The sequence below is a fragment of the Diadema antillarum genome, unplaced genomic scaffold, assembly GCF_040938485.1.
Source record: "Diadema antillarum isolate AM-2024a unplaced genomic scaffold, OU_Dant_1.0 scf00000211, whole genome shotgun sequence".
Classification (NCBI taxonomy): Eukaryota; Metazoa; Echinodermata; class Echinoidea; order Diadematoida; family Diadematidae; genus Diadema; species Diadema antillarum.
In genome coordinates, this window is record NW_027271100.1 from 400,678 (window position 1) to 472,152 (window position 71,475).

Here is a 71,475-nt window from a genome sequence, read left to right on the forward strand (position 1 = left end):
GGAATTACATGCTCTTTCATAGTTCATAAGAGGTTTCTCATTATCTCACAAAAAAAAACCACAATGTATTGTTAGAAACCTGAAATTAGGTCTCAACCAAAACTATAGATCCCTTTAACACGAATGCGAGTGCTGGTGGTGATTGGTATATATTGCGCAATGTCCCTTGGACGAGGGTATTTCCAATGTCGATGATTTTTACCGCCTGCGATTAACGAAGGCTGCTTGTGCACAAGAGTGTGTTTATGCGTCTGCGTGGAAAATTGCAAAGGCTGTAGGCGATCGACCCTGCCAACCCTTGGGCGCGAGTGAAAATCGAAACTACTCTAATCCGGATACATACACCCATATCTTTCAGTTTGCTTTGGTCTGATTGTTTTCCACAAACTTGAGAAGGTAGATGCCAAAGAGCGTAGAACGCACTGCGTGCGCCTCTATACTCTTTGGTAAATACTGCAAGTGAGATCGTTGCATTTCATTCGCGAGTTGTTTTGCCTATAGAGAAGATCAACACCAAGTATGGTCGTGTGTGGAGTTTTGGTCCCGGTGAGATAAAAACACACTCTGAAACAAGGCGACGGGTTGAACGCCGGTTGAAGTTCAGATCTGTACATGGTGTGGTGCGAGTTGTGTTCATTCATCACTGTCAATGCCCTATAGCAGGTACGCATTATGATTATTATGATCTGGCGATCACCCACAGTGCACATTGTCTACCATAATGTATATCTGAAGCATCGAGAACTTTGCCTGTGTATAGTATAGAGGCTGGAGTCGCGAACAGACAAGCCTAAATTGGCATTGCACTTGTGTGCATGGTCTCAATCAATCAATGCATGATTGTTATGATTATATAGGTGCAGTTACGCCAGTAATGATGTGTCTATCTTTATTTGCGATCGTTGTGAATGCAGGTATAGGTCTACTTGCACAGCCTATATACTCTATGATGATTAGCTCTATGCTAAATTTACTATATCAACCAAGCAATCTGTGTATATACGGGAGATATCTGGCTCTATATCGCTCCGCTCTTTAGTGCTGCGGTATATTAACCGACATGTAATCTACGTATATAATGTAGAGCGAGGCCGTTGCTGCCATCAACATTAATTACTTCCGCGTTTTGACAAGCTTGCAAAACCCACCAACTGGGCAAAAAGAACGTCAGATCAGGTTGCGACCGTGTACTACTAGTTCGTGTAATTCGTCTGCCACTGTAAGCACGCAGCAACACATGGCAAATCCGTGTTATCTTATAAATCCATTGCAGTGATTCCACTTATTCACATGGGCTGTACAATCGAAAATTCCCTCATATGGGTCTGAGCAACTATAACTTGCGTGCCCGCTATACAGTATTTCCAGCATAAAGGTATGGTAAATGGTTTTATGGGCGGTGACATCTGAAAGTTAAATCAAACACTTTATAGTAGGTCTTGTGAGTGTGTTTTCCTCTTTATTTTTACATTAGGAATCGGTAGACCAGTAACCATGGCAATGCATTCTATGATGATGACAGTTTTCTACGCTTGCATCTTATTGTATTGCGTTTTAATCACTACTATAAATTAGCCACTGATACTGGTGATTTGCTTCCATACTTTTTTCATATGGCATGCGATCGATGCAGATGGTGTTCCTAAGAATGTTCAATTCTCCTCAAAGATTCTGTCTTATTATGATTACGTCCACAAAAGAAATGAATCAACAATAAACTAGAGTCGATAAACTGAAAAGAATGATATGTTTCATGTCCTCTTAGGTATTTTGTAAAGGTATACAACTGGCGTAGATCTTTGTAAAATGTTATCGGAGTGCATGCTTATTAGAGTTGTAAGTGTAACGGGAATTTAATACAAAGTTTTTTCAAAGTCACAAAGTCACAGTGTATCACAAAGTCACGTACAAATTAAAGCAAACCGAGAATATCTACTCGAGTATACGAAACGATGGCACTAAGGTCTGCTTCATACTCAAGATTCGCGGCAATTTCAGTTGTGATTTGGCAGGTTTGTTGGTATACATTGCGTGATCTCATTTCTTTCACTTTTTATGAGTTTCGTGTGTTTGTTGTAAACAGTGCAATCAGTGTAGATTTACAGATAGTGCTATATTGTCAAGTATGACAGCCCTCACAGGGGCGGATCCAGGAATTCCGTAAAGGGGAGGCGCTTTTGCTCAATTAAAGGGAGGCGCACGCACCCCTCCCCCTTTTTCTTTTTATTTCTTTTGTTTCAACCAAAATAAAGAGGGCGCGAGCGCCCGATGGATCCGCCACTGCCTCAATATATCGATGATGACTTCAGTCATGTATCTTGATTTCGTGAACCATTATAAGTTTGAAAACATTTAACTGGGGCTGGAGCGTCGGATTTTCATTAAGGTCTGGGATTTTCGAATAGGTCTGGGATTCGAATTATCTCTTTAATAGGTTCTATTCGTTGCTTTAATCCTCGGACTGGATGATGTGCATACAATTTTGGCTCAGATGTATACATGGGTTATTGGCATATGAGGTAATGATAATTGCAGGCCCCTCTCCGAGTAAATAAGTCATAACTAACTGTCATTTGCCAAATTTCAGTGTGGTTTCATATTTCGATAAGACTAGGGATGAAGATGAGTGGGCAAATGCCACTTACACGAGATCCTCTTGTACAATGCAAATGTATTTGAATGTGTGACATGCCTTTTTTGCTGGAGATTTCATTTCTTTTATATACTTGGCAGAGTGTTGAACAGGCTGTCGGGATGAAGCAAGTTGTCCAGCACGGTCCTCGCTCCACCGCGGCCTCTGCGACGGAAACGTGCCCCCTGCATTTCGGCCGGGTGCAGACTGCCTATGATCTTCCTTGTGGCCACACTGCATGCGAAGAATGCCTCCATGCCATCGCCACAGCTAGTACCCAGCGCCGCAAATCGAACATCCAATGTCCAGTATGCCAGGTGGTCAGCGCGTTTGATCCACAGCGGCGCGATCAAGAGGAGGCAGAAATCTTGGCCACAAGTCGCCCGTCCAGCAGGAGCAGTAGCTTCAGCAGCGGCATTGTCAGTCCCGTAGTGCCCGGCACACCTAAGACACGCAGGTACCAAATCAAGCTTCAGGACTCCCCCGACAATTCAACTTCCGCTTTGACTTGGGTACCGGAACAGGCCGTCGTCAACAAACGCGTGATTCTTAAGTTGACTCTTGGCGGGAAAGATGGAAAGGTTATCATTCCAGAGAGAAACACATACGTTAGAGGGACGATCCTTCTACCTGATCAGACCTTAACAGAAATCGATTTCTTGCCCAGCGGAAATTCGAACTTCTTCACGACCGAAAATCCTTCCCATTCGTTCGAAAAGGTAATCGTTCCAAATCAAATCGGGAAGTACGAGGTTGAAGTCAATCTAGGAGGCGCGAAACACGTGATGGCAGATATGGCTGTCCAACCGAGTGGAGGGAAGACCTTTGACACTCGTAGCTTCCGAAAACTGAAAAACCCTCACGATATCATCGTTAGCGGTGGACAATACGTCATTACAGATAAGGGTAACCACCGGGTCGTGGTTCTTGATCATGAAGCCAACTTCCACATGGAATTCGGCAGGACTCCACCTAAAGGTCTGAAGAAGATCGGACCATTCGGTATCGCTGCAGACCCCATCGCTTTCTATGTAACAGACAATAACAATAAGTGTGTGCTGAGGTTCGTTCGTCAAACTGCCAAGCTCTCTGTATGGGCGAAAGTTGGGCCTTGTCCGACCGGTATCGCACTTGACCAGGAGTTCGTCTACGTAGCGGATGCGAAAGAATGCAGCATTCGAGCGTACAGTCGGCACGCCGAGCATAGGTATACCATCAGCTACAAAGGTGCATTAGACGGAGGACTCAACTTCCCCTGGTTAATGGCCGTCAACTCAAAGGGTCACCTCGTGGTCGCAGACAGGGACAACTGTAGAATTCAGATTTTTGATCCACGTAGCAGGAAATCTCTCAACACCATTGCGTTGACGACTGGGAACAAAAAGTGGCACTGCCGCGGCATTGCCGTCGATAAGTTCGACAACATCTACGCGACGGCAAGACGGTTGGATTCATGGCGAGGTTGTAGCAGGGAGACAATCATGGCGTTCAGTTCCGACGGCACATACCTCGGCAACTTCGGAGATCTTCGGGAATTTGACTATATTCGTGGAATCGCCATCGACGAAGAAATGTCAACCGCAGTCGTTGTTGACGGGGCAAATCACCAAATCAAGGGTTATAGATTGTAAAATCGCATGGAATCGGCGCCAGGAGATGGTCTATTGAGGAAATGGATGATAACACGAAAAATAAGATATGTGTGTTTTTTTTTTATGGGCACGAAATTCTTGTTGCGATTTAACGTGGCACGGAAAGATGAGTACAGGGTGTAAGTGTGTAAAGGTGTGTTCCATGTTTCACGAAAGATGAAAACTCTCAGACGTGAGAAGGACCAAACTGATCTTTGTCTTCAATCTATTTCGTCATTCAGAACTTCAGCACTTAAAAAAAAAGAAACTCTGCTTCATCCTCTCCGCTCTGCTGAAGTGGTTAAAGCATAATCATCACATTCTCAAAAATTTGAATGGGAATGGTCGAATAGCTGATGTGTGACAAAGACCAAACAAAAAAGGCTAAAAAGTTCAAGACAAAGACAGCGTCAAAAAACAACAGATTTTAAACAACTCCAAAAATACCTAACCAGAACCTCATACTGATAATGGTACTGCTGTTAAGTAGTGAAAGAGATGACACCTCCTTGATTTTATTCTTTACAGTGAGCCATGAAATATTTGAAGCAAACAGCTGCAACATTTTGTCGCAATTGATTAATGGCAGCATTTTACAATGCTTTGTTTATGACTTAATGTGCACAATATGCTTAAATTATTCTTGCCTGCATTACTTCGTTGTATGATTATGCTCCCACGAATATGCTGATTAATATAGCATGTATGCTGCTTTGAAAATTAAGTTTTTCGCCTATATTTAACTTGCAGTCGGTTACTTTGTGTTTTATTGCCCTAGTGACTGTGTCATGCTTGTATATATTATTTAACATATATGATATTATTATTATACATTATGTATGACTATAAACTTCTTTATGAGATTTATTCATGTGTACGCGCGCATAGGGCTGACATGTTCCGGTTTTATATGGATTTTTACTCTCTGGCACTTAAGATGGGCAATAGAGTAGGCCTACCAAGATGTGACGTCACAACCATTCACCGTCATGGAAACTGGTTGTAAACAACGTCACCTGGCGCGAATACAATGTCATGTGAATGTCATTGCTGCTAACCATGCTCGCAACTGGTTCCAGCCCAAGCTACATGTATAACAAAGAACTGTTGACATCATCACTTACGTACTCTATGAGGGCATCGAACGTCACAATACACATTCCCACTCTTCGAGCCTTCTAAACGCGTTCTATACAGCCCAACTCAGTGACTATAAACAGATGGTGTATCCTTCTTGGCCATGTTATTAGTAACGTCTTCTCATACAAGTTAGAAGGCAACTCATAACCATATCATGTACAATGTCATTAAAGTAGCCTGTCTTATTTACGAACGCCACATGCAATCTTAGAAAATGGCTGAATGCAAGGACAACGTTTGATAGCTTTAACATTTTGCAGTATTTCCTCCTCTAAATACAGGAAGCAAGTTTATACTGCAGAATCGGTACTCTTTTTCTAGAATGTACAGAGTACATTATCATAATAACTCTTCAACGTGTACTGTTTTATTCGTCATTTCATTTTGTGTATTATCTTTATTTATACGCGCATGTGAAAAGTTTCATTAGTACTAACTTTTTAATGAGATAGTCATCATTTGTTATTTGTATCAGAATCGGTATTTTTTTCTTGCAAATATATACAATGGTGTGACGAAATCACAGCACAAGAATGGTGACCTCCGCATTCATAAAACTAAGAACGGGTTGCTCGTACGTGTTCAGTACTATGAATGTTTTGAGTTTATCCAGAGCATGCAGCATAAACAAAGCATGCCGCATAAACAACGTTTTCAGGGTCCATTCCTACGTTAGCACCACCATGATATAAAAAAATCCAGTTCGTGATATCACTAATTCCAATTTCCATGTTTTGTGACAGAGACACCACGGAACGTCTTTGAGCATGGGGCGCTGCGGTTCGGATAGGGGGGGGGGGGGGAGGGAGAGGGGTTCAATGGTATAATCGTGGTTGAGTCAATAGTACCCCCACCCCCTCCCAATGTAGGGATGTCTTGGGTTTTACAGTGAATTCCCCAATTTTTGGAAGAGGCAAAGAATGTGTGTGTGGGTGGATGGGAGAGGTGCTGTGCAGTCCCACCATTATACCAGGACACACCTCCCTGGTTATACTCGGATCCAGGAATACTGTAAAGAGGGGCGCCTTTACAAAATTAGAGGGAGGGGCGCACGCACCCCTCCCCTATTTTTCTTTTTATTTCTTTATTCTAACAAAATTTAAAGGGGGCGCCCGGTGCGCTCTCTCCTCGATTCGCTACTGATCTGTTATATATAGTGTAGTGTTCTCTGAGACTATGATTCTCTATTTATTTTCAGAGAAACGTGCGGAGGAAGTGAAATATGATTGTCACGTTATGTGCGGTCATGTGATATGCTGTCATACTATAGCAGCTGTTTCTTCGGTGTTGTTCATATTGTCTGTGCCGAGTCGTTTGTCTGTAGGTTCTCTTGCTACATGTATACATGTAGGTCTGACACTATAAACATCTACAACATACATGTATTTTTCTTGCCATTTATTTTGCAGTAGAGTCATACAGAAAACTAGCGCTGCAAATTCCTGCACGTCTGAACGTACTACATATTTTATTCACATGTACTAATTGTTGTTTTATATTGTATGTTATAGTTCAATCACTAATAAATATACACATTGCTTCATCATTAATCAATCCCAAACGGAACAACACATCGCGTCGTTGTTATCATTTTGTTGTTGTTGTTGTTGTTGTTGTTGTAAATGTTTTGACAACGTGCGGCATCTTTTAGGTCCAGAAAAAAATCAACGAAAACAATGAAACTCTTTTCAGGCTGTTGGGCTTTGCAATCATACATTGTACTTCACATTAGGCTGCACAGCCTCATTGTTCATGGAGAAATTTCTGGGTTTTAAGACCATCTTTCAGAACAGCTTCATTGAAAGTGACTATTTTCAGCGACCTGACTGACTTTGGTCAGGGTAAAAGCCGTCCATTACTTGACGCATTTACTAAATGGATAGATTCAGTATGAACACTTTGATACAATGTACCTTCCACCTTGAAGACATTTGACTCATGGCGGTTTGATTGGTGAGATGTAGAATGGACACTGCACAAACACATACACACACGCACGCAGGCGCGCGCGCGCACACACACACACACACACACACACACACACACACATACACATTCTCTATCTCTCTTTCACACTCACTCACTTTTATGACTTGGCCATAGAGATATGTAACTAACCCGTTGAGGACGGACTGATTTTGCTATAACACGCAATTGCCATTGACATATGCCTGAGTGTTCTCGGGACTCATCCTCAGTGGGTTAAGGAGGTATCTCACCGGGCAGAAACTAGTTCGCCACCGTTTTGCTACTTGCAGAGACGTCTCCTCAAAATTACAGAGTCTCCGAGGAGTCGCAAGAAATTTAAAATGTTAGATTTTGTTGGAGACTTTTTCCAGTCTCTGCGACTGCTGAAACGTCTCCGCAATGTCTCCGTGATGTCTCCCGAGACGTCTCAGAGACGTCGCCGAGACCTGCTGGAGACCAGAAATACTGGTGACAGGTCGCGGAGACGTCTCCGCGAATATATTTGACGCTGTTTGACCTACTTTAGAAACCATGTGACCTATCTGCGTGCTGACATCTTGCCTAGATCAAGTCGGATGATCCTGCAACGGCTCCATCACATTTTAAACTTTTTGACACCTGCTATATACTTCTGCCAGCATGCCACCCAAGGCCAGTGGGGGCCGCAAGAAGAAGGCTGATCAAGTTGTCGTAGAAACTGTGGATGCCGAGGACGCATGCGATGCCAACATGGCCAAAGAGGCCAAACAATATCGCTGGAAAGAGGAGCATCAGCAAATGTTGGCGGACTTCTGGGAGGATCATGCTGAATTTTATGGCAAATCCCACGAGAAATTCAAAGATAACACCTACACGAGAGCAGCTGTTGAATCCTTCCTTCTCGATAAGAAAAATATGTTTGAAGGGCAGCCCCTACCTACATGTGAGTTTATAGTTCCACTCCATATACATTCATTTGCTTTAATTTACAATAAATAATTTGTGTGAAATATAGTATTCTTTAAAGAAAAGTAGTTATATGCATTCTATTCTATGTGTTACTGTATATATTTCATTGAAATGTAAATTCAACAAATTTCATTTATGTAATAGGGCCAATAAATGTGAGCGCGCATCTCAAAACCAACCAAAAAGCGCCAGACATGAATTTTTTTATAGTTAATATCAAATTCTAAAAGGATATTTTTAGCTTTAAATGATTATGTTCAGCGAAAACGGGAAGAGAACCCAAGCTTTCTATTCGTTCAGAGAACCTACTGCTTGAAGCATTGTGTTGGGGGAGATGTCTCTGAGACGTCTCAGAGACGTCTCCTTGGTGAGACCGCAAGCCATTTTTATGTTGGAGACGTCTCCGCGACTGTTGCGACTGATAAGTTGGAGACGTCGCGGACACGTCTCCGTTGGTGAAATACGGCCTTTAACAGGATTCTTGGCACATGTATATATTTCTATAGACTGGGCAGATTTGATGATACATACTGGTCTGTCACATTTGAAAAAAAAAAGAGGAAAAAAAACCTATACCTTAGTTTAGTTGTGCAAGGGAGAAAACAAATTCAACAGACAGAAATGCATAAAATTACCTATAAGACATATCAAGACAAGTTTTCTTTATTAAAAAAAAAAAATGATACATGTAGTATCATATAATATTTACCTTTCATAATCCAAGTAATACAAGTCATCTTTAACAATTGCAACTCAGTGACATCATGGAGAATGAGCCGATGATAACTACAATGTTTATCAGGAGTCTATTTCTGTCATTTGCAAAAATGTACAAATGGAAAAATACAAGTTTGAGAAAATACGGATGTTTCACAGAAACCGCATTTACGAGGAACACAGATCAAGTGGTCACAGGCACCTAGGTAGGTAACATTCACTTTCTACTCCTGTCAGGCTGATGAAAATTGGTTACACATCAACCAGACCAATATAATACACATCTTCTGTATTTACAAATCAAACATTAGACCCCACAGGTCCCTGCCCCCAGAACAAACAAAACATCAGTGGCGTCGATTGGAAGGTCTTCAATCCTACCGTTGACGGGATAGGCACAACCCTGTACTCCAGAAAGGGGTAGGCAGGTGATATCTGTTTCTCTTAGACCTATCTACTTCATTTCCCGAAGCCACATGGTTTTAAACAATTTATTGAAATATAGATATCATAAGTGAGTTAATAAATACAATTCTTAAAGTATTGTTCATCTAAAATAATTCAAGTGATTATTATTTTTCTGGAGTTAACTGCTCCAAAGACAGAGCTCTACTAAATTAAAACAAAAAGTTCATCGAAACATGGTGAGTAACTGCAGTTTCCATGGCAACAAATGTAGGCAATAGCCAATCAGCTATTCAGGTTCTGGTTGCCACTATGGTGGGAATATTTTTTTTTTTCTACCTTTCAATAACTATGAGTTTCTACATGAAAAGGGCCTGGACCTCAAAAAGCAAATTGTGATAATGTATCACAGACCACAGATACTAGTTGGAATACAGGCTGTACTCTTCAAACAAAATTGCACATTGCAAGACAGATATTCTTTCAGTTACAGCAAGAGGCATGATTACTTTGGCCAATGACATAGTCAGGCTTTACACTGTGACGGTGAAGTCACAATACCCAAACAAGAGTTCCTTTCTGGATTATATTTTTTTTTCCTCACACAGACTTGTAGGCCTATTGCAGAATCTTCCTAAGTACAGGGCACCAGATATCTAAGACATTTATACTAGGTCTTCTAATATCAGTATATCCCGATACTACTAGTAGGTGCACAATTATACACCTATACCAGAAAAAAAAAGAGAAAATCTTTTAAGAGCCGGACGGCCCTTAAACAGTGCAAATAGAAAGTAAGGTAAAAATAAAAAACAAACCTGAAATAAACAAATGTGAGAAAGTGCTAGGCACTCCACAAGTTGTGATTGAAACTGACTTGTGATTGTCATTCTGATGTCATATCACTCATATCAATGATTCAAAAGAAACACATACAGTCAACCACGTCGAAGTCATCCTCACATACAGTAAGTGAAAAAAATTGACAGAGTCAAACTCCACGCAAGATGGATATAAACATGTGTAAGTCAAACTTCACGTAGGTTGAAGGACTTACTTCAGTCCCTTTGGATTTAACTTCAGTAAGATTGATCATAGACACTCATCATCAGTGTGATATCCATTTATACCAATAACACTCCCTGTCTCAAATCTTTGAAAGGATGACAGACTGCAAGGAAAACTAGAGTCACTCAGTCTACCTCGGAGTAGACCTGGTGAGTGAATACAGAAAATATCTTATAAATGCCACAATTCACATCACATTCCATGGTCCACAATTTCAGAGTTAAGAAAGTCCGACTTGAGGGAACCATCTTTTTTTTTTTGGAGTCCAGACAAAGTCCTGTTCTCCCATTTAGTCCAGACTCAGCTGGGATCAAGGGTCCTGGTCCTCTCATTTGGGTATCCTGCGCAGCTCATGAGCAAACCAGAGCGCCAGCGACAGAAGAGTGAGTGATCCAGACTGGTGGGCCGCGGCCAGGGAAGTGGGGACGTAATACAGCAGAGTGCAGATGCCCAGGGTTATCTGGGGTGAAAAGAAAATACACTTTGACATGCACGGACCATACGGGCATTTGCACTTTGTAATCGTGGCTGGTAATAAAAGGAGTTAATGGGGATACACTTACTCACTTTTGCAGACTATGAATGCAGGATAGAATTGATGCTACTTTATACAGATCTGCTAAAAATTCTCTCAGGGAGAGGAGAGTGATTCATGAGCAGCTCCAACAGGCCAGCTAGCAAACTATTCAAAACCAACAAAGATTCACTCCTTCTTTAACCTATTTCTTTATTTACCATGACATTCTTTATGTGTGTTCACTCACTCACTCACTCTCATCTTAGTCCCCATGCCCTTCCCATCCCCAGCCCCAATCCAACCATGTCCCACTCCAATCCTATGCCCCGCTCCAGTAAACCTTGCAGAAATTGATGTTGCATAAGTGGACAAATCATGTAAAACACGATTTGTCTTCTTATGCAACACCAACTTGAAATGTCAACGCAATGAAAAAGTCCTGGATTTTTCTTCAGTTATTTCAAATACACATCAGCAGTCTCCACTGAAATGCAGCAGTCAAGTGACACATAATTAATGCTGTGGATCTAGCGTAAAGCCAGAAGTGGCTGCCTCACCTGGACTCCAACCATTCCCACCATGCAGTTGGCAGCCAGCCTGGCCCGGGATGGGAGAGGAACTCGTCTGGCTAGCAGCCACAGGGAAGTGATAGTCAGCCCTGTCACTGTGCCCTGTGTTTATGAACAACCGAAAAGAAGTCACACAAGCTGCTATGAACACAGCATGATAAACATTGGCATTAACATATTGCTTAGTGACTGCCTAATCTGGTAATTTAATAGCCATGATGAAATTAGCACAATTATCTACAATATAATTTAGCTACAATGTTTACCACCTAGAATCATTTCTCTGCAAGAAAGATTATACTGAGGAACAGTAAAAGCATGCTGCATTATAGTGACAGACACCGTGCTTTACAAGGGCATACTATCATTATCATCATTGTACAAAGTAACTGCCTTTTTTGACAGTATCTCTACTTGCCTCACTATCTGCTTTACAATAGCCGCTTGATGCAACACAAATCTTGCTGGTAGAAAAGGCAGCAAACAAACAGCTGGGGGATTTCCCAATTTCAAGCTCTGTCAGCCATTTTGCCACTGCTCGTCTTCACACAGTTATCAGTTTAAATGAAAGCACCAATTTCAAGTGAAGGTTGAGACAAGAAAGGAGTTTACTGCAACTTATTGACAAATTGACTTAATAAGCACCGATCATTCAGTGTTTTAGAGGTAGCAGGATTATACGCATACCAGGGAATTGAACAGTCAAAGATTTAAAGAGACTCACTAGAATCCTGTGGTCAAACTGGACAGTGGTTGGATTCTCAAAGATATTCTTGTACTTGGGGTCAAAGGCCATGACATCCTCTGGAATCCATTTGTCAGCCATCTTGGGAAAGGAATTGTAGACCAGGCCAGCATCGAGACCTGCAACAAAAGCTCCTGTTGTACAAAGATATGAAAATTAGATAATGATAAATAAGACACTAATGTTGACAATGCAGACTATTTCATTCACATGTCACTATGTCACTCAATTTTAGAGCAAAATACACCCTTTTCCAGTAATACCTCGCTTGTTACATAAGCATGGAATATTCTTGTTATTCTGATTGGAAAATCTTGTATCTTGTTTTTTTTTTTAAGCAGCTTTAATTACAAATATCTCAAATCGACAAGAATGGACTTAAATAATTTTGCCATCAAACTATTCATATGTGTAAGTGTATTCCAAAAATCAATGTCTTTCATTAGGTCATTCAACTATCAAATGAAGCTCACATCAGTGCTTTACAAGGCAGGCTCTGGTCTCATGCAATCCCTGACTATCTCTAATATTCCTCCCACACACCTGGTACACTCAAACTTAATTTCTCATCAAGCTAGTGTCCTCTCCTCAGTTGAGAATGATTGGACAAAAGCAGACTCACAAGTAATTCTTTGGCAGCAGGGCCTGTTCTGCTAAAATGGGAACTATATCAAGCCAAACATACACTGAAAGTTAGGACAGATTCAGATCTAGTTGGGAAGGATATCTGTTAGTATATAGACATTCAAGATGTATTCTAGAATGTGGTAAGGTGGGTGCAAGATACTGTTTCCAAATGGCTTAGTGAAACAGTACCTAACTTCTGAGGGCTGACTGATTTCAAAACTGACCCAAAGATCAGTTGAATTGAACTTAGGTTCAATCTAAAAGTTAAGTGAAACAGCCCCAAGAACTGACATCTTATGTTGTTGTTTGTTTGTCTTTTTCCACTAATGTAAAAAAAAAAAAACAAGTTGCTACAAACTGCTTTTAATGTCAGATGTAGTAGTCAAGTTGTGATTTTACCTGAAAGAGCAGTAGTGAAGATGATTGCCATTGATCCATGGGCACATTTCCTCAACAGTGACAGGTTTTTGCTGCTGGGAATCTACCACGAAGAAATACAGAGAGAAAAAGATATATGCATCTACACAGAGAGATTGACACAGTACTGAGGGCACAATACTGTATGTGACAAGAGTTAACTTTTGGTATTAGGGGCAAATATACTTTAAAGATGATGATGGTAATGACACTGGAAGTTTAAAGTTGCAATTATTCACAATTTACAAAAAGACAGTTGTGTCTTAATGATTAACATCATTCCCTACCATTAAAGTTTGCATCATATGTTGTCTGAGCTTAAAGAAACCAGTCACACACAACATAGGGATAGGATTTTGTAAGAATGCATATGGTAACATAGGAAGGTATTTTACATTCATAGAAAGTTTATTGTCACTTCATTCATTGGGAAAGCAGTTACTCTCCTACAAGTGTGCAAATGTGGACTCAGCTCGTATCTGTTTTTTTTCCATTGCAAATATCATCTTCCACTAGCACAACACCAGACTTATATCTATCAAAAGCTAAGATGCTTTGTGCAAGTAAAGATACCCTAGAGTTCACTCACAACAGACTTTTCCAACTAGAACAAGCTTGATATGACTTCATGTGTTGCACCTCCTGCTTGAAAGTGACCAAGAAGTTGATGTCTCAGGACTCTTTGCTAAGAAGTTCCATATAAGTTTCACGGCCACATACATACTCAAGAAAGAATACAAGGCGCATCATTAAGCCTTCTACTACCCAATGCTCTACAGCCACAGAAACCTTCAAAGATTTCAAGTTACATATAGATTGAGACTTAACCCATTGAGGACGAGTCTTGAGTATACTCGAGTACCTGTCTATGAGAAATGCATGTTGTATCAAAATCAGTCCGTCCTCAACGGGTTAATAGTGAATGTTAGCACTGAAGGAGCCACATAGTATACAGCCGCACAACTAAAGCTCTGTCTCTGGTTCTGACTAACGCTTGCTCACTACCACTGAGAGGAATGTTCTGTATTGGCTTATAGCTGGACTTTCTTACCGTAAGTGGTTTCAGGACCTGTGTCAAGCCTCCCCACAGCATGAGGGAGTAGAGGAGGAAGGCCGAACCGAGATGGGCAGCGAGTCGGTACTGACTGACCCTAGGAATGTCATGCTTGGCCGGCTCCTCCAGACCACTCTTGACCATGAACCAGCCGAGTAGACCCTGATTGACAGAAGCACGAGAGAGAAAGTGATAAAGATACGTATTTCCATTCTAGACATCCCTCAGTGAGTGTCAAAGGTATTGTTTACCATTGGAAGCAGTGATTTAAACAAAGTTCGAGTTATCACATTTGATGCATATGTGTAGGTCAGTTGTATCACAAAACATCCTACCATATACAAATTTTGCAATAAAGCCTAAAATATAAGGAGATATCACTATTTTTCCCAATAAACCATAACTGTCGACAGTTTATTCTAGAAACAATCTAATTATAAGTACTGTTTACATTTTTTATATTTAACAGTACTTACCATTGATTATACTGATTAACATTTTTACAATGATTGTTTCTATTCCTAACTCACAATTCAAAACTATTTTGAAGCAATAAAGCAGGGTTTTTGTTTCATCTCTAAATGGTAAATAATGCCTTTAAGATATCAGTAACTTGACCTATCCATTAAACACTCATACAGTTTTGATAACAGAAACTCAAGAAACCGTAAAAAATTTGTATTGACTCACTAACTTTACAGCAGAGATAAAATTCAAAGTAAAATAGAAATCACACAAAACCAGTACAATGAGTTTCAAAGGGCAAAAAGAATGCAGGCATATTTGCCCAGGAAACAGAAGTGGAAAAGAATCATTTCATATTGACTAATATATTTTTGTTTTACAAATGATTAAAAAATTAACACACAAAACACTAAATAATGTTTTGTTGAGCACTGGAAGGGCTTTTACACTTGTAAGGTTTACATAGTTAAGTGATTTTCTGATTTGTGAATGGTGACATACATGGTGTGTCATTAAAAAAAAAGAAGAAGTTACTCTCTCCCATTACCTGGAAGACAAGGAGACCACCATAGATTGCTAGTCTTGGTTTCAGCGGTTTGCTGATCCAACCCTTGCTCCAGAAGAAAGCAGCTGGAATGAAGAATGCCAGTCCTATGGCTCGTCCCCACATCCGATGGCTGTACTCCATCCAAAAGATGAACTTGAACTGCTCCAGGCTGATATTTGCATGGACACTGAAACACAATCACAGCATTCATGAGGAAAATAGTTATCCCTTGTGTTAAGTGGGAGCTGGCTAACAAAGGTAAATACAGCAATCTGTACCACTACCTATTGCCTGTGACCTGCTTTTGGCAGAAAAGGAAAATCAGTGGCATGCCAATTTGCAGACAGTTCAAAGTGACAATGAAATAGTTAATATCATATGACACCATACTTCTTATCACTTGGAGACATCTTGCTTCATCTTTTAAAAAATCCAAAAAAATCAAAAAAAAAAAAAATCAAGATTCACATTTTATCATAAGTCTGAAACCCGGGGGTAAATTTGGGGGAGTACAAAGAGAAGTGTGAGAACAATATAATGTTTATTCCTGGTGTTCATTCTCTTTGCTCAAGCTTACTTCACCAATTCAGGGCACGAATAAATTGTTAGTTATTCACATTTGCTCTACTACAGTACAACAAAAGTATGAACAGTAACATCTATATTTCTTCACAACTAGATGTAATATCTCTTTGAGGTCAGGGACCTAATACTCACTATGGCTACACAGTCACTTGTGTGAACCAGGAAGGCGGTATGGCTATCACAATCATGTGGTACGATTGACACGACTGTATCGATCACTCGTCAAAGAAATACTCACTACTTGTACTCTGGAAACTGCTTGTATCTATCAAACTCTGCCTGCCATTCTTCCTGTGTGGTTGGGGGCCGCATCCCTTTAATCAGATGCCAGTTGGTCATCGATAGTCCAGATTCCGTCAACCTTCAAGGAATGAGCACAGTAGTAGAATATGACTAATTTGCACATGTCTTAATCCATACTGAGATCATTGTTTGTGCATCCAGTAATATGCAGTGACAATGCAGGTGGAAGCTCTTTTTTTTTTTTGCCCACAAAGTGACGGCATAAATATTCTTGCAGTAACTAACTTATATTCAGACTAATCAAAATGCACAACAGTGCCTCCGAGTATCGAAGCTTTACACATTTATTGGAACCATTTTACACCATGAGGTGACTTCAAATTGGCTCATGATGTAGCACTTTATGAATGCAAGAAAAGACATGCATACTGTCCATGACAAAGTCCAAATCAATCAATAAATCATGTTTTGATTCATACGAAATGTCATGAAACAAATCTGGTGAAGCTGTGCTGCTGCTGGAAAAACAGTTCAGAAAAGATTTTGCAACACAGAATACAGCAAGTGTGCATTGCTGCAAATAACATCCTAATATAAGTTTAATCACATTTCAAATAACGTCATTAAAACTCATTTTGTTATTTCTTTTCCTCATGATAAGATGATTTTTTTTTTTTGATGAATATTTCTAAGTCTATCAGATTTGCGTCTCCTGACAATTCAAGCATAGCTCACTCTGAAATTCTGCATCACTCTAAAATCATGGAAAACAGAAATATGTTGATTTCTTGATTTCATAAAATTGAGACCCTATAGAATTTACACCAAAGGTGCAGGCCAAGCTGCGATTAGCTCCTGACTGGAAATGTGGAGCTTGGCCACTAACTTTGTTTGTCTGTTCTTTTTTTTTTTTTTTGCTTTTGCATTTGCATTTGCATTTGCACTCAAAAAAATTGGGATGTTGCCAAATTTGACTTTCCCTGTTTGATTCAGGCAGTGCAGTGTTTATTCAGTATGACAAAGCCTGTTAATTCATTCAATTCTCGTTTTTTTAAGGGAACACTCCTTACGATGGAATCAAACAATCAAAATCTAGCAAGGCAGGAAACTGGGGAAAGTCTAAAAATATCCCATCTGAAACCAACCAAGGATATGGTAGTAAGATTAATGGATGAACCTCACATTCCCTTCAGACTCATTAGAGCATGTTGCATTCGTCATACAAGAAAAGAGCTTGAATTTTCTAAACAATGCTTATCATGCAGAAATAATTGTGACACAAGAAGTGTTATTCAGACTCACCTTGTGACGCCTCCAAGCACTACTGTTCCTGCAATCATTCCACAACATGTCAGCAGCCAGCCACCAACTATCTTTTCAGCTCGTGGAGAGATGGTGTTGACAGCTGTGGTAGCAATAGTGGTCTGCACTCTGCCTTGCTGAACTACAAGCTGAATCTAGATGGAAGAAAAGAGTGTGCAAAACAACTTCACTAAAAACATGTCTTTTTATATGAAATATCAGGTGTCTCTCACTATTTTTTTAAAGTTTAATAGATAATAGAGGAAAATAAGAATCAAACTTACTTTGACCACTGGAAATGAATGATTGAAATAAGAGTCTTCCCCATTCTTTGCAACTAGAAGTAAAGTTTGAACAATGGGTACACTTCGTAGGTATAGGGACAGATATTCTCAGGGGTCTCAACAGTCTTTACCCTTCATGCTACTCCATAAACACATTCTCTTTACTAACCTTCGGTTTCAGAAGCTGACCAAGACTCCGTTGAGTCACAGACAGACTACCAAAGCGGCTGCCTGCTACCTGGTTGTGATGGAAGCAACGAGTGCATGAATTCGTCTGGATGTTACTCCATGCCTATAAAGAGAGGGGGAAAAAATTAGACTGCTCCATTTATTGACATCAAGTGTGAATTATGTACTAGATATTCCCCTTAGGCCTATAGCTTCATTTACACTATGGAGACATATCTTCACCTCCCTCCTCATAATTACAATGGCCAAAAAGTAGTAATTTTTTAATTAGTGCCTCGAGTATAAATCTGTCATTTGTAATGTCCACTATGAACATGATGAATGAACTTGTGAATATTTGCATAGTGGATAAGGAGTAATGATTTGAGATATGATACGACATCAAGATTGTGGAGAGAAATTCAGGAAAGGAGTATATTAGCATTTATCAGCACTGATTTAATAGTGTATTATCACTATTATCTTTTTAACTTGCTAAATGTCTGTCTCCCACTGTTTTCTACTTTTCCCTTCCCTACTAAAACAAGTAATTCAATGCTCTCTTAATGATAATGATAATAATAATAATAATAATAATAATAATAATAATAATAATAATATTAATAATACATTACATTTGTAATGCGCTTAATACAATGTTTAAGGAAAAATGAAAAATGAGAGATAGCGATAGTCAGACTTTGTAAGACAAGTATGACATACCGTACCTCATGAGTGTGTACAACTACAAGTACAATGTAAATCATGCCATAAAAACTTACAATAACTGGGTTATATTCAGCAATAATTGGGTTACATTCATTACATGGGGTTACATGTCATCGGGTTAAATTACCCCTCATTCTTCCTTGATTTCATGAAATTACAATGCAGGCCTACAGTTGTATGTTGTATTTTATGAATGACAAATCCTACTGCATCCTGCACTTAAGGTTGAACTTGAACTTCAAGTGTGAACTAGAGTAGAGGGCACATTAAATCAAAACTCTCTTCTCTTGGACGGCAACCACCATGATTAGCCTATGTCCACTGCACCGACATCCACGAGCTGACGAAACGGTGAAGCTTGAAGAGGAACAGGCACATGAGGGGTATAGGGACGGAGGGTAACTGCGAAACACAGCCAGAACGCCCAAAGCGAAGCGTTCCTACAGTATAACTGTGTGTACAAGGAGCGCCCCGGGGTTGCTCGACGGAGGGAAGAAGCAAGGCTGCAGAAAACTAAACTCACCGTTCTAGCTCCGTGACCTCCTCTTTCCAGCAGAAGATTCACGGATGCTCTAAGAGAAATGGCCCTTGAAAGAAACATTCTGCGTCACCCTCAGAGATCTGCTGTGACCATAAGGCAACGATAACTGAACAAGCAATTGACACTCCGAATCACAAGGAGATCTACCCAGATAGGCCTGTGTACTGTACAAAAACACAAGTCAGTTTTGTTGATTATGCAATGCGAAACATGCTCTTACAAAATTCAAGCTATGGATCACCAGTTGTGGAAAAGACTGTTAATTTGTTTGCAAAATATTTTTTTTTTACGAGTCTATCAATTGCTAAATTACAAGTCACATATGCTCTTGAATTTATAGATGTAGATAATTTAATCCAAATAATATGTATTTGTGATTCATAGTTTGATTTGTTTTTATTTATCAAATGATAAAAATAAATTAAGCATTTTGCAAAACACGGTAAGCGTTTTATAGGATCTGTTGATCGTATCCATCCGTAGCTGGCGCTAGTCAAGATGGCGAGACCCAGGGTAAGTCAACACGTGCGACTTGAGCAGGTGGAATTTTTATTTGTAGCTCTGCCAATCAGGATCGTATAATGTGATCACACTCTAAATACGAATACATGTCATAGGAACGTATATCAAATAGTTTGACATAAATCAAAGCAAGAAGACATTATTTTGGCCGTGGAAAATAACTGCTAAGGGCCTTTCAGTTCAGCGGTGCGATGGGTGGCGAGCTAGCCGGCCGGTCCCGGCCGCAGGAAGGGAGGCGAGATCGTACTAGTCTACTAGCTGGCGCGAGGTCAGGTGTTTATTTTTTATTTATTTATTTATTCTCCACTCATGGGATGGATTGGCGCGAGGTCAGGTGTGGTGCGAGAGAAGCGCTACTGATCTTTAACTGGTTAGCTGTTGAGTGTTAAAACAACTTTAAATTTGAGGTGGAATTCATTGCAAGACTGCTACAGAATATGTTGAGAATAGTTTGATTCTGCCTTGACATTCCATTTCTGGTCCTCCCTAGGCCCCGCCCAGGCAGTTACTGCAGTCGCCAAAAAGCAGACATAGAATTTATCATGAAACAGTAGGATTCTAATATTGTTAATTTACAATTCTTCACTATGTCTATTTATTTCTAGAGCTATAGGCCATGGCCATAGGCCCTTCATATCTACACTAGCCCGACTAACGAACTATACACAACCCAGTTGCTGTATAAATAGCGACGGGGCTGTACCATCACGACCCACAACACAAAGAGAGCTCAGCGATCGCATTGCAATCATTTTGAGTTTTGATACTTAAGATCATTTGTGACCCGCTACAACAAAAGGATCCTAAAGTCGCTGACGGGCGAGCCAATCATGGCCCAGAAAAATGCTGATTTCAGGCCTTTCCTTAGATCATTTAGCTTCGAAATTTCGGCAGATGATAGAAGATACATGTATTAGACTACAAAATTATGTTGAAAACAGAAATCCAAACGTTTTGACAGATTTTGGTGATCTGACTTCAAACTCGATTTTCTCGGCTCACCCGTCAGCGACTTAAGGATCCTTTTGTTGTAGCGGGTCACATTTTTTGTCACCTCAAACTCATCTAATGTAAATCTTCATTAATGAGACTTCATATTTATGCTATCAATATTGACAATGACATACACATTTTACATCTTACCGAAAATGATGATAATATAGCATGTGTGAACGGTACATCGTCTTTCACGCCAGGCCATTTTGAATACTGTAGTATCGGGAGTTCATGCAATCTGAATGCACTTTTAAAAGGTCATGCTGTCGACCGTGCTGCTAGTAGCTACCAAAGAGCGCAATCATGCAATAGATCGCTGCACTTCAGTTCCAGCCACGCACGGGCACGCATAATTTGCTGAGTGGTCAACGCACCATTTTGAATTCTGCAACGATGGACCCCGATGGTCAGGGATTGCGCTAGAAAGTGCCATTTTTTTGTTCAATGGATTATTGTTAGGGCTCTCTATGGACTTAGTACCTTCTGTAATACAAACATGCACTTTACGAGAGTAACGTACAAATGTCTATAAGTAATATATAAATTGATGTAAGTTTTGTAGTTGTGTTGTGGTTCCCCACTTTGATGACGAGGCTTTGACTGTCTGACGCTGTGCGGTCGGGCTATAGCCCGACCAGACACAGTGTATATGTATAGCGACAGGGCTGTGTATAGTTAAGTTAGTACAACACGTAACATAACAGTGAAACACCGCACTAGCTAGGCCCCTCTAATCCAGGCAGTAGGCCTACTACTATTGTAGGGCCTACTATAGTGAGTCGTATTAATTTTGAGATCTATTTTCCTTTGGGATGCAGGCATCGGTTGGAATGTAAACCTTTGTTGGAATGTTCGTGTCATTTCACCTGTATGCAGTTTGGAAGTTCTAGGCCTTGCACATTTATTGCAACTTACCCATGGCCGTGGCATTCACACAGCTCAAGTTTCAGTTTTACTCAGAAACTCTATTTAAAATAAGCTTTGTCTTTTTCTCTTTGTTTTTTCCTTGATGCATGGATATATGGTGTGTTGTTGTAGTTCTCATCATGATACAGTTGAACCTCTCTTATCCGGACAAATCGGGACCGGGGCTCATCCGGATAAGGGATTTGGCCGGATACGGGAGACTCAATGCTTTATACATGTACATTAATACATACACATGTACTGATGTAGCCCATTGTAGTACCACATGTAGTAATGTGTATACTGCAACCTTTTCATTGTTACATTTGGGGATGTTTGGGGATGTTGAAATATCTGAAGGTAAGCAATTTGGAAGGAAATTTGATGTGATGTATGTTAATCATGTTGGAAGTAATATGTAATTCATGTGTGTTTGTGTAGGAGTTCTCAAGGAGTTGGGGAATCCCCCTTTCCTCCCGTAATTATAAAAAAAAAAAATCACGGCGAGATTGCGTCCGTACAATAGAGAGATCCGGATAAAGGGAGGCCAGATAACAGAGGTTCAACTGTAATACTAGATATCTGGAGGACTTGTACTAGTGAATGTGAAGCTGAATGTAGACTGTCACTTAAATTTGGAATTCCACTCAAGTAGCTTTAAATGGTGCCAATCTTCCTGCCATGTCTATCTCATCTTTTGCCCATTCATCACAATCAAGGCAAAATTTGCTGCTGGGAAGGGGAAGCGACTCAGCAACATCAAGAGAGCCAACATCGGCACCAACAAGAGACTGAAGGAGAGAAAAAGTCAGATCAAGTCATCCATTGCAACAAAGGTGAAGGCTGGAGGATTTAGCAGGAATGAGAAGCAAAATAGCAAACCCAAAAAGGCAATGTTTGCCTTTGCTGCAGCTCAAAAAGCCGGCTACTTCCAAAACAAGAGGTAAGAATCTGAGCTTCAATTTTTGAGTACTGGTGTTGAAAAGTTAGTTATCACCTCACCATTTGTCGTTGTTATTGTTGTTGTTTTGTATCCCTGATTCCTGTGTCTTTGGCAGCATCTCACACCAATTATTTACAATGCTTTATACCTCACAAATGTTACTTTAAGTGGGCTTAAATCTTTCATTGTTATCACTCATTCTTTCATATGTCTATATTTGCACATGACATGCATTTCTATGATACTGTGCTCCTCTTTGAATCCTGACAATACAGAATTAATTATCAACAAAGGACCCCAGAGGAGGATGAGGAAGAGGACGAGGAGGTCAAAGGGCATGAGGAGGAAGAGGAGAGTGTGATTGATGAGGATATGGAAGAGGAGGATCTGGAGTATATTAAGTCCATGGCAGGCAGCTCGGGATTTCTTGCCAATTTGGAAGAGAGGTATTGAAATTGTTGTTAACACTTTGATCACTATTGGCATCATTTGAATTCACTATCAATTTGTAGTTTATACAATGATATCCTCCCTTTTTGAATACCATTACTCAACAATAACATGGTATGACATGTGAATTGTTGAAATAATTGATGGTCACAATCAGTTGAGAAGTAATTTTGAGGATGAATATTCATAAAGTTACTCCTGAAGATACAAATAGGTTGCACTGATTAATGATAAATAAATGCTTCGTAGGAAGGTATTCAGTGAAGATACATACTTTAATATGTGTGTAACCATGTTCTACATACAGTGGAGTTTGTTCTAACTTTAGACTTGTCCCAGATATAAGAAGGTTTATAAAATGTCATAACCACTACTGGTTGACAAAAGTCTGGATACCCTTGATTAATTAATACTTTTTACATGAGAAATGTAGAGTAGTGGCCAGAATGTTTCAGTTGAATATGTTATAGATTATTCAGTGCATGTGTACTAGAAGTCCAGGTTTTCAATCTTGCTTGTGCAAGCTATTTTATCCATAAAACCCTCTCTACCCAGGCATATACCAACAAACAGATATATACCGTACCCAACTAGGCAGAATGTGAATGTTACTGATGACTAGCAGTATGATATAATAGTGCCATGAGCTTCAGTTCTATGGAGTGAAAATGAAATTTTATGAAAGAAAGATTGTATGCAGTAACATCGTTTGTATCCAAACTGTAGCACGAATGACCCAACCAAATCTCGGAAGGCCAAGAAGCATGAGAAGGAGAACAAGCTGGCATCGTTTGAAGAGCGACCCCGCCTCACTCCATCTCACACTGGCCAGCAATCAGCATCAAACATGAAGGCTCTGCTCCCCATCAAACATGCCGGGGGCTTAGAGTACCGGTGGATCCAACAGGAGGAGGAGAAAGAGGAGGAGGCAGAGGATCCTGAGCAGAAGACGGAATTGGATGAGGACAAGATTGGTGAGAGTGGTTGAACTGGAAATCCCTGTCAACCTCTACACTCATTGTATGCTTCTCTCTCTTTTCTCTCTCCTTTCTATCTCTTTCTCTCTCTTTCTTTCCTTCTCTATTCTCTATCTATCTATCTATCTATCTATCTATCCATCTATCTATCTGTCTATTTACAGTGCACTCCCGTTATAACGAACACGGTTACAACGAAATTCCGGTTACAACGAAATAAAATTTAGGGCCGCAACATTATCAACTCTATGTATTTTTATTGTTTATTCATTCGGTTATAACGAAATTTCGTTATTACGAAAGAAAACTGCCGGTCCCGAGGACTTCGTTATAACGGGAGTCCACTGTATCTTTCTTTCCCTCTATCTATCTATCTATCTATCTATCTATCTGTCTATCTATCTATCTATCTATCTATTGATCTATCTCACATTCTCTGGTTATTTTCACGTTTGTGAAACAGAGAATGAATTCCTCTGCTGGGTATACAGTGGACTCCCATTATAACGAAGTCCTCGGGATTGGCAGTTTTCTTTCATTATATCAACATTTTGTTATAACAGAACAAATAAACAATAAAAATACATAGAGTGAATCATGTTGCGGCCTGAATTTTATACTTCGTTATGACTGTGTTCGCTATGACGGGAGTGCACTGTAATGTGTAAGTACAAGATATTGAGTTCAGAAGTCTAAATTTTGTTATTCTGTCAGATGGGTAACATCTTTGTTGTGTCATTTTTATTGAGTTTGGTGGAAGTGTTGTTTGAAATTCATTTCACTTATATTAACTTCCAAACAGATCAAGAACCTGCACTGCAAGCCATCAGCACCATACAACTCTTTGCTCAGCGGCAGGAGAAAATTGTGCAGAAGAAGCAGAGAATAGCGATGCTTGCCAGCTCGGTGGTGGAAGACCCTGAGAAAAATGTGAGTATACTCTTTAACTCCTTTCCTTTGTTTCACTTGTGCCTTGGAGTAGAACTGACCATCAAAAGAAGTTAATTTGTGATGAATAGTTATGTGTCCAGAGATACAACTTTGGAAAACTGGTAATATACCATGTGAAAGGGAATGATGATGTGATACAGTGCACTCCTGTTATAACAAACATGGTTATAATGAAATTGCGGTTGAAACAACAAAATGAAAATCCAGGTTGCAAAATCATCAGCTTTATGTTTTTTATTGTTTATTTGTTTGGTTATAATGAAATTTCGATAAAACGAAAGAAAACTGCCAGTCCAGAGGACTTCGTTATAACGGAAGTCCACTGTAATAGGTCATTTTTATGCCTCCGCCACGAAGTGGTGCCGGAGGCATTATGTTTTCGGGTTGTCCGTCCGTCCGTCCGTCCTTCCGTCCGTCCGTCCGTCCTTCCGTCCGTCCGTCCGTCTTTCCGTCCGTCCGTAATGAATTTTGTGGACAAGGTAACTATCAAAAGCTGTTGAGGTATCCTGATGAAACTTGGCATGTATGTGTATTAGGGGGTGAAGTTGTGCCTATCAACTTTTGGGTGCACGTGCTCAAGGTCAAAGGTCAAAAGGTCAAGGTCAAATACATAAAATTTCACTATTTCCACCATATCTATGCAATGCCTGAAGATATTTTCTTGAAACTTAGTGTATACATGTATTACCCAATTTAGATTCTCTGGTGAAAGTTTGGGTCATGAGGTCAAAGGTCAAAGGTCAAAAGGTCGAGTAAAAGTATTAAAACTTCTTTTTTTTCTCTGTAAATTGGAAAATTGTTCAAGGTATCTTCATGGAACATAGTATATATACATGTACTGACTGGCAGTGATTATCTAGAGAATGTAGGGTTCATGGGGTCAAAGGTCAGGGGTCAAAGGTCAAGTGCAACACTTCAAAATTTTACTATTTCCCTCATGTTCATGCAATGCCAGCAGGATTAGTATTTTTTTTTTACACTTGGTGTATGCATGTGTAACCTAATAGAAATTCTCTGGAGAGTTTTTTTTTCTTTTTCTTTTTTTATTGCCTCAAAGGTCAAAAGGTCAAAGATCAAGTGAAAGTGCTGAACTAACTTTTTCCTCCATATCTCGGAAGTGGCTCAATTTATCGTGAAACCTACTGCATATCTATGCATGTTCTACCTGAAAGTGATTATCTTATGAATTTTAGGGTCTAAGGCCAGATGAACATGGTAACAATTTACTATTCAGTACAGAAATTGCACTTTTTCTCCATACCGGTACCATGAAAATTACTCAATGCATAAATGTATGAATGGGTCAAAGTCAAGTTAAAGTCCTTAAATCCCCAAATACATGCTCTCCTATTCATCCAATTAAACCAAGTTCAAGGAAGGTGAACATTCAACACATTTCTGACAAACTTGTCATTTCAATATTTTGCCAGTTTTGTGAAAATGTAATCACACATTGTCCACATGGACTATCTAGACCTATTAGGAGAATCATGCATTATGGCGGAGGCATACCAGTCGCCATAGCGACATTTCTAGTTTTTTCTGTCATTGATCAAGTTTACACAGATTCTCACCAATTTGCATTAATAATTCCTTCAAAGGATAAATTCTTCTTAGATAATAAACCTTAGTGCAATGACAGGGAAGTGTCATAAAGTGCTGTATTCTAATTGGCTCATATTTTGCAGCCTTTGAATGCAACTTGACTTGGTGTTTCTAATGCAGGATTCATATAACTTGGTGTTGATATGACATTTTTAGTGTATATACTTTGTAGACAGAATTTGCACCTTTGTGTCAATTAATCATTGTGTATATACTGTGTAATTTGTAATAGTATCTTTTTTTGTCCCCGCCGAACGAGTTTGAGCAGGGGACTATGAAACGGGCTCCGTACGTGTGTGTGTCTGTCCGTCCGTCCGTCCGTCCGTCTGTGTGATCAAAATGTTCAATTTGCTACTTCTCTGTCATTTATGAGCCAATTTTGATTATGTTTGCTTTATATGATAGCACTACATGGAAGCTTTGAAACTGCTACACAGAATTTCAGTTGTGACCTTTGACCTTGACCTTTGACCTATATTGTACATTTGCTTCAAAATGCTACTCCTTCGCCATTTCTAACCCGATTTTGATTCTGTTTGCTTTATATGATAGCACTACATGGGAGCTTTGAAACTTGTATACAGAATTTCAGTTGTGACCTTAGACCTTGACCTTTGACCTATATTGTACATTTTGCTTCAAAATGCTACTCCTTCGCCATTTCTAACCCGATTTTGATTCCGTTTGCTTTATGTGATGGCACTAGGTGAGGGCTTGAAAACTTCTACACAGAATTTTGACCTTTGACTTCTTTGACCTTTGACCTTGATTTTTGACCTATATTGTACATTGGCTACAAAATGCTACTCCTTCGCCATTTCTAACCCGATTTCGATTCCGTTTGCTTTATGTGATGGCACTAGGTGAGGGCTTCAAAACTTCTACACAGAATTTTGACCTTTGACTTCTTTGACCTTTGACCTTGATTTTTGACCTATATTGTACATTTTGCTACAAAATGCTACTCCTTCGCCATTTGTAACCCGATTTCAATTCCGTTTGCTTTAAGTGATGGCACTAGGTGAGGGCTTCAAAACTTCTACACAGAATTTTGACCTTTGACTTCTTTGACCTTTGACCTTGATCTTTTTACCTATATTGTACATTTTGCTACAAAATGCTACTTCCGGCAGGGACATATATTACGCAGCGCGTAATTTCTACTTTTCCTTGTTCCTGTTTGTAAATCTAGTGATTGTTCATATACAAATACTTCAAGTAAGCAATATTCAGGACTGTAGATGACACTGAATACAACAGTGACATCATAACCAGGACCTGGAATTACACAACCTTCTTCAAAGATCCTTTGATATCCTGTTCCTTTCACTCTCTCAGGTGAACAGACTGAAGGACCTCCGAGCCATGCTGGATGTCCAAGAGCCGGACATTGTAGTGACCACACGGAAGCTGGTGATGCTGTCTCTGGTGGAGGTGTTCAAGGACGTCACACCGGGCTATAGGGTCAGGGAGTGGGGAGAGAAAGCCAAAACCACCCAGGTAAATCATGCATCAGTCGTATTGATGATAAGCTGCAAGCTTCTTTGTATGTCACCATATAAATGGAAGGGATATGCCACATACTGCTTGTTCAGTGGTGAATATTCTTGGAAGAGAAGATATATATAGATATCTCCCAGCATTCTTTCTTTTTAAGAGGATCGGGGGGGGGGGGGGACGGGGGGGATGCCCAACAACAGTAGAAAGAGAGGTGAAATCATTTTGTTACGGAAATCTTTTTGGAGATATTTTTATGTCTGGGTTAATCAAGTAGAGTGAAAGACCCAAGAAGATGGTAATATATTTATTACAGTTAGCAATAAGAGATGAGATAGTACCAAACAGATTTTCTTTTTCTTTTTTGGCAATTTGATTAGATTTTCTGCAAAAGATAATTTTCTAAAATTTATCAAATCAAATTTCCCCATAAAGGTAACCACCTGTATAGAGATAAAATTGCACATCATATAATTCCATTTTTACTCAACTAGTCAATCAGAAATTTTTTTCAGTCTAAATAAGTATAAAGTATCATATACAGTATCATCATGTTTTGTGCTATCATTTAAGATCCAAAGCATACCAGTGCATTTTATCTTGTATTATGTTGATTTTTATTCTTCCAGCTCAGCAAAGAAGCAAAACTCAGGAGAGATTTTGAGGAAGGTTTGCTAAAAAACTACAAGTTTTTCCTGGAATTCTTGGAAAGGACAATTACAGGTATGAAGTGATGTTTATGAAAATGTTGGTATGCCTTGCGGGAGACACTAGAATGTTTTACCTTTAGCTCTTTCTTCATTCAAAGACATGATGTGCCTGGCTGACACGAATCTCTGACGTTTTAGTGACCTCGGATTAACAGAAAGGAAATGTCATTTTTTATATCCCTAAAGAAGTTTAAAATAAATCACTTCAATTGGCCTTTTATGTTGATAGGCTTGTTGATATTGCTTAGATATTACTAGGCTTTTTCATTGCTCATAAGTAGTACTCATTTCTAGGAGAGCAAATTATTAACTATTAAATTAATTGAACAAAATTAGAAAGTATTTGGACAGTAAGAATGTGAGAGTAGTAATGCATAAAGCCATATGATGATACTTTTGAACGCTGTTTGCTGCATTAGTGTTGAAGGAGTAATCTAGAAGGTTAAGAAGGGAATCATAGGGGTTACCAGTAAGAGTCATGGTCTGTACATTTCATTTCAAATCAATTTATCATCCGCAGAGGTTCACAAGACCAAGAAGCAATTGAAGAAAGACAGTGAAAAGGAGGCGGCAAGGGCAAAGCCGAGACTGGTCCTCCCAGAGGCGGCTAAGCTGAGTCTGGCGGAGGTGGCTACGCGATGTCTCTGCACCTTACTCAACGCACTGCCTCACTTCAACTACAGGACCAACATCATCTCAGTGGTGGCCAGTAGGATGACCAGCAGACATGAGAAGGTGATGTATGGGGTTGTCATGGTAACAAGGCTTATAATGAGTTTGATTTGATTTGATTTGATTTGATTTGATTTGATTTATTCACAAAATACATGTACAGTGAACTCCCATGATAACAAAGTCCTCGCGACCGGCAGTTTTGTTTCGCTATATCGAAATTTTGTTATAACCAAACAAATAAACAATAAAAAACATAGAGCGGATTATGTTGTGACCTGAATTTTTACCTCATTTTTAACAGGAAATTCATTGTAACCATTTTAGTGATAACAGGAGTGCACTGTACATACAAATGGTTTCCACATGGAACAATCATTTATATATCATATACATTTATGAGTGAACCATCATAAGCTATTCAGTCAATCTGTCAACATGTTGCGTCACTTTTTTGACAGATCTCCACGGAGTGCTGCCAAACCATGAAGAAGCTGTTCAAGGGAGACTCCACTGGGGAGGCATCCCTGGATGCTGTCCGCTACATCAGCCGCATCGCCAGAAACCATGGTTACCAGATATCACCAGAGGTTAGCCCATATTTAGATGTTTAACAAAAAAAGCCACAGTTTGTTTCATTTACTGTACCCTTTAATGTAACTGATGGAGAGTGTGCAAAAAGGTGTCTGCAATTGCAGAAAACTTGAAAATTTATTGAAGTTTGAAAATATGTTTCCAACCCTGAAAAGTTTTGGGAAAACACAGAAATTACCAGAAAGTCATAGGGGGTCATAGAGATTATTTTATCAGAAAACTATTCAGGGTTAAGTGTGTAACAGGTGGTCTGACAGGCAAAGTACATTTTGCTGGAGGATGGCAGAGGATTCTACTGATGATTTCACCATGCAAATTACACCAACAACAACAGAAGTTGTCAGACCGACTATAATGAGTTTAGTGCTATTAGTTGAGTCTATTTTAGACACTTAGCTATAAACATTGTGAGTACATTTGATACCCTCAATGACATCTGCTTGGAGCTTCTATACTTTACCATCACTGGATGTTGGACAACAAAGACTTTATTTGAGAGTTTGCATGATGCTGTAAATGAAAAAGGGAGGGTTTTACCGCAAACTTATCTTCTTCAAAGACTTTATTTCCACATGTGTTTTATCTCTTTGTTGTGGCTTTGCAGGTCTTGAAGACTTTCCTGTCACTGAGAATCAAGGAGGTGAAGACGGGGAACACCGCCGAGGAGAACCGAAAGAAGATGTTGGAGGAGAGGAAGGAGAAATTCAAACGTCTCTCCCGCTCCCAAAAGAGGGTGAGTGGGCTGGCTAGTTCTGTGGCTTTGATTGTGTGCCCACAGGTTTAATATTCTTTACAGATATGCTTACATAAGCAGACAGTTACTTCATCTGTTGATTGTGGTCTGATGTTATTTCCTACATTGAGAGCCATCAGTAGTAATATTGTAAGGACAAGTTGATTTTGCTATAACACAATTCCCATAGACACCTGCCCGACAATACTCGGGACCAGTCTTTAGCAGGGTTATGACAGGCTTCTGGATTAAGCTCTTTACTCTTCAGTATTAATAGCAGGTTACTAGTTTGTGCTTTACACGGTGTCAGTGGTAATTTTGAAAGGGCAGTACAAGTGTATGATTAGACGCTCTGTATTGCTAACACAGATACAATTGTGAGTGTGTTGCATATGGGAAGATTCAGATGTCACAAATAGTCATTTTTGTTATTTCCTGAGGAATAGCAGCTATAATGAAAAAGTTGTATCTACTTTGAGTGCTGTTTAGGAGATTCATAGGTTGTTGCAGGCAGTGACATTCTGACAACATTAAAATCACCATTGCTATGTCATTTCGGTTTGACGTATCTGTAATGTTACTGGTCAGAGCACTATACAAGTAATTTTGCATTGAACTTTGCTTACACTTAGTCAAGGTATACAAGGTGAAATTGGCAGTGTGTAAAGTGTCTTGCTGTGTTTCTCCGACAGTATCACAAGAGACTGGAGAAGCTGAACAAGGAACTGCAGGCCACAGAAGCACAGGAAAACAAGAATAAGAAGCTGAAATTGGTGAGCATTTTAATAACGTTTGCTCTCTCTTTTTTTTGCGTGTCATATGTTTGGTCATGAAATTTCATGTCATGAAATAAGATAGTGATGACCAAAATAATAATTTTTCGAAGCTTTATGTTTTGCATTGTCTGCGCCTTGAAATGGTTGCAGATGTCTTCTAAACAATATCCTTAATTAGCCCCATTTAATATATCATATTCTATGTTATGTAGAGCTGCCATGAATTAGCAGCAAATGTACTTACCACAGTACACACTGAACTGCTCACAACTTTGCCCTGCAGTTATCGATGTGACAGGAATCAATGTGACTTGCAGTAACTATAATAAATGCTTTGTAAAACATGCCCCTGAGCACGCAAATTACACTATTGTCTTTTTGCTTTCTTTGCACGACCTCAGCACACAGAGATTGTCCAGATCGTCTTTGCCACGTACTTCCGCATCCTGAAGCGTGCCAGCCATTCTGTGATGCTGCCCTCAGTGCTGGAAGGACTGGCAAAGTTTGCGCACCTCATTAATGTGGAATTCTTTGATGACCTCATACACGTACTCCACAACCTTGTGGAGAAAGGGGTGAGGACATTTCTAAGATGTCTTTGTTGAAAGAAACGTTGAATATACAATAGAAATGAAAAGGTCTGATGTATTAGTAAACCAGAAACATATTTCAGTGCAATAAGAAATACTTGAGTCTGTAGGCTAGGTGATCATGCTATTACTACTTCGTCTACAACTGCTGCTGCTAAAAATTTATGTTATAGCTCCAAAGGTTAGTTCTCCTTTGGTTCTTAAAGAATGTTCAACTCGAATCATATGCGGTTGTTGGAAACATCACTTCTAGCTCACCACTAACTTTTGCAAAGTATGATGATACCATACAAGGATTCTGTGGACTTCTTTATACATGGAGCTGATATTCGTGGAAGCAGTTTAGTACTCTTGTGTGATAACATTGATAAATAAAGTGTATAAAAAGAAATAAAATTATGAAGTCAGACCTTTTTTCCATGAACACATTGTCACAAGCCTTAAAAATTCTCTGAATAATTTGGTGCTTCTATTAAAAAAGAAATGATGCCTTAGATGTTGCATTATTGCAAAATTGAAGACAATGTTTTCCTTACCCCTCATTTCCTGCTCCACCATAGGATCTGAAGTACAGGGAATCTCTACACTGCACCCTGACGGCTTTCCACATTCTGTCGGGGCAAGGGGAAGTCCTGAACATTGACCCCAGCAAATTCTATGCTCACCTGTACATCACGCTACCTCTGGTTCATGCAGGTAGGCTGCCGGATAACTGGGCTGAAACTTAACTCTCACAACACCTCATGTTTCTGTGTTCAGTATGGCTGATGGGTTAATATCTGAGAATATTGTAACTTGTGTAAAGGGACTAATTTTTCATTCATACATGGACCCCATGGAAGACCAGCTTAGGGTAGCTGAATATGGCCTATCCAGCCATATTCTTAGATGGAAAATGAACAAACAAACATATGTACTTGAATATGGTACACATTATACAGAGTACAAACTCAGGATTTGACTGTATAAACCAATGAATGAAGCATTCTCAAGTCCTTGTCTATTTTCATAGCAGCTGTATGTAGAGGTGTCCTGTAAGTGCATGAGAAAAGATTTAAATTTATTGATACTTAAAGGCAGATGGATACATTCATTGCTGAGGAGAGTGTTCAATTCATTTTATGGTATTAGGATTTATTCTTAAAAGATAAAACTTTTTTCTATTTATCATGCACCGTGCATGAAACAAGAAGGTGAAGTTATCTCTATATACCACATAGAAACTGAAGTCAACATTTACTAAATGTAATTATATAAGCATATGATCGATTAAACGATGGCAAAAGAATGGCTTTTGGCAATTAGGAACCTCCACCTGCCTGGGTCATTATCCCAAAAGATCCATTATGTATGCCAGGTATCTGCATTCTCATGTTTGATTTATGTCCATTGCCAGGAGTGAGCAGCGAGGATGCAGGGTTGGTGTGTGAGTGTCTAGAGGTCATGATCAGCAAACGTCGTAAGCAGGTCACCGTACAGCGTGTGCTAGGTTTCCTCAAGAGGCTGGCCACACTAGCCCTCCTGGGTCTTCCCAACGCTGCCATCGCTTACCTGGCTACTCTTAGGAACTTGATGAAGGTGAGTGGGATGAAGCATCTTATAGGGAGACTGTAGAGGATATTAGGGGGTTGGGATCATCTATGGATAGAGAGATGATGTTTATAGTGGAAGTGTGAAATGAACATTTAACCCTAATCAGGCTGGGCTTTTTTGGCTATGCTATATCTGGGGGGGGATTCCGCCCGCCCCCCTTCAGATCTCGCCTATGGAACGCGTGATCGCGCCGAAAATCGGCACACGCGACGCCCGCGACGTATACTATCAAAATGTATGGTTGCTGCCTCCGAAAAATTTTTCTTATATTTTATATTAATTAATTATTGTAATTTATGCATAAAATCAGTATTGGGCTCTAAATCACTTATTAATGTTCTAATTAAGCTAATTTCTTTTTAAGAATGTTTCTTGTATCATTCTCCTGAGACATAGGAAAAAAAAAAAATCTGTATCGAAATTAATTTCTTATGTATTTGATTGTTTTTTGAATTTCTTATGTATTTCTTTGTTTTTCGACCTTTTGTTTTTGTTTGTTTTTTGGCCAAAATTTGTCACAGACATTTTTCGAAGCTTTATTATGCTAAAATAAATTAATTTCATCCATTCTAAGTCAAGATATGAATTTTTATGTGAATTAATTGAAAAAACACAATTTGCATTGGATTTGTACACAAAATCACGTTTTGGAGCAATTTTGGTGTTGACCAATTTTTTCGAACGGGCGTCGCTTCAAAACGATACGCGCGGGTGCAACAATTTTGGTCTCAAAAGTTGCGCGATACTTGAAAGAAAAAAGTCATGAAACATGGCGGCGGGAGCTTATCGCACTGCCAAGATATTGCGTGAAACGTCGAGGGGGGGGGGGCGGATTCCGCCCCCCCCCCCCCCCCCCCCCCCCCCAGCCTGATTAGGGTTAAGGTATTGCACAGGCTTTAGTAAACACAAACAGGAAGTTGGAATGTCATGAAATATCTTAAAGTTTCAAATATTTTCATGATGTAGGTTGCACTGACACAGGCAAATAGGATGATGTTAAGGCCCAGCGATGCCAACTGAAACTTATGTGCAGTATTTTGTACCGTGTTTTGCCAAAAATACTTCAGGTTTCATGGAAAATAGTGTTTTTACCAAATTGTATTGCCACACTTGTGTATGATAAATTTACTATTTTTCCTCCAACAATATGCGCTTTCAGCCATCAATATTCTGCAGTGCTGCTTACAAATTAGGCATCCCTGAAAGCCTCAAAACTGTGGCCGAATTTTTTTTTTTCATAAAAAAGAAATGTCACATTGATTTTTTTTTTTTTTAATTAGCATCTAAAGGTCACCTTTGCTAAATCTTTACAACACAATGATATTGTAGTGTGGATATTATGTACCAGAAATGTTAGAATGAAGGGCACAGGTTAACATTTTCCAGTATCGTTTTAGACAAGTTAATCCTCTGTTTTAGAGCCAAAATTATATTTCAAAAATTCCTCTTTTTGCAGTGGTACCCCAAGACGGATGTTCTCCTTGACAACGAGAGTATGGGGAGTGGGATGTTCTCCCCAGAGCTGGGAGACCCTGAACACTGCCACGCCCAAAACACTGCTCTGTGGGAGCTTCCCGTCCTTCAGGTATGCCAATATTGGAGAAAATTTTTAGTACAATATTGTAAGAAAATGTTGTTGATGCATAAAGGGTACCTGCTGCTTGCTCTTTTCTTGTTCTTTGAAAAACAAACTCTTCATTGCTATGAATTCTTCTCAAGAAACAGGGTGTGTGCTAATTACACATTATGTCTCCGATATGAATGGTACTTTGCCATTCATTTATCACCTTGAGTTGCAAAAAGCTATTCTCAGCCTCTTTCACTGTAAGTACTTGTGTACTTGTCAATTTATTGATTAAACTGGTAATACTCAGTGTAAGTAGGATTTTATTTCATGTTTAAAATTAGTTGGTGTTATCTGAAACAATTCTGTGAAACATTGCAATTCTTTAATCTACTGAAGTCACACCAATTAAAACGTCTTTATAAAAGATATCTTAAAGCGAGTTTTTTCTTTGGTTTGACAACAGACCCACTATCATCCGATGGTGAGACAGTATGCCTCCTACCTCGCTAAAGGTTGTCCATCAAGCGGCACAGCTGTTCCAAGGACAGAGCTAGTGAGGATGTGAGTAAACACTGTGATTGTGTCATGTAGCTTTTGTGCACTTTGGTATTTCTTGATGACGGCATTTAGCCAACCCGAAGTTGTCTCCTTTGCCGAGTTCTGAGGTGAAGTCACTTCAGGAAATGAAATGCTGCCATGATAGTGGATGTCCTCTGGGCATTTCTTTGTTCAGGTACAGCTTTGAAGGACGTCACCTTGGTGGCTGATTAATGTTGTTAGTCTGTACATAATATGAGGTACATTGGGATGCTTCTATCTCAGCAATCACCCTGGGGCTTATCAGTCTCTAGAAAGTTGCTCCAGAGAGAGCGTTGTTTGCGGGTGTACCTAATGGATAGGCTTAATATTCTAGGGGGAAGTTGCGCCAAGAGTAAGACCTACAGGGCTGCAGATGGGTATTGACACATCTGGATTGTTATTTTTGTCTTATTTCAGGACCTTCAAACTTTTGTTTTATTTAGTTTGAGTAGTATTGAGTGGCATTGTTAAAAGATTAAATCATGTGTCATCCAGTTTAAATTGTCTTTGTAAGTACAGTCAGCTCTGTATGAGTCGAAGTTGCAATAGATAAATATCATTTGACTTGAACATACTTTCTCCAGTCCTGAGGACTTCGACTCATAAAAAGTTGACTGCATGTCACCAATACTAGGGTCTGAAATGTCAGTATTCAACATAGCTCATTCTGTGTCGAAACTTTGAACAGGGCACCCATGGAGATTGTCAAGTCTTACAACCCTTCCGGCATGAAGTTCAACCCTCCACTGCCTCCAAAACAACCAACCATCAGCAAAAAGGCCATGAAAGCAAGGGTAAGGGTGTAATCTATATCATGGTTAACTGCATAAAACTCAGTTCTCCTACTCAACTCTCAAAACCAGCATGGTTAACAGTCACATGTGTAACTGCTAGTTTGATGTCATGTTTTCACTTTTTGTGTGTTTAGTGGATTCCTTCTAGGATTATAATATCAAGAGCAATTACACAGCACTTTATGCACGCAGCTATTGCTCAACTCTGGATTGGTACTTGGTATAAGAGAAACATATTGACCAGGAGATAAAAGTAGAACCATAGTTGTCCATTTTCCATAGTATCACTCAATTTGCAATTGATAAAAATAACCATTAGAACAATAAGCAATACTTTTACTCATATGTTTAAATCTTTGTGTCTCGAAAAGTTCCTCTCAAAGCAAGTCTTTCTTCAGGGAATTTTTCCCTTCAAGTGTACATCAACTCAAAATTGAATACTGTTATGTAATATTCAGAGGATGTTCAGAACATGTACTATACTACTACTCCCATGACTGAGAGATTTCATCAATCAACCTGTCCAAACACAAACTCAAAGTGAAGGCCTGCAAGTAGTGGCAAATTTGATTAGGAATTACTTCCACTGTTAAAAGTAAGAAGAATCCCTCTCTTGATCTGGTTTCATTTCATTCTACAGGCAAGACAAGGGAGAATATCTGAAGAACTCTTTCTACAGGAAGAAATGACCACATTGGTCAGTCAGTGTGAGGGACAGGTTCCAGAGAACGTTGACTTCAGCTCAGCTTGGTGCAACAGTTTGCAAGATGCGGAAGAGAGGAAGGGGTTGTGCTTGGTGGAAAGCAGGGGAAAGAAACGAAAGATGGAAGTGAAAGGAAACAGAGCAAGTTTTCGGAGAAGAAAAGGGAGATCAGAGCAGCTCTCTTCTGGAAGCTGAGGACAGTCAGTGGTGTTACGAGACTTTCATTTGATGAGACCAGTGGTAGAATCATCCCTAGGCCCATAAGAACTAATGTTTGTATGAGCAAGCTAAATATTCAGTGATCAGTAATTACTTCACCATGATTATTTCATGGGGCTTGTCACTGCATAGAAGTGCCTCAACAACCCGGATTACTTCACCTCAGACCTTTGAGTGAACACTTGATAACTTATGTGGTTATCAAAGAAGTGTAAGAAACTTGTTGGAAAAATTGCAAATGATGTGATAAAACAAAGCCATTGATGTGGTGTAATAAATTGGGGATTTACAGGCATAATGGTGTTTGAGCAACACCTCCCTCACCTGTACACTACACATAAACACACAAGTACACTAATAAATATCTGAATGGAGTAGGGAAAATCCTTTCATATATATTTTTCTTTCTTATCCTATGTCTCTGGCAAAGAATGAAATGATCATCTCCAGTACTGCACCTCCTTTGCACACATGGTAAATTTAGCCTCAATTTACACTCCATATTTCGAGGACAGTCTGCTAATATTCCATGGACAGCAACAGATTGACTCTTTCACACCTGTGAAATCATCTTGTTATATCAAAGTTCTGTTATATCAGGGTTATAAGAACAATGAAGTAGAAAATTTTGAATTTTGTGGCAAAACAAAAACAACTTGGTTGTAATGAAATGACAATTTGTTACATTCATTTTCTAAATATTGAGTTTACTCCACTTTCAAAACATGTACAGTTGAACTTCGTTTAAATGAGGTCAGATATAACAAGGTAATTTTGCAGGTCCCATCCTGTCATATTCTTTTGTCTTTGGCCCTGATATCACAAGATACCCAATATGCCAAGGACATTTCATTGGTCCCAAACAGCTTGTAATAACAAGGTTTCCTTGTACTGTACTTATATGTTAAAGGAGATTTTCACACAGATGTATATTTTGATGGATTGTTGGTGACACATTGATATTTTGAGCAGATTTATGATGCATACTTTTGAAATAAAGATACCAACAAGAACACAATGTGCCTGATTGAGTGTATTCAGGGGTGTATCCAGGATTTTTTCTGGGGGGGTCGTAATCACAATATTTGGACCTTTATCTTTGCGAGGGAGCGATGCGACCTAGGCCGAGGGAGCGGAGCGACTGAGCGGGGGGAGGGTGTGGGAGGGGGGTGTCCCCCCGTGCCACGGTAGGGAGTTTTTGAATTTTATATCTTAAAATGGGGCCATTTGGTGCATACAAAAGTGACTTTTTAGGCATACTTAAAAACCCCATTTATGTTAAAATTGGTGATAAAACCTGTGTTGGTCACTTACAAGTTTGTGAATCGGTAACTTGAAAACTGCATTTAGGCCTAAAAAAAGTTGCTGACTAGCTACACCTTCTTGAGTACATAGTAAAAAGTTTTGCGGACCATTCAATACTAGTATTCCAGAGTTGACGATACTTTCAGAGATAGTCAATCCTGCCTAACTTTGCCTCCGAATGTAGTAAGAAAAGATTCTAGAACCTCTTTGAATTGCAGTGTCCTATAACTAGAAGCAAGTAAGGAGCAGGCGAGCGCAAGCAACCGCGCGTTGCTGTGCTGCCCGGCTGGCAGGCCGCGGCGGTTGTCATAGGGTAAGGCGCGTGTAATAGTAGGCCAGCTGTAAGTGTGTAGTCTAGTCAACCAGTTCGATGAGTTGCTGATGGGAGACAGAAAAATCGGTAAACATGGCAGTGCGGCTTAGGCCTAAGCCTTAGAAATAAGGTATGGCAGATTAAAACTAAGTTACGAAATTTATGAGGTTTTTGACAATTTGCTGGAACACCACCGGGTCACTTTTTTTTCCTGTTGTATATAGATAGGGTAAAAAGCCCTTGAAAAACAAAAATGTCTTTTACAAAAAGTGGACCTTTTGAAAAAAAATTTGGGGGGGGGGGGGGGGTCGTACGACCCTCCCGACCCCCCCTTGCATACACCCATGGTATTTCTGTAGTAGTAGTTCATTCCAATGTCTTTTGTTAAACATATCAATACTTCAGCAATGATTGACAGATGAGGTCACAACCAGAATCTTGGTTTGGAAGGGTTTTTGTTTGTTTTTTTTGTGGGCGTATCCAAGTGATCTGAAGAAAAGTAGAAGAAAAATTATTTAAAAATATATGGATTGTTTCTAGATATTCGTTTCACTGCAAAAGTGATGTTGAGGGTATCATGAATCAACACAAATCAACAATCATTTGTATGTCATGAATTAACAAGAATGGGCAGATTATCACTGAAACGGTGAGCTGAAAGATAAGTTATCCTTCAAGTCAATAATGAACTACACTCTGTACGTCTTTCCTTAATGAACCCCAACAATCTGATGACCACAGACTGGTACTTAAGGCATAAGGTTTCTGCCAAGTGACAGCAGAGCCTGAGGGAAAGTCTGGTAAATTGGAAATGGAAAACCAGGGACTCTGTGTGAGAGAGAGAGAGAGAGAAAGTTGTGGCAGAGATGCCAACAAGTACCAGAAAGCAAATACACTTTGTACAAGAGAGATACCCGACAAGACAGATGGAAATGAGTGAGAAGTTGCATATGGGTGAGGGATGATAGATGGAAGAAGAGATGGCAAATGAAAGAGAAATTGCAGATGCTGGAAGAATAGGCGCGGTCAGACTGGCAAAAGATCGAGAAGTTTTAAGATCGCAAAGTTTGGGCCATTGGTACGCACGCAAGAAAGAGTGCGCCGTCCGATGGCTACTGATTGTGACGTAACAGCGCCGTCCGATGGCTACTGATTGTGACGTAACAATGCACATCTGTACAATACAATGGCCTCGCGCGTCAGAGGCACCCCCCGCAAACATATTGGGAAGTTTCGCGGGAAGATTGCGGCCACACTGGCAAAACTTCAAGATCTTAAAGACCTTGATTTTAAACCTCTGACCACAGTCTGACCGCACCTAATGTGTAGGAGAGGGAGGGAGAGGAAGAGCCAGATAATTAACAACTTTGCAGATTGTCATAAGCGACACTGGGGTAACAAAGAAAGTCTCCTTGTGATAATTGTTTGTGGCCATGAAGTTCATAAGTTTCTTTGTACTGTATTTCATCATTTATTAAATTGTGACTCAATGAAATGGCAAACAAAATGAAATATAACATACATGTACATGTGTATATATGAGAAGATTGCTGGTGAGGAAATGATGACCAACTAATAAGAAATAGGGAAAATATTGCAACGGAGGAATATTGTCAGTGAGAGTAATGGTGAATTGGTGCATCAATCAATGAACACCTTGATGAAGAAAAAAAACCACATACATCGTATATTGTACAAGTACCAGTTACACAATTACAGTACATATTATGCACACACACACACACACACACACACACACACACACACAGACACATATACATGTATATCACATCACAGACAAAAATGAGCATGTACACAAGCTCACACTGACGACATCGGCCCCCCTATGTTCAGTACACATACAGTGGACTCCCGTTGTAACAAAGTCCTCGGGACCAGCAGTTTTCTTTCATTATATCGAAATTTTGTTATAACTGAACAAATAAACAATAAAAAAGCACAGAGCAGATAATGATGCGGCCCGAATTTGTACTTCATTGTAACCGGAATTTCATCCGACTGATGTCGCTATGCCATTTCTGGCAACTTGGGAAAAATACGCGCCGTAGACATAAAGCCTATAATCGGCTGGTTTTGATACCTTGCCTTTAATCACAATTTTCAGTGTGATGACGTCATCAAAGTACAAAACAATGACATGGTCTTGAAAGACAAATGTTCAAAGTACAACACCTCAGTCGTCGTCATTACATACTATGATCGGTTTGACAAAGTCAACCTGCAAAATGTTGCTGCAGTCGAAGCAATGTGGTCTCCAACACACAAAAAAGAGGGATATGGCGTGTGTCTGTGTGTCTGTGTGTGTGTATAGGTGCGTTTATATACGAACGTGATTTCTACATGGACGAATATGTAATACAAAATTGAAGAAAAAAAGTAAAATAGCTAAGTATTTTGTTTCGTGATCTTGTGGGGTTCGAACCCGCAACCTCAAGTCTCTGAGACGTCGCCTTTAACCACTCGGCCATACGTCTCGGCGAGAAAATATGAGGAACGTAAACTTATGTATGTGAAAGCTGAATCGGGAATCGTTTTGTCCACATTCCATTCTCATTTTCAGTTTTAAACTGCAAAATTGTCAACCTGATGATGAGATTTCAAAAAATAAAATGCATGATTACTGAAGCTTATTGTCTCAGCTACAACATACTTAAGTTTCAGAGGAAATGAAGCAAAATCAGCTGAGATAAAGGTGCTTAAACGTTGTCAAGTCAATGCATGGTTTTAAAAAAAATCACCTCCCATAGACAATACACGTAAACTTGTCCGATTTTGCATCTTTACCTTTAATCACAATTTAAGGTATGATGACGTCATCAAATTTCAAAACCATGACTTGGACTTAAAAGGCAAATGTTCAAAGTACAACATATCTGAATTTGGGATAATATTGAGCTTAAACAACAGAGATACGAGCAAATGAATGTCAGAAACAGTACCTCAAAAAAATTAATTCCACTTTTTTGATTTCAGATGATGATATGATGACGTCATAATGTATTTAGGGAAATATTGATACTTGAGACGTTATTTTCAATTCATATGCTTTTGTAATATGCAATAAAAACATAGGGTCACCTGACGTTTTAAAGAGCTATGGCGAAATAAACAAAGACATGTTTTTCGCTATATTTCCACATAGACGCGAACACGAAATTTCAACTTTGACGCCAGCGCATTCCTTTGTTATAGGTCGAAATTGATCGGAAATCAATGGATATTGTTACTTAATGTATCAGGAATCCAAATCTGTCAAAAAATGTGCATTTTCAGTTTGCTTACGCGCACTACGCGCGAAAATGTGCGGACGGACGCGAACGCGCGAAACGCTTAAAATTGTCTGAAACTTCGAGATTTCCCATTGGTAAGTTGTTTTGAGCCTTTTAAAAGTTTGACGCGCGCGTACGCGCGCGTAATAATGTCTTAGGTAATTAGCATTAAAATGTATGATAGAGCGTGACCTGAACTTAATGTCCGCCGAAAATGATACAGACATGACCTTTAGATATGAAGTTATGATCGATCATGTAACATGGTCCGAAAATCACAAAATGGCGCCTAGATGACGTCATAGATATGTTACTGTCATGAAAACCTTATTGTGGCTAGATTTTGTCATGAGACATGTTCCCTGAAAATGTCATGTTATTCCGTAATGTCATTCTTGAGATATTGATGACACAAAATTGTCCAGAAAGAAAGAAGAATAAAAAGAAATAAAGAGAGATTTTGACAATCACAATAGGTGATACGCTGATAGCGTATCACCTAATAATACATGTAGTAGTAAAGCACTCAATCACATCATCCTTGCATAGCTGGTAGTCCTATAGCCCACACTTTATGTAGTGTATTCTATGCACTTACTGTGCAGACATGTAAGCACTCATTGTAGCACAACATCTGGATAGAGATATTTGTGTCGTGGAATTTTACAAACACAATCTGTCATGCGTGATGAACGCAAAATTTACTTTGACAGAGAAAACCAATGGTGTTTGGTCCATCACTATTGTTCTTTTAATTTCCAAGTAAATACAGTAAGTAAGTCTTAAACATTATACCATCACAGAGTCCATATGATTCGATGTGAGTCAGTATTCATGACTCATTTATTCAGAGGCAAGTGACAGTACGTGGTAAACAGAGATTTTAACATGGCAGCTTGCCTGTGTGTGCGTCCGTCTTAGGGCCAGCATAGTGACTGGCATTTTGATCGCGCTTGAATGGAATTCTGGGGTGTTCATAGGTGATGAATCATCAGGTCTTGGGTAGTGTGTGAAAATGGGAATCACAAATGGCAGCGACTGAAAAACTGTCATAACCTCTGAGTCGCTGTTGTCATGGTAACTGTATTATTACTATTGGTGCTGCAATTTATGCAAGGTGCTTCATACAGCAGAGGCATGGCAAAACATGAGAGAGTTATATGTCTGTGGAGTAGATTGTGCGTCATATGAAGTTATGTTTAATCGTCTGTGGTGTGTAACAGGTAATTGTATACATAGATTTGATTAAGTCACCCGCTGCTTGATAAATGTCAATTACATTAGTGGAATAGGCTGCTTTAGTCGCCATTTTACTGAGAAGCTTTTTACATGCTGTATGAATGAGAAATGAGTGAGAAACACACGAAATTCGTCTGACCCACTCGAGCCCGAAAAATTCCACTTTTGCAGTATGCCCCACAGAAATAATTATTCATAGCTTAACTGCAGAGCTTGCTTAAATTCACCAAGCCGTGTTTGACTCAGTAAGGACTTACGTGTTCCAAAGGAGTGATGACTGTAGATAGAAAGTCTCTGACGCAGATAAATCAAATAAAACACTCAAAGCATTAGAGCATGGAATGCACACAAATTGGATTGCTTTGTGGAAACCATCTTAAGATTCATTCAAGAGCAGCATCTGTCAGAATGACTTAGAATGACTAACTGCAGTCACACTGCAACAAACATGAAAACTCCTCCTCCTTAAGACCATTTATATTTTTCCTTTAAAGTTGAACCGTGTGATCAATCGTTAAATCATGCCATCAACATTGTGTAAAATCTATGTGGACAGCATGATATAGTCATAAAAACTAGAATATTAGGGGGAAGCATCGCTCTTTTCCTCACAATACGCTACCAAAGTAAGAAAAAAATTAACAGAATTAAGGCAAATAAATGTCTAGTAGACTACTGTTGTAAGGAGTATATGTGATTTGAGTGTGTGCTAGTGCACATCATGTCGTAGTGTGGTGTGAGTGTGTCATGCAAGAAACGAGGTAAAGCCATTTCCTTGACAATGACTCTCATCCAAGATGGCCACCCCAGCGCTGGGTCTGACTGCAGCCGTTGTGTGTGCAAACGCCCCCTGCTGTGCACTTGGCTGCCCAGAGGTAGCCTTGAGCCCCTTTTGTGCAGCTGGAAGTCTGGGAGTGCACTCCCGCCCTTCAGAGGGGCACAAAGCCACGACTCATGGCTAAACATACAGTACAATCACATTGTGTGTACTGGAAATGGCATTCACATCCGCCCATGCGCTGGTAGCGCAAATATAGAGGAGGGAGGAATATTCTCCATATTTCTCCAACCATCATCCTTCTCTCTCTGCTCTTTTTTTTTGTTGTTGTTGTTGAAGTCTTTATTGCAACGAGTTTCGATCACTAGCCACAAGCATATATTCCTCTCTGAAAAATCGTGGATTATTTTCTGATTTATATCATAAGGTACTATTACAGAAGTCATTTCAGCTGCATCCACACTATTAATTGTTCAATTAAAAAAAAAGAAAAGAATGAGAGAAGAATAGATTATATGCACTCGGTAAAATGAGAAGCAAAAAGATGTGACAAACGTGAAATGTCAGTATTATTCTTTTCCTATGCCTGGGTCAGTTGCATGTCCAGCAACTTCTAGGCCTATATAGGTAACATTTGCATCATTGATATGTAACGGTGATATATTTTCCATTTGTTTCACTGCTAGAATACATAGCACTGCGAAACCTTGAAAGTCCATCCCGTCATTCACCTCTTGATTGTATTAGTGTAATCCTGATCAGTCTGGATTTGAAAGATTTTTTCATGAATGACTGAATTTGCAATGTAGAACGCAACAATGTTTGAATGTGAAATGAATGCTACTGTGAAGCAAGATATTTTGTGGCATGAAATTTTTGCATATTGGAGCAGATGGTCTTTTTCACAGCAAGAAATGTTCGCAAGTTGCCACTGTTATTCAATGCAAACAGTGTAGACAAGAGTTTTTGTGTACGTTTTAATTTTGCAAATCTTGGCTCGCAAAATTGACAAACTTAAAGGACAAGTTCACCTTCATAAACATAAGGATTGAGAGAATGTAGCAATATTAGTAGAACACATCATTGAAAGTTTGAGGAAAATCGGACAATCCGTTCAAAAGTTATGAATTTTTGAAGTTTTTGTGCAGTAACCGCTGGATGAGAAGACTACTGCAGTGTGTGAATAACTTAGATGTCACATGCGTACAACAATATAATGAAAATATAAAGAGAATTTCACAAAATTTCATCTTTTGAAAAAAGTACACATTCCCCCGACTCGTTACCGACAAATGTTATGGGTGATATTATTCCCCCTGCCTGTAGAAAGAGGCAAGTCAAGTGCTCTTTTATTATGAGAAAAAAGTGAAAATATGTTGAATTTTCTTTACATTTTCTTGATACTGTTGTACGCATATGACTCACAAGCTGTAGTAGTCTCCTCATCCAGCGGTTCCAACACAAAAATTTTAAAAATTCATAACTTTTGCATCGATTGTCCAATTTTCCTCAAACTTTCACTGATGTGTTCTACTAATATTGTTGCATTTTCTCAATCCTTATGTTTATGAAGGTGAACTTGTCCTTTAAAATGCATGCAACATTTCTGGTCATACAGTATTCCTTTTCAGGTTCAGGAGATCTTTTGTGATTTCCTACTTTGGATTAGATATAAAGAACATTTGTGTTATGGGAGGTAGTATTTTTACAATTTTTTCATTTTGCGTGGGTAAAAAATACTGGAAAATATGTACCGCATAGGCCCTATATACAATACTTTCCTTAATATACAGAGATCCTGACGATTGTTGAGTCATCAGAGATGGGTGTAAATCATTCTTATCAAAAACATGTCTAAGAACATTACTGTAAAACCAGAAACGGTCATAGCATAAAATTTGTGCGAAGTGCCACTGGTATTGATCAGTGCATTATGAAGAAAGACACTTTCACATGCAATTTACTTTTGTGAATCCTTGCTCTTGAAATTCGTGAAAGTTTCGTGCTAGCAAAAATGTCTGGTTTTACATTAGACATGAAAAAATGAAGCTTTTCTTCATGAAAATGTACTTTTAGCTTGGGCTACATCTCAGTTTTAGTACACAGTACATGAAGATTGTAGTCACTTGGAATGCCATTCATTCTCTCTCTCTCTCTCACACACACACACACACACTCATAGGGCATGAGGGCCGCACAAATAAGAACTTGGCCTGCTGTGTTGATTTTCCTGCCCACTCCCCACGCACTCCTACACACATGCCAGGCCCCATGTGTGTATGTAGCCAGGGGATTACTGCAGTCTATGACTCATGCCGTACAAATGTTAGCAATACTCGAGTGTGTGTGTGTATTGAGTGTGCGCTAGAGAGGCTGTGCATTTCTAATCTTTCTGTTTCTTTTCACTGCCCAGTTGTGGACCTCCAGTTTTGAGGAACAACGTGAAAAGGATGATAGGGTTTGCTTTCTAGGGAGAAGCAGTATTAGCCAATAATATAATGAGAAAGAGTCAAACCTACATGAATATTGCTTGACATGATTTATGAAACAAGGAAACGAAGCAACATTATTGCATGTTAAAACATATTCTTGTGACAGAAAGATAACGAAATTTGTAACATAGTTGGTATTTTGAGCTAAAGTGATTGTGGGCACTGTATGTGCGGCCAGTAATGTTGACTTTCTGATCACTGCCTACGTTGTCTTGTTTCTTCTTTGATAAGTGAGCATTGGTGCATACTATTAGTGAATGATACATCTCTAAACTCATTTCATACCGTAATTCCTTCACATTTTCCATTACCACTGTAGCAACTGGCAAGTTTTAATTGACCATGCTATGTATTTCTAGTACCAGGTGACAAATAGTTTCCTGGATATTCCTCCCCATGGCCATTCTGTAAATCACATTCTCCTACATTTTGAATTTCTTCATAAAAATATGACAATTTGACAATTTTGACATGCATGGGGCTGATACTTTACTTTTATGCATACAGTGGACCCAATGATGTAGAAGCACTAAAAGCATTGAGTGTACGTGTATCACTTAAATACACAAACAGATGAAAGTTATGCACTGAATTTATGTGCTTGATAAAGTTCGTAAATATCATTAATTCTTTCTTGGGGTTCTCCTCACAGAAATATACCATGTCGTTGATATTTCGTGGGTACGTGTTTTTAAAGCAGAAATAGATTTAAGTCTTTCTTAGCCTACCAGTACCTTTGATATAAATTCTGACATGACTCGATGATTTGCTATTTATATGACATGCCCAGTAAAACAGGTTCCCCTCCCCCAACAGAACTCCTTTTGTGTTGTGAATAATATGCTATGCAGCTATTACTTAAATGTATCACAAAGTTAGTTGTTCCACCTTACTTGGCATTTGTGTAAACAATGATTGCTTGGCATGCCAGCAATGTGGAGATTTACACTGTCAAATTACATTGAACTGTAGAGAGCGCAGGAACTTACACACATAGAGGCATTTGATTGCCAGTAGGGTGGGGTCAAAAGTCAAGTGCCCCACTATATAAGCAGGTGTTTAATTGACTGGCCACTGTAATTAATGCCCTTTTTGGTGTTCCAGGAAAGTAGGGTAATATATTAACCAAACTAATGGCATTGTGCATACAGTCGACTCTGCGTAAGTTGCTCTTGACAGGACTGAGGAAAAATGCATCAATCTATGTGATATTTGACTACTGCGTGTATGGAAGAATAATATGTGTGAGGCTATGAAAGTAAATCGGGACTCTTGTTATCATCGACTTAGCCAGTTGTTCGGCATATAATGCGCAGTTGACTTTTGTGGAATTGACTATATAGGCCTACACTGTATGCCTTTCTCTTTTATCTGCTTGATAAGCAATAAGGCATGAGAATTAAGTCATGTAAACTCTGTGAGACATTTTACTCGGTACGACTGAAGGGGCATGCCAGCATAAAAGATATGTAGGGCATCCATTGCATTTTCTCCAGAGGTGATGTTTATGAATATGCAGTTATCGCCGTAGTAGATTTTCATTATCTTTCATATCATTTTCACTAAATTGTCGAATGGTAAACACTCGACAAATTACAGGCATGTTTGGAAGGTTGTATGTTTTCTGTGCTTGGTTTTGTTTATGTTACCTTTCTTGGGGGAACGGTTTTGTGATTCTTTCTTAAATTTACGATCTCTGAAATATTTTCTTTCTTGAATTTTAGGCAATGTTCCCACTTTGATTGTGAATTCGGTGCATGTTTTTACCTTAACTGCAGTTATAATAGATTTCCAAACTTTCACCTTGCTTCCCAACCAAACATGGCCACTTGTCCACTAAACACTTGTCTTTTGCATTCGTTCAGACTAAGTGAAGACATTATGCAAATGTCCGTACAAGTACCTGAGTGCAGTTTAATGAACAGGAGCTCAGTCACCCTAATAAGAAGTGTAAGCCATGGACAGCCATGCATACAACCAGGTCTCACCTCCCTGATACAACGTAGAGCAGCATTGCTGTGTGTGTGGCCCAGAAACTGTCCATTTCACCACCTAAGTCTGTGCCCAAGGCTAACTGAAGGACTGATAGACAGGCAGATTGAGGACTTTATGTGATTCAATTAATCTAAGTACCAAGGGTTGCTGTTACATGCCAGTTTAAAACATTGTCCAGCCTTTACCTCGTCCAGATTTCCCACGCAAAACATGCTGAAAACTATAAGATACCTGTGAAGGCAGTTCTCCTTTGGCAACCTTGAGGTAGAAATGTATAATAGGTCTGATGCCTAAACTATGATGACCCTCGTCTCCCTACCACCCCGCCCCCTTACCTCCCCCCCCCCCCCCACACACACACACAGAGAAGTATCAGAATTATTCTGTGACCTTCCCTTGACCTGCATTTCCAGGAGCAATGAGTGACCATGTACATTGCATTTCCTTGCAGAAAGAGAGAGAGTGAGAGCTCAGAGAGAGAGAAATAAGTCCTAATTGCATAGCAAATGCCTTGTGGAGATTTGTAGTGGTCTGGTAGTGTCAGTCCCTATACCAATGATGAAAGGCAAGGAAATGTTCCCCTCCGTGGGTGATTTTGCCACCCCCCCCCCCCCCCATCCCATACAGGGTCAATGTGCTAGATTCAGCCCTGAGTGGTGCTGCTGTCATCCGTTAATTCAAGCCTAGCCTCTTTGTGCATAAAGTGTTCACTGATGACATTGATAAAAGAGATTACTGTCCCTCAAAAAGTGCCTTGAAACCAGGTAGGCCTATATAGATGGATTTGCTGCCAGTTGGATTGCTCTCCTTAGTTTGGTCAGAGACGGTATAACTAGATTTTCTCTGTGGAACTCCAACTTAGTGTCGTTGGACAATATGGAGATCATGAATGTATTTTTTCTTGTCGGGGTTTTGATTCAAAACTGGCAGCCAGTCAGTGGTAGTATAATGCTCAGTATGAGCTATTAATATCTCTGAATTTTAATACAATAAACAAAAGATGAAACAATAATTATCTGTAATGATACACTATGCGAAGATAAGACAATATTAGTCTCTGCAATTAATTGTCATACAATCATTAGATTCATTTGTAAAATCGTTTGTCCATCCTCTTATATTTCCTCCAGGGACCACTAACAAGATGAGGCCGAGTTACAAAGGAAGGAGCAAGCCTGGCTTGGTGGAGCATCCCATTCTGCTGCTGGGAGGAAAAAAAAATCATCCTGTTACAGACAAAGGAGGTCTACACCCCGCCCTGCCCCACCCCACATACCCAGTCTGGCTGTGGCAAGCCCTACCTTACACCCCATCACCGGTGGAGTCTGGAGGCCATGGGGGCAAGTGGCAGGTGGAATGCAGGGAATGTCAGGAATGCCAAGTGATCACAAGTGGCTGAGAAGGGGATTTGGGAGCCATAAGACCTGGCAATAGGTTTTTATTATGCCCAGTCCACCCCCCCCCTCCCCCATACCCCACCCCTTCCCAAAGAAAAGATACAGACTTATTGTGTTGTATGTAGTTGTATTTTATGTTAGACAATACCCTGTGTTGAATAGGCCTATCAAAACCCTGCTTCATGCCTAGAGTAAAGTTTCAAATTTGTCTGTGTTTGTTTTTCTTTCTGAATGATTAAGTTTCACAAGGTTTCACCAAGTCTGAATTGTGCAGACAGGCAAAAACTCTTGCAAAAACACAAATGATAGGAAAAGAAAAACAGTGACCCAGGAGGCATATTGATAGGTGTGAAGTTAATTATTATTAATGCATATTTTCTGGTTATGCAACATTATGGCAGTTGAAGAGAAGCAGAGGTTTTACTTTCAATAGAGATTTTGTGTCAACAGCTTTTCTCACGAACTCTTTGTCAAAGATGTTAACTTTGTCTTCGTTGACATTAAAGGATGTTAGTATTTTGGGGTACTTCACCAACAGGCTCGGAGAAATTAGCACATGATCTGATTATGTTTTGATACTGGACTTCTCTCATACTGCCAATTATGTAGGGAAGCAGAATGTGTGAGAAGGTCACACCTCTTCCCCTGTGGGTCAACAATTTGCACATTATCAAAACCAGTCATCCTGTTCCACCTTAATCTGTAATAGAAGGAGGAAGGAAAGGAAGGGAAAAAACAATGACTTGTGTCTCCCCTAAGAAAGTGTATTGTGATTAGCAATTCAAATACCCCATTTGCACTACAGCCAAAATTTGGAGCCTCCTTCAACCATTTTGAAAACCCTTTCAAAAAGCGGATTACTTGTCTGTTTATACCGTTCTGGTTGCCCACTCAGATTTTGCCCAAGCAGGCCCTGACTGGCTCCATTCTCATGGTAAACCAAGTTCCCCTCTGATAAACGGCATGCACTTTCGAATACCACTTTTGTGTGAAATTGCAAATGTGATGAGTGTAAAAATGTGCACATTGCGCAATTGAACACATAGTTCTCATATGCCGGCAGAAACTGTTGAATTTTACTCTAAAATGGAGACATATGCCCTAGAAATGTGTGACAAAACTACTATGATAACACAGTCTCAGTTGAGTATTGATGGAAGTGCGAAATATTATCCAAATAGGTACACCAAAAATTTTGCAATTTCAGAGCATACCTGATCATGGTTGCTGCTTGATGTTTTACATTCAGTGACATTGATTACAATAAATCAGCCCATAGCAGTATCCATCGCGTGAGAGCAAATCACATGCGGCAACTGGTTAGCTACATGCAATTCAATACTATTGTTAGGGCACGATTTAATCATTGTGTGCTATTAACGTTCTACCAACCCACTGCTGAATTGGAAGGGTGCATCAGGGATAAAAGTAATGTACAATGATCAACATTATTTCACAAATTTGATTTCAAAGTAGTGTACTCCAAAACAGCTCATTTTCCTTGCAGATCATGTCAGCCAGACTAGTCTCTTAGAAGATCCTTTTAATATATTGCAAGCAAAGTGGAAATGGTTGAAAGATGAATTTTGAGCCCTTCTGAGAACTCAGTTTAAGCTTCAATTGGCAGCATTTGTCACATCAGCTGGTGTGTGTGTGCACCCTAGTAAATGACGATGACCTGCAGTGATTTACTTCCGGGTCGGCAAAAAACGAAAATGCTTCTTGCAACCCTGAGTGTTTATACTGCAGATGAGCCTCTTTGAGGCTGCTATAGGGAGCTCTGAAACTACTCCTTGTAGGTCGTTTCAGAACCTGATCAGATTGGATTACCTCTGCCATATTCTGTGTGTTAACACTGGGCTAAAAGATTGTTCAAGGCCGCTTCAGAACCCAACTTCTGCATTAGCATGAATGGGGTATAAATCTGAACATGCTCCATTTTTGTAGGGTCATGCCAACCTTTCATACAGGCTGTTATTTGACACCACCATCCAAAATCATAAACAAAACAATTGTACTGGCATGAGTCAACATCAGTGTATAGCATCATATCAAATCAGGTGTGATTCTTTGGAGACCAAGTTATACAGTGTGTTTGTATGTCAGCCCGAGTCAAATTGCACTTTCACCTCCATCAGTCTCCATAATCTTTGGACATGGGCAGGGGAAAAGAATTGAGGCTAAAGTTGAAATAGAATTCCTTTCTCTTGAACACACTGACACCAATTTGGACTAAAAGTCACTGTCATGCACATAATCTCTTGAAAGGGCTTTCAGCTTCATTTGCTGTCATGTGAGTAAAATGCATGTGAATTTTTTACCGTTGCTTCTCCACAAATATTAACACATATTTGTGTATTTGATTGAAAAGACTGGCATTGGAAGTCTAATCCCATAATCTGTCAGAAGTCACTAGCTGCACCAAAATTTGAAACACTTTTGAAGTATTTTTCGGAAAATGGAGTTCCTCTTTTCCTTCAGATTCGATGCTGCAAAACAGCAAGCATGTAAAAAAAACAAGGCACTACAACATTTTATTCATGACTGCCATTGTTGCTTTCACGTACAGTGTTGGTTCAGTCTTGAAGCACTCCCTGCATTCTGCTCTTCTCTTGGACCCATGCCAAGATGGCTTGAGGATATGCAAGTCTCCTTGCCGTAAGACACGAATGGATCATTGCAACAACAACAAAATCTTGTAACTCGGGTACACCATCCTTATAGTGAGAGCTGGCTTGCAGGCAACATACACATTACAGCTAGACAATGTTTCATAGACAGGACACTCTGCCTACTGCAGCTAGTGGAATGCAGTAGACCACAATGCATCGAAATGATATTTGCATGTCCGCTGATGTTATCCTTGCCACTCGGTGAGGTGTTTAAACATGGGACTTGCATAAAGAAACTGACCTCGGCTTATTTTAAGTAGTGGTATTTCCCTCAAAATGTGGCAACCCTTTATGATCATAATATTGTGGAAATTCTCAAAGTTAGTCAAGAGGTTATAAACCTAGTAAGCGCTAATAGATGTGAACCTTGTGGTCTAAACAGTTATGCCGAAATCAAAGGGGGGGGGGGGGGGGGGGGGGGCAGGGGGATATAATGAAGCTATGGCCATTCATGCTGACTGTCAGTTGGTTTAAAGTCAATTTTGATTGATTGCTGTGATTAAAAAGGACTTTTTATTCTCTGGCAGCTAACTTTACCAATTGGTTTGAATACAGGTATGTGACTGTGTCTGATGTGAATTCAGGAAATTTTCATGGTCCTGAAAAATCAGTGTTGAGTGCTTCTTCTTATTTCATTCTTTTCTTTCCATCTTGATACCAGGATCTCATGTTGCCAACATTAGGCTATGGTTTGCTTGGTAGAGATTTAAAACTCCACAAGTCACTCGCGATAAACATGGTTGAGGAAGAATCCATATGATTTGCGTTGCAGAGCATCTCTGTAGAAAGGGGAAACTATGTGTTTTGAGTTAAAAGTGATTACAGTACATTGTAGAAGGCCTTGGGTAGTTTGAAATATCAGTATCTCAGATAATGTGCTAAGTTACTGCATTTTGTAATTCAATCTCCAACACTATTCTCAGTCAACAGTGGGATGGATGCAGAAACAAAAAATACAAATCCAAAAGGTTATAGTGCTCATACATTGTACATGCATTCTATGTGTGTGCATATGTGTGTGTGAATGCAAGCACACAAAAAGAAGCAAAAGGATGAACATATAAAGTGATATTAACAGGAAGTTGTTGTGGGTATACATTTACTGGGTACACGCGCAAGACGTCGGTGTAATTAGATAAGGGAATAGTTCCGTCTTGACTGCTAGGAAAGAACAGTCAGGGAAATATTGCACCGTCTTCCTGTGACTAACCTAGTGACAGGGGCAGAGTGACCGACGGTCAGTCTGGACACTTTCTAAACAGGAAACGAGAAAAATGAAGACATTCGAAATCTCTCCCACTTGCACATCATTACAGTTTACACATCTGTCAGAGGAAGGTTCACAAGGCACAACATTAAATTTTGTCCACACACATAATTCTCTTCGTGATAGGACATGTAATGCATTTAATCAGGGAAATCAGATTGAAAGTACAAAGCAGCTTCCACACTTCAGATAATGATCATCTCATTAGTTTTGAGTTTCTCTTCTACTTTGTTTCAATAGAGTTGATGACCTTTCTCTCTGTGTGTTAGATGCAGGACATAGAGAGATGTTTCATTTTGTATACGCCGATGTTCATCTGTCATGTCATTTGATACTACATAGATGTTCTTGATGCATGCCGAGTTTAAATTTTTACGTAATCATGCACTGTGCAAAGTCGTTATCATTCAAGTAGTGCAGTACAGTCGGGATGATCCTCAAACTTGATTTGAAATGGTTTATTTATACCGTGAGGACGATACACAAAACAGCTGTTTTATGGGTAGCTGTTCCAGGGGTTGTCATTTTTAAAACATCCTGCACAAGCATGGGACATATACAAGTAGTATCCTTGCTTAGAATACACGCTTGATTGGGGAATGATTCAAATAGCCATTGTCAAGAACGGTTCAGGGGAATGTAAACTTTTCTGTCTTTTTTTTTAATTTTAACAGAAGAAAAGGTAACACTATCTGTCTGACTAAAGTCAATAAAGAAAAGTGAACATCAAGACATCAAGACATCAAATAGTTGATATTATCCTCTGTGAGGGACTGGTGAAAAAGTAAGCTGTAAATCATTTCCCTATATCTCAGCTGTCTACAGTGTTAATCTCTCCATGGTGGCCATACAGAGTTTGCACCTGAGTGCGGCATATATCCCTACTCTTGAGAGGGGCAAAGGCAAAAGTATGAAGAAAATCATGCTAGTATGTTTCATTGGAAAGGAGTCCTAATGACCTTCTGAATTCATCTAGCAATATGTTGTACAGTTACTTTCGGTAAGGGTGATGAAAGGTCTAATTGCTTGGATTTATGCCAAGATGTGATACATTGTATAATCATATCCCATTAGTTATTGAGTCTGATTTTGCTCATTGGTGCAGAAGAAATAGCAGTAGCAATTTTTTTTTCTTCCAGGTACCATGGGGAGAAAAGTCATTTTCATAAAGAAACATTATACAATCATCTTTCAGAAGATGCTTCCCCCCCCCCCCCTCCATTTTCGTTTTTACTTTCGGGGGGGGGGGGGGGTATTCATACAATTTCAATAATTTCAATGATCATTAAATGAAAGATTTAGTCACATACTAATGGTACCAATTTCTTTTGCATACTTTATGCATACATCTTCTGCATAAGTGTTTTCTGTTAGGCCTCATATGGATGACATGTCTTCGCCAGTGTTTTATGATTCTTGAGTAATGATATATGTGTGATTTTACCTTTTGTTTGTCCTTTTTCCCCTTCATGCGATACAATACCTCTTCTTCTGCCTCATAACAAAGTCACAACATTGATGTTCAATGGAAAAAAAAACTTTTTCAGGGACTGTATTATGAAACCACAAGAGTAAGATCATAAGACCAATGTACAGATGTAGAAATGTATCATATTTCCTGTTTAATACTTGTCTGTCCAACTCTGGCTTTTGATTTTTACAAAAGTGTCAATATCTTTGTAGATAAAACGTGTGCGACGGACAAGCGCACTTCCGCCTCAAGGTTATGATGGCTTCCTGTATAAAGTGTAAATTTATTTTGTAGTTCACCAAATAACCACTGTTGGTTTAGTGGATGTGTAAGTTATGATGCCAAAGTGTTTTGAATCAACTGAGATATGTAAGGTCTGCCTCAGAAATATCTTTGTATTTATTAGTATTTTATCTCTTTTATGATGTTTAAACCATTGGTTCAGTCACTCCCTCAAAATATATATTTCATGCATTTCTCTCTGACTGTGTTTCACCTATTTTTTTTTTTTCCTGCTCCCAGGGTTGTGAAATATTCTTTTTTATCGAAACAACGGAATGTTGTTGAAGGGCAACCAGCATGGATTGCTGAACACAGCTAGGCGTGGCTCAGTGTTACGTCATGTAATTGGTGTGTTCCTGTCTCATGCAGTGGAGACTAGAATGGAAAGACTAGTTCTCTTCTCTCTGTTTAATTAATAAAAGAGAGAGAGAAAAAAATTGTGACACAGTAGCTAGTCTGCTCTTACTAGTCAAGGATCTATTAATTTTGGTACTGGGATGTCCTCAAATAACTCAGTAACATGGTACCAGGTTTTATGCAAATCACATGTGACTAGTCAACCCTTGACTCAAATCTGCTCAGAGTTTGCCAGAGTCGTTCAGGGTATTGATAAATGTGTTAATCGAGTGTTTCCTGCATTTGTTATGTTGTCGGTGATGTGTAGTAGTCCTCACAACAACAAAAAAGAAAAAAAAAGTGAGAATGATGCACAGACGATCAAGGCAGTAATGAAAAATTGTCTTGCTGAGTCTGCCCATATGTTTTGGCAGGTGCAAATTGTTTCTGGTTAATGACCAGTGCAGAAGACATGCTACCTAGCAGATCCTTCTAGGAATTTTGATTCGCTTTCTTATTTTGCCACTTATTCTGTTCCATTGTCTGACTCATCATTTTCTGATTGTCAAATGTATTCATGTGTAGATATAAAGTTGGTCAGTCAACCTTCCTGACTGTGTTAACCAATGGTTGAGCCTACTGAAAGAAGTGTAACATTAGCCTTGTGTGCTAGAAGGCCTCAAGTGACTTTATCACATGTGCTGGTATTCTTGCCCCGAATTCCAAAAGCAGAAGTTAGGGAGATACCGCACCTAAAAAATCTCAGGGGTCATAATGGTCAGTGTATGGGGGTCCAGCAGAGATTGAATGTGGGTTTGTTCAGAAGAAGGCTGATTCAACCCATGTTGTCCATTGCTGTGTGGAATACTGTAATACAAGATGCTATGAAGAGCAAATGGATCTCTGAGTACCCCTGTAGTGCAGCAAACTAGTCCTATCCCGTACTTTCTCTCTAGTGTACTCTCACTTCCTTTAGAACAGACATGCTTGATTGCAGTGTTTCATTGGGATTGCAACACTCATTCATGGTGTTAAGTAGCTATGCAGCCTACTGGCTGACAGTACATGAAATACCCACAGTGTTTGTCGCTTCCTGTTGCTTCAGAGTGTAGTCAGCCAGTGCCAGTAATTGTAAACCACGAGCAGGTGGGCGTCGCTGTGTTTCAGCAAGTGATGCAAGTCAATTTGTTCCTTTTGCAACCGTACAGAGACTGGGGTTGTAGGCGGGGGCTGATTGTCATAGTAGAAATGTTGTTTCCTCCTCGTCAAATCGGGATATTTCTTGCAGTAGTTATCGTCAAAGATTATGTTTGCATTATTTTGGCAAAGTTTGACCAAGCCTTATTCATTTATTCTTTGAATCTACCCAACATTGGCATAATTTGTTGTACATTAGCTTAGGGTTGCAGTAATGTGAACAGATTACCTTTTCCACTCACTGCAAACTGTTTAGTTGTACTGATCAGGAAGGAACAGTGGTTTTTGGATCTGGTATTTGTTTATGGGTTAATCACCTTTATCAATACGAGGTTTCACAGGTTGTTAATTGGATACTTATGGTTTTCCCTAAGGAAGGATATACTTGTTGAAAGTTAGTACAAAGGCTGTCTTTAATTTTGCTTCCACAGAGAATTTGAATGTGATGAGAAATATGCATCATCACTGTTGATGTGTTTGATCGATATAAAGAGTATTTGGGGCATACTGAGTAAATTACGATGCTTTCTACCCTCTCATTACAAGGTGGACTTGAAGATTTCATGTGAACTTATAATTTATAAAGCCTTTGATTTCCATAGCCCTTTGGACAATGAACAGATCCCCAGCCAGTGATTATGATAAGGTTAAATTTTTTTTCTACTCATGGAAGCTTATAATTGTACATGACTAAACATAGCAATAAATGATGTTTGTGTTGTATATTTCAAGTAAAGGAATTACACCAGAGTTGTTGGGTGTTACGTAATGCCCCATGTACAGGCAGGTTTCATTGCAGAATGATCCTTATCTTGTGTTGATATAATTTGGGTTGTTGTTTGTTTTGTTTTGTTTTTTGTTTTTTCTACTTTAGAGAGCCAAAATTAACTAACTGCAATAAGGGTCAAGGAACTTTCACTCTCACTCTTGTATTAGGCAACACTAGTTTTGTTTTATGTTTTCTTTTGACTAAAGTAGGCAAATGCAGATACTGAAGTGAAATCTGGATAATTAGATGTGGAGCATTAATATTGTATACTTGTTTGTCTAATGTGTATTTTTCTTGAGGTCTCAAAAAGTTACTGCCTGCAAGGGTTCTTGCAATGTATGAATTCATAAGCATGGAAGCAGAGTAACTGATATTTCTGTATCTTTAGCATGGTGGGGGCGGGGAGGGTGAAGTAACAAGGAGGGGTATTTATTTGTAATTTATAGGGCATACTTATAATGCATGGAGACCTATGCATGAGAACTGTGTGAAAAAATGCTGTGATAACACAATTCCGGTTGAAAAGATGAAAATGCAAAATATTACCCCCCAAAAAGGTACACCAGAAGTATTGAAGTCTCAGAGCATCCCCGATTGTGGTTGTTGTGTGATGTATTACATCGATTACATACATTGGGCCATAGCAGTAGCCATCTCATGAGACTGATTCGCATGCAGCTAGTACAAGCTGCATGCGATTTAACACCGCTGTAGGACATGATTTGATCATCTTGTACTGATTGTGTCATGCATTGCGATGTTGTGGGAATCATGATTACTTATTGCTAGACGTAATTCATTACACTTGCCAGTAGTTGTTTAAAGGAACCGTTTTGCTTATATAGTATAATTGGGGACTTGACAAACTGGGACAGTAGTAAACATTTTATGGACAGTTTCAACCTTCATCACGGGATTGCTGTAATGAACAACTATGACCTGTCTGTTTGGAGGTGTATATTACATTATCACATTACTGCACCTGTGCTGTTACTGCTGAATATCTTGAGGATAGAATGGACATTTTGAGTACTTTCTAAGTGTGTCCATTTTGCAGAATTGCTCATTTGGAGTGTACATCTGTGTCAACTGAAATGAGGAGTACCGGTAAGATCTTTCATCTTAAGCAATAAGTTTACACACGGGCACAGCTGAGGTTTGCTCTCGTGTACATGTCATTGTTGTGCACTTTCCACATACGATTTCCCCCTTTGTTGGCACTGGCTGTATTGTGTTGTCCATTGGTCCATTACTCTTCCTGCCCACCCAAAGCCACCCGACCCCAAAATGCACTGACCATTATCAGGCCAGGGTGGCAACTTCTGAGGTGATCCCTGACACTCCACGCGCCCTCCTTTGCATACTCACAGCAAGCAAGCAAGCAGGGCCATGCAGCCACTGTACTGCTGGGTGGGAATGAATACAGGCACAACCTTTTCAGGGAGTATACTGTGTCTGTGGAAACTCAATGCATGCATGCTGCAGCCTGTGTGTACATGCACATACACAAGGTTAATGTTACCACTCTGTGTTCTTGTATTCCTACCCCATGTTGTCTATCTCTCCCATTGACAGAAACCCTCTTGCAGTACTGTGTATAGTAACAACACATGATGTACATATTGTAAATACATTTCTCCTAGTATGTGTACAGTGAAGGACCGCCCCCCTCTACTGCAACTGTTAGCGTAAGAGAATTTATATGTATCGTTATTATTCATTGAACATAAAGAGAGCCAGAAATGGATTCATGCAAACCAAGTAGGAGTATTATTTCTAGACTGTTTTGTAACAAAAACTGTACAGAGAAAACGAAGAGAAAAAAAGAAAGAAGGTAAATACAGTTCATTCCACTTGTCTTAGCAGCAGTGAACAGGAAAACGTTTTGTATGTTTTCATTCTGTTTAGTAGTTGTATTATGTATGAAAGTGTAGTCCTCATTTTTGTGGGCGGGAGAGAGAGAAACGAATAAAGTGATCTGCAGGTAAGCTTGCAGTTGATTCAAGTCAAAGTTTCATGCGAGTGTATCGTGTGTAAGTGACAAGTCTTTTTTGTGGGTCTTTGGAATCTTTTGTCAGTATTAAGATTGTGGTGTATGGAGGGAAAGTGAAATGGTGCGTGTGTGCCTGCTGTTTCTGAGTGACGTCTTGCTCGTTCGTTCATAAGAAAGAAAGTGTCAGATTGTCGTGCGTGTTGGTATGGTGGTTACATGTAGATGCTGTGGTATCCATCCGCCCTTGTATAACTCATACTCTTTACTATGTAAATGAGTCATGAGTACGAGGCATATGGTGGATGGTGTCTAACACATCAACACTGCACATTGAAACGGACGCCCCTCTATTTATAGCAATATGCGTAAAGAACAAAAATGCATGCATGGGACTATGCACAGTGGTATTTTATTCTTCACTGGGGATTTAAATATGTTCAAGTATTACTGAAAAAACAAACAAACATAGCAACAGCAAAACAATGAAATCATAAATTATGAATACATTTTGGAAATGCATTACGTGCACGTCACAGGTATTGGCAATAGAGGGCAGGAGTGTCGGTTTCAAAGTATTCAGAGTATTTTCTCTACATGTGAGTAAAATTTCAGGCTAATTGTGAGATGTTATGATTATAATGCCGGTATTGAGGGAAAAATGTTAGGATGTTGATGTGTAAGACACTCTACCATACACACTCATGTTGCAATGAAAGCTCCATTTTCACTTTGACTCTGATAAATTGAGTGGAAATCGTAAGAGAGATTGGTACAAATTTCACTTAAAAATATACATAAGGTTAGAGCATTATTGGATTGAAACTGTTCACATTTTTTCACAGAACACTGGCTATGATGGTATAAATGTGGACAAGATTAGGTGGTGACATCATTGCCTTGAAAGTCTGTTTTTTGGTCTGCATACAAATCTTCACAATATTCCCATTTAGCAGAGAATAAAGCATTGATACTTCACATGTAGTTACTGTACAGTTATAACAAAGCTATGACCTTTTTGTGTGTGTGTTTAAATATACTGTAAAAACGAGGAACATTTGCATGCATTTTAATTTCGCGAATTTCGCGAGCGCCAAGATTCGCAAAATTAAAATGCACGCGAAAGTTCTTGTCTACACTATATGCAATGAATGCCTGTGGCAGTTCGCGAAAATTTCATGCCGCAAAAAAGGCCGTCGGCTCCAATTCGCGAAAAATTCATGCCGCGAATATATTGTGTTTTACAGTAATATGTGGAAGGAGCTTAATTGTCATTGCTAGATTGTCGACCACAAAATTGTGGGATATTTTTGGTGCTAACCAATGGGAGAATTATAAGGAGGTATCATTGCCTTATTCACACACAATGACTTTGACAATATCAACCATTTGAGACAACAATGTGACACACTTGAATTTCTATGACTTCACTATTTTGTATGTCATTTTGATGCTGTAACTTGCACATGAAGTGGTATTTTACTTCGAAAGAGAAATCACACAACCTTACATCATTCCTCTCACGGCGCACACAATTAGATTACAAGCTTGAAATGGTGGAACTAAATAGATTCGAGCACACACAGGGATATATACAGCACTTCATAGATTTTAATGAGCACGTGTACAAATGATAGACATTATGCCTATCACAATTTTATGGGACAAAATATGTAAAATGAAACATGCATAATACAGACATGAAACTGATACAGGTCTTGATGACCAAAGTGAATAATAAGTGAAAAATCATGAGTGATGATAAGTGAATATTTACAGCAGTATAATTAAATGCAACAGGAATGGATGAGTATATGTTTGTATGCAGAGACTCCAACTCTCCCGCTTTCGACGGGAGATCTCCCGCCGAAAGCCCATTTTTGCAGAATCTCCCGTTCTCCCGCTTGAGATTTAATTTCTCCCGCTTGAAATGATTTTTGACTAAATTTCATTGTATGTTGAATAATTAGCCTTAGATAGCGCGAGAGAGCATCTAGAACCCTAGACAGCAAGGGATTCAGACAACTTCAAGTTGGAGTCTCCCGTTTGCTAGAGGTTTCAGGTGGGAGAATCTCCAGATCAGAAGGTGCTTGGGGTTGGAATCTCTGTGTATGTGGGAGAGGTTTGGACAGTGGATATTATGATCTAATGCACCAACTTCTGCAACAATGACAAAGAATGATCACTAATCAAACCTTGTCCATAGTTGCTGCCAATGTCCAGTCAAGGTGGACTGGACATTTATGACATCACTCACATTTCCTCATGACAAGGCTCGGGTTTGGCCCATGCAAATGCTTTCCAGGTCACGTGCATAGAGGCATGGGCATGTGATGAACAGTGACCCAATCAGGGAGTCAGGTGCTCTACAGTGTACGTCAATCAAACCTCTCCTCAAGCAACATTTGGTTACAGATGGCTATTTAAAGCTGTCTGGTCCTACATATTGCATACCATGTTAGGACTTTCTAAAGAAGGGTACCATATATCAGAAAACTCTCTGTGACTTGATCAGTTACACAGGCAGTTGCAGTACCAGTAGACTACCTCATGTACTGAACTGTATACTTTGATAAAGTGGCAGCCATACTAATCTACACACAATCTTAAATTACTATGAACACAAAAAGGCAAGTGTGGTATTCTGTTTCGTCACGACACATTTACACAAATTTTGATATTGACTAGGTGATATTGCCTCGTACGCATCTACAAACATCTCCTGTACAGTATATATGTCAGCAAGACACACACAAAATTTCACACCAACACTACTGCTGGTGCATTCAAATAGAGTCCTCAGAACATAAATGCGGCCTAATTATCTTCAAATCAATGGGAGATGACTTGCTCATTTCATTCTGCATTTTTTTTTATTTCACTTTTTTCTTCATAAAATATATGGCTGATTTTGACAACTGAACACAAATAAGAAAGACCTTTTTTTCAGAAGTAACAGGTGTATAGCCTATATCTACACCATTATGTGTTTGGAAACAATGACAAAATAGAGACCAATTGCTAAAAAAATATGATAATCACAATTTTTCACAATTGTACATATTATACCCTTGATGTAGGCTAAAAACCAAGGGACAAAAAAAAACAAAAGGAGCAAAACTTATGTTACTTTGAATACATACAGTTTGTGGATGCTGGTGGTTGTCAACTAATAAGCTTGACTAGAAACAAAACTCATATATTACAGTAATGTATCTGTACGCTTCAGGACTGGTCAACAATGATGCCCTATGTACAATATATTATTTATATATGATTTGATTTGCTTTGGAAGAACTGTGACATGGAATAGAAATCAAGACTTTACAATTACTTCTAACCTACCAGCATATTAGCACAGACAAAAACGACTCTGTATTTACACTGAATTTGTTGTCAAACATACACACTAGATATAACGGTCATGTAAATTTTACGAGACTGTGTTTCACGGATAGGGGAGCCAAGGTATACGTCCTAAGAAATTGATGCGCATTCACTTGTGCGAAATGCATAGTATTGACACTAAGTATCATTCATTTTCCTCAGTCTGTAACATTCTGCACAAATGCCAGTATAATACTGTCATCTTTTATATGTCATTAGACAGTAAATTCTCTTCTAAATTTCCATTTACCCATTATCATCGAACACACAACTGCCTTCATCTCAAATGGTGCTATACAATTCCTCCTCAGATAATATGCATATATTGAGAGACTCGTGTGAGTGCTATGAGCTAGTATATTTTAACAGATGATCTACCGGTACCAAGAAATGCCCAAACCTGCAGTGTATCATTAGGGTAGCATGGAACATGCATAGCTTTCAGAATCACACACAGTACGGTTAGGTAGGTAGAACCAGTAGTGGAGCTGTGGACGAGAGAGAGAGAGCCATTGGATGTCCTTCCTACCCACACCCTCTAGCTCATACTGGCTGCCTGCATTGGGCAGCAGGGGGTTTACTGTTGCAGGGTGAGTGCAAGGAAGGCATTCAAGCCTCAAGGCATTTCCTATACACAGAGAGTAAATAGGATCTCCTCCACCATGTACTAGCAGACAAAGACAGCTGGGGGAAACCCAAGACCCCAACCTACATCACAGCTTTAAACACGGATTTTAGACTATAGAGGCCTTTTTGCAGTCCAATCTACCAGACAGATTAAATCCTTGTAAAAAATCCTTTAGTCTACATAGAACTTTTCACATGTAGGAATGGGAACATTTCAAATTGTCTTTACATTATGCATGAGTAGAAAATACTTTCACGATACAGTCATATCATATCCACACAACAGTGTAGTGGGAGATTGCATAGCACTTTTTGTCACTGCTGACTGCTGAATAATGGTCTTGTACATCTACAAGTGAATACCATGAACATCACAATGTAAACGCAATTCAAGGATATACACATGGCATGTAAATTCCAACATTCCTGCATATATTAGTCGTTTGAACATGAACAAAAGACCTTCCAGTAGAGGTACTTCACATCTAACTGATAATCAAACACTGTAGCTTATTTTGTACCTCTTTTGAGCAGCTGTATATGATAATGTATTTGTGTTACATGTGTGGAATACAGGTACACTGTAGTACCGGTATTACATTTTTGATGGAATCTGAGGCATACCAAGGAGGTACTTTAGTAAGCCTATATGTAGTAGTGGTATCTCTTTGGTCATACAGACACCAAAAACATTTGTGCAGTGTAATTCTTGCCTCACTCTTTATACAATTTCCTCCATGTTCTCTTGTTGAGAAAGACTGAATTCTATTGAATGAAATGCCAGGTGTCAGGCAGGGTCAAACAGAAGTGTTCAGTTTGCTGACAGGTGGCTTGGTTCCACTACAGGGGCACTGTACATACATCGTACCATTGGTACTCCCAGCTGACACACATGATAAACATATGTGTGTGCGTGTATGTGTGTGTGTGTATAACATGTACATGTATGAATAGCCCTATTTTCCTGTGCACACATTGCTCAAAACCACATGCTATATCGACTGGTGGTTACTTACAAGTCTGCCTAATGTGAAAGGATGTACAAGCTTTTATTACAGTGTTAATTCAAACTACTAGTACTATAAATGCCGTGACTCCACTTCATTGTACATTCCTACTTGTTTTTATGACTCCATCCCCCATTTTTGTTCACCACAGGGTAGTGACTTCGGGTTTATTTGAACCATTTGATGACTTTGACTAAGGAGGTTCAAGAGATGGAGTTCCAACTGGCTGTAATTATTCAAACTGCTGTCAATTTTCTATTGATGAACAAAAGAATTCCATAGGTGAATTTGGGCCTTTGATGATTGGGGTTCGATGCTGCCATCTTTGAGAGCAATGTGATGATTCATTTTGATCGTTGACATAATGTCAGCTACATTTTCACCTAAACATAAACCATATAAAACAAAAGTCAATCTTATCCAGAAATATGTGCAAAAGTTTAAGTTTGAGGTGTATGTTGTCAAAATATTTGAAACTATACCCTCAATGCAGAAAGCCCATTTTACAATATTTCCCATCTTTTCCGACAAATGAAATTGATATGGTATAATCTCCAAGTACAGATCTTTATTCATACATATGTCATATTAGAGTAAAGTCATGTAAATTTGAGTAATTCTGATTTTTAGTCATCAACTTTTGCATACTTTTTATTCTTACATCCCTGTGTCTGTACTAGTATGCACCTTCATCTTTTATAAGAAGGGACAGCGATAAAGTAACTACTGTATACGCTATATATTTCGCGGGGGTTTTATTTTCGCGAATTTCGCGAGTCGGGAGCTATTCGCGAAATTAACAACACGCGAAAATATTACCTTCCAAAATGAATCCCTTGCCTTGATGATACGAACATTTCAGTACTAGTACTGTATACCATGTCACGGCTTACCGAACAGACCATACTGGCTAAGCTTGTTTACGCACGTCCACGTCTACTTACAAATACTGTAGAGAGCCAATCCATTATCGCAAGGGGACCACTCGTCAGAAATCTAGCGCGATGGACTTAACCACTTCAAAAATGTTGAATTCTAACTTACTAGTTCGCAGAGTTTGGTAAGTTTTTTTTTTCATGCAGTGTATAACTAGTATCATTCTTATTTGCTAGTAAGTTGAAAATTCACACTTTCTTTGCCACCTCATATTTTCTCTGGTTCCCCAATCACGAATTTAACCACTCGTGAAAATGTGTGACAGTGGCAATTCGCGAAAATTTATGTACGCGAAAATTATAGCGTATACAGTACCATTATAAAGACATATCTTCCTTAGAGAGTGGTTGGTAATTATGCAATAACACTTGAATAGATTGTCTTCCAATCTGTGAGGCAACTCCAGTCTCTCTGAGGCAGCTCCATGCTTCAAATATTTTTGCATAGCGGCATCGGGCATGAATCAAAGGGAATAAGACTGTCATGATTTCATCTCCTGAACCTCCTTGGTTTGACTCAACAGTTGATCCTTTTACCCTTCCTATAAATGCACAAATGATATACCAGTGCAATGATTCTTCCTATGCCATTAAAAATGTCAACTATCAATTCAAGAGATTGCTTACGAGGAGATGATGCAATACTGAACAACACAGAAAGAGCTACCTGTAATTTATCTTTACCTGAAATGTGACAAGTTCTCCCATGCTGATGGAATATATATTGTGCAATCACACTCATGTTGCATACATCATATTCATTTTGACACCATGACTCAATCTGCACATATTACTGTTAGATAAAACAGAATTTTCAATGCAGTAAAAAAAATAAATAAAAAATATGGATGGTCCTCATGACCATAAAACATATCCCCAGCTTTTCTGAGATGAACTTATAAAAAGGTAGGAGAAAATATGTGAGAGATACCGCATTCAGGTATGTGGGACCATGAAAAAACACTTTCACAAACAGTGCAAAAACAAGATACTGAATGCAAAGAAAACACTGCTCTGCTAAGATTTTACTTTATTAATGACAGTTTACACAGTTGCACTGTGTAGCTACACTGCGACCAAAATAATCTCAACTGTGAAACCAGCCAAGTTTATTTTAGTCACTTAACAAAAGGCCTGCCATTCACTCATTCATACAGAACAAAGGGCCAGGTTGATATAATCTAGTCATACCATGGAACTGCTTACTACTAGACCTGTACAAAAGGGACTTAACATGGATGCCACCCAGCTATCCCTTACCGAAGAGTTTGACGTGGGATGGTTGAAATTCTGGCTAATAGACTCTTGTATCTCTTCCAGTAAAAACAAACACAAACAAACAAACAGACAAACAAACAACAAACAAGCAGTCTAGGAATAGGAGCAGTATAATAGTTGACTCACATTTACAGTACTGTGATTGGCAAACTGGCAACTAATGGCAAACAGAAAATCGGTGACTCACATCAATCTACCAGTCTGTGGAAGAAGCCTGAATTTCAGACATCAAAAGTGTCAAAACATAAACCTCTGTTCTGGTTGAGATACATAAGAACGTTTAATATGGTGTGTCATCTTTTGGTCTGTTGTCATGAGTCTAAGTTTCTGAGATCACATCTCTGTCCCTTCCACTTCCCAACATTAGTGTTTTTGTCCCAAAATGCATTCCTGGTACTTTCTGCCAAACAATATGTAGTAAAAATTCCTCACAACAACTGACGGATCTAACTGGCTGCTTTCTTAGAATTTGGCAGTCTAATTTAAACACTGACAGTCTACTTGCATGACTAGGTCATACACTGATGTGTCCAACTAGCCCTCTGCCATGCACGGCTAGTTTAGGTTATGGAGGAAATGAAATGATATACTGAGGCTCAAATCTCTCTGAAGATAAAGTACAGTGTAAACATGGCACAATTTTGTTGAAGTCACCAGCACATCAGGTAGACTATGGCCTTGCACAGACCCTAAAAATAAACATGATGTCATGCAGGCGTTAACATCAGAGTCCACACACTCTCTTACAAGATAACTACGACATGGCTAATGAAATGTGTATGCATTGCACTGTGCAGGGAAAAGCAAGGAGAATACATAAATTGTAATGCTGTGGTTGCATGACCCGACTCTGTGTGTGTGTGTGTACCGATGCTTCAGTGCACACTGTCTATTGTGTACTTGACACACCATTACATGATACCAACATACCAAAACTACAGCTATGTGTTCATCACAAGCATAACATTCATGTACACAATCAAAGTACCAGTTATATACCACAGCTCCTCCACACTGCACTATTGAGAAAACTTGGTAAAACTCATTAGCATTTTGTCCTATGCAAAAGGGACTACCAGCAGCCGGAATTATTCATCAAGCATAAGAATAGTCACATACTTGGGGTGAGAGAAAAAAAAAGACTAGTCAAGTTGGCCATGTCGAAAAGTCTCTCAAACTAGTTTATGAACTGTGCCAAAGTGTCCAAGTGTCTTTGTAATCTTTCAAGGCACTGCTAACACTAGCACATCGATAGGTATACTGAATACATCCAAAGAATGAGCACCTGTTCTTAGGCTTTTGTTCACCAACATGCTTGCCTGTGCAGAGTTTGGAGGTTGTGTCCTTGGTACTTTTCCAACTGGACAAATTTTGAAGTAAAAAGGACCCTCTCCGCAGGAATGTGAAAATACTTTCTTTACAATTGTTGCTCGATGTATCACACAGTTCAGCATGTCCTCAATAAACACAAAGCTATGAGGCAATTGAAGGTGTTGTGTGTTTACCGTGAAAAAGCAATCTTACTGAAACATTGCCACCAGACTACTGAAGAACAGTGAACGGATTTCATACGTATCTGTAACACAGATCGGGTATAAATGACGACATAATTCAACTTGTGATCTGTTCAGGGTGTCAGGACTAAAATGAGGGCACGTCCCCCCAAAAAAGACAAAAACAAAAACAAAAACAAAACCTAAAGCATGACAAACTGAGCAATTTTGTGTCTGAATGACAGACAAAGCGAGATTGCAATTATATTTCCTGAGTGTTAAAGACAGAATTGATAGACAAACTATGATCTCGTATCTACAATGATTCAAGGTGCTTGGAATTATACTGATTGATACTGAGCTCTGACATCTCATACATGCAGCTCTGACATCTCATACATGCCACAAGCCTGGTGTTGGGAGAGGTTTTGACCCCTAACTTAGACACAAATGCCATGATAATGGGGGGAATATTGTATCAATCTCTTCACAACTTGTTTTTAAGACTTCTGTGATATCACAATACATTTTGAATCTAGTGTTGCAATGTCTCCATTCTGGGTTTAACATGGTGCTAATTACTCAGGGTAGTCCCTTAAGAGTTACCGCTGCTCTCCCAAACGGTCCTTCCATTTAATGAAACCTGAAGTATCTTTGACAAAAATACAAACAAACAAAAACAAAAATAGTGAAAAAAAAAAAGTAACCATTCGCACCTCTGCTGGTATTCATTCATTTGGTCACAGGAGGTTTTGTGGACAAAACGACATGTATACAGACGAACACACCACATGGGACCTGAACCTTAGACCCTACGCTTGTTTCACCTACTACACCCTGGCATTCAAACAATGCGGCACCTAGAAGTCTAAACTCCAAACATTTCCTAAATTAGGTTTAGTATTCCTCTTCTTCTTCTGACTACTTGAAACAAGACTCCACAGCTGGGATATTCGGTTGCAGGCGCAAGGTGACTAACATTGCATTAAAAATGCCCCCCCCCCCCCCCCCCCCCAATGAGAGTTGAAATGTCCACATCACCTAATCCTGCCTTAAATACATCAACAGTTGGGGCGTCTCTAACATTCATTGGTAGAAGTTTCCATTCTGCCAATGTTCTTGGGAGGAAGGAATATTTGTAACAGTCCTTCCTGGTTGCCGGGTGAAGGAAGGAGATCGAAGAACATTTCCTAGTTTGGATTCCATCAGAAGACATTTTCGATTGATACCTGTCAATGTCTACAGCAGCACTATGATTCCTATGGATGAATATGGAAATATGGAGGTTTCACTCTGTCATGTTTTTATCACAAGTATACACCCATTAACTACTTATCATGTGCTCAAAATATGCTGACAGCCCAATATCCAAACTGAATTTCTAGTTGAGGAGATCACTAATGGAAATATAACTTATTATAAGAAAGAACAGAAACACATTTATACAAGAATTCGATCATTATGAAATCACACAGTCATCAATCGGTTTAACACACACTCTCACACACATACAAACATGAACCAAATTGCACACATATATAGACCTGGCACATAGCAACCATTTAAGCTGACAATCTGTATTATGAATCTCATCATTAAATAGTGTGACAATCATCCACACGCAATTCAGTAGGTTAAAGCCAGTAGTCCTTTTGAATTGTTAAAGGTAGTAGGTCAGTTAAGCTGTAGGTATTAGCCCCTTTGGCCTGCTTATCACCTCCTGGTTGTACGAAAGTGAGAAGAAAATCGGTCAAAAAGCAAAAACATGGTCACTATCGGCAGAATAGAATGTAATATTTGGCACAAGATATTGAGGGGTCCAGTCCAGGTTGGGTATAACATGTCAAAACTGTGATGGAATTCAAAATGCTAAACTGAGAAGACACCTCACACAATGATAATTGCACTTGCCTGAGCTATGAATGTACAGCAAGATATGAATTTTTTGTTGTTCTGCTCTGTACATATTTACAAAGTCATATGCTTATTGAATCCTCCCTTCAGGTTCTAAATGAGATTTTACTTAGATCTTCTAAATAGATATGTGACTTTAGTATTTACACTTAAGATGAAGCAAAAACAAAATTAACAAACAAACAACAACTTTGTGTGTGTACATTCCATGGCATTCTGCAGAAATAGAGAACTATTATAAAGGGAAAATTGATTGAATGCACAACTAGACATACACTACCAGGAAAATAGTGCGTATCTAGGCAAAACTGAGCAATCAGGACAGTCACCGCCATCAATATTATCAACAACTCTTGCAAAGT

General features: G+C 39.3%; 3 protein-coding genes across 3 annotated transcripts; 2 read left to right on the forward strand and 1 right to left on the reverse strand.

The window, feature by feature from the left end:
- The first annotated feature begins 381 nt into the window (after positions 1 to 381).
- Positions 382 to 6,421, forward strand: LOC139724333 (uncharacterized). Its single transcript, XM_071635476.1, has 2 exons — positions 382 to 663; positions 2,734 to 6,421. The coding sequence occupies exon 2, from the start codon at positions 2,755 to 2,757 to the stop codon at positions 4,261 to 4,263; it is 1,509 nt and encodes a 502-aa protein (XP_071491577.1). The 5' UTR covers positions 382 to 663; positions 2,734 to 2,754; the 3' UTR covers positions 4,264 to 6,421.
- Positions 6,422 to 10,837: 4,416 nt separating this feature from the next.
- Positions 10,838 to 19,454, reverse strand: LOC139724338 (heme A synthase COX15-like). The gene is made up of 10 exons (XM_071635489.1): positions 19,285 to 19,454; positions 18,034 to 18,156; positions 17,581 to 17,735; positions 16,274 to 16,396; positions 15,451 to 15,637; positions 14,436 to 14,600; positions 13,367 to 13,448; positions 12,320 to 12,474; positions 11,584 to 11,697; positions 10,838 to 10,969 (listed from the first exon to the last, which is right to left on the reverse strand). Exons 1-10 carry the CDS (start codon positions 19,360 to 19,362, stop codon positions 10,838 to 10,840), a joined length of 1,314 nt encoding a protein of 437 aa, XP_071491590.1. The 5' UTR covers positions 19,363 to 19,454.
- Positions 19,455 to 19,800: 346 nt separating this feature from the next.
- Positions 19,801 to 38,599, forward strand: LOC139724354 (nucleolar complex protein 3 homolog). The gene is made up of 18 exons (XM_071635506.1): positions 19,801 to 19,815; positions 22,446 to 22,669; positions 22,945 to 23,115; positions 23,846 to 24,093; positions 24,905 to 25,026; positions 27,991 to 28,152; positions 28,779 to 28,872; positions 29,380 to 29,594; positions 29,993 to 30,121; positions 30,730 to 30,858; positions 31,551 to 31,631; positions 32,036 to 32,209; positions 32,785 to 32,920; positions 33,621 to 33,802; positions 35,274 to 35,402; positions 35,848 to 35,945; positions 36,652 to 36,757; positions 37,398 to 38,599. The coding sequence occupies exons 1-18, from the start codon at positions 19,801 to 19,803 to the stop codon at positions 37,653 to 37,655; spliced, it is 2,673 nt and encodes an 890-aa protein (XP_071491607.1). The 3' UTR covers positions 37,656 to 38,599.
- The last annotated feature ends 32,876 nt before the right edge of the window (positions 38,600 to 71,475 follow it).

Excerpts from the sequence above, each read along its gene's own strand:
- LOC139724333 (XM_071635476.1), top strand. The coding sequence starts at position 2,755 with ATGAAGCAAGTTGTCCAGCACGGTCCTCGCTCCACCGCGGCCTCTGCG.
- LOC139724338 (XM_071635489.1), bottom strand. The coding sequence starts at position 19,362 with ATGTTTCTTTCAAGGGCCATTTCTCTTAGAGCATCCGTGAATCTTCTG. Across the intron at positions 15,638-16,273 it reads CAGTTTCCAGAGTACAAGTA|TGTCCATGCAAATATCAGCC; the intron begins GTGAGTATTTCT and ends ATTGTGTTTCAG. Across the intron at positions 14,601-15,450 it reads GTGGTCTCCTTGTCTTCCAG|GGTCTACTCGGCTGGTTCAT; the intron begins GTAATGGGAGAG and ends TCTGTCAATCAG.
- LOC139724354 (XM_071635506.1), top strand. Across the intron at positions 35,403-35,847 it reads GGGAGCTTCCCGTCCTTCAG|ACCCACTATCATCCGATGGT; the intron begins GTATGCCAATAT and ends GTTTGACAACAG. Across the intron at positions 36,758-37,397 it reads AAAAGGCCATGAAAGCAAGG|GCAAGACAAGGGAGAATATC; the intron begins GTAAGGGTGTAA and ends TTCATTCTACAG.